At 38.1% G+C, this 60,948-nt stretch overlaps 1 protein-coding gene across 1 annotated transcript; it reads left to right on the top strand.

The window, feature by feature from the left end:
* Window positions 1-23,313: 23,313 nt before the first annotated feature.
* On the top strand, window positions 23,314-59,865 carry pipox (pipecolic acid oxidase). The gene is made up of 8 exons (XM_059331877.1): window positions 23,314-23,470; window positions 28,204-28,352; window positions 33,145-33,358; window positions 38,241-38,423; window positions 42,705-42,857; window positions 47,098-47,247; window positions 51,153-51,228; window positions 58,693-59,865. Exons 1-8 carry the CDS (start codon window positions 23,360-23,362, stop codon window positions 58,821-58,823), a joined length of 1,167 nt encoding a protein of 388 aa, XP_059187860.1. The 5' UTR covers window positions 23,314-23,359; the 3' UTR covers window positions 58,824-59,865.
* The last annotated feature ends 1,083 nt before the right edge of the window (window positions 59,866-60,948 follow it).

Genomic DNA, 60,948 nt, shown 5'->3' with positions numbered 1-60,948 from the left:
CTCCTGGTGCTTTATTTTTCATCTTTTTCAGGTGTAGTTTGTGAGGGGATGGGGTTGGTTCTAGTCTTTGTCATTATATAGTTCACTATACAACGATATTGAAAGTGCCACTGCATAAGGCGCATAGTTATGACAATCATAACACAAAACAACATGAGTAAAAACATTTAAAAAATACAGAGCTAAACAAGGACAAAAACAAGAACATGTGATGCAATAAATAGGTATAAAAATAAATAAATGGCTACTGAAAATGCTATAATTTATATCATATCAACTGTATTGCACATGTCCGTTATATTGCACCTTTTAATTAATTTTCTCTTGTGGGAGAGTGAGGAGAGTGAAGGGAAGGAGTTGGAGGGGTTTTATCTTCCCAGCGGACCCTGTGCGGTGTCAGTGGTCTTCCTGAACAATGAGGTGATCACACATCTTTAGACGTAACACGACGAGTTTTCTGACTGTTTGTGTCCCGTGTTGGAGAACAAAGGGAACCCAGAATGCCCTTTGTGTGAATTGGCCTGGTTTGAATACATACTGTTTGGTTACATTTGGTTGTGATTGCTTCCTGTTTCACATGCAAGTTTAACCCTTTATCGGGCGAAGAACCGTATTAGGTAACTTCAGTGGATATCTAAATGGGGTCCCCATGTCTCTATGTTTGGTCGTAGAACCACATGGATTTTTCTTCCAGCTAATCAGCAAAGATCAGGCTACGTCACAGACAGTGACACCATGACATCTGACCAATTAGTATGATCATAATATAATAATATTAACTTTATTGACCTTGACCTCCAATGTAAAAATGAAAAATTTTGAAAAAAAATCTGCAAGAAACAGTCATGTTATTCTTCAATGGCTTGTACGAGGAGAACTTGACTATGAGGGCATTTTAGGGCATATTAAGTATGAATGAAAATAAAAAAAGTTGCAAATTTACTAGATTAAAGTGGCAAATCTACAAGAAAAAAGTTGCAGATTTAAGCGATTTAAAGTGGCAAATCTGTGTGGAATAAAAGTCACAGATTTACGAGAAAAAAAGCAACTTTTTTCTCGCAGATTCACCACTTTAAATCTCAAATCTGTGCATTTTTTTCTCATAGATTTGCCACTTTAATCTCGTAAACTTTTTTCTCAAATCTTAACCCCCCTCCCCCGGGTCCGTATGTTTTTTTTACACATTCCACAGTCTACATTCTGGCAGTATGAAATATCCTCCAATATTCTCTGAAATACTTGCAAATTCCAAATTTCAACCCCAATGAGTGCCCTGTAAAGGGTTAAAACAGTTCCAACAGTGTGCATCACAAGCCTACAGATATTGTGATAAGATTACTGGCCATATTACCCATTCCTACCTCCATAGGACACTAGCAGGCTTCAGACTAACAATATACATTCTTCACAAAAGTTGTTGTATTTTTCCTCTTTGTTCACTCCGATTCTCAGTCAGTCAGAAGTGTGCCAGACAGTAATTAGCAGGGTTTAAAACAAGCAGTACACAACATAGTGGCAGATATTTTCATTCCCTTCAGATCAAAGTAGAGCAACTTTATTGAATGTGGTAGGAGTAAAGCAAGTGGCTCTCTTCTGTTGCCTCCTAATAACAGCATCACATTAAGGCTCCTCTGCACCTTTGCTCTGGCACTGGGGCTCATTTGTCTTAATAAGCAATAGTGTCGTGGCTGCTTCTATTAGACATGCGGTCAGGCTGAATGCATTTCCCTACAGAACCAAGGATAGATTGCCCCTATGGCTCCTGCTGAAGTTATTCTTGCTGTGTATACCTGTCTGCCAGGACAGGGGAATTAGGGAAAAACATCTAATCAAGCCTTTATTTTCCACTATATGCTGTGGGTAATAGTAGGCACAATACTTATTCATAGTTTACTCAGTTTACCTCAGTAAGCATGGTTGTCTTGTTATATGAAACACAAGGCATGTGACAACAGACCTTCGTAAATTTATGTTAATCACATGTAGAGATATTAACCCTTAATAGGACACTCATTGAAATACTTGCAAATTCCAAATTTCAACCCTAGAGAATATTGGATATTACATACTGACAGAATGTGGACTGTGGAATGTGTAAAAAAAAAAAAAAAATCCGGGGGAGAGGGGTAATATTTTGAGAAAAAAGTTTACTAGGTTAAAGTGGCAAATCTACGAGAAAAAAATATGCAGATTTATGAGATTTAAAGTGGTGAATCTGCAAGAAAAAAGTTGTTTCATTTTTTCTCGTAAATCTGCAACTTTTTGCCACTATAAATATCTTAAATATGCAACTTTTGTTCTTGTAGATTTGCCACTTTGATCTAGTAAATTTATAAATCTAGCAACTTTTTTCTCAAAATATTGTCAAATGTCATGTTGTCACTGTCTGTGACATAGCCTGGTCTTTGCTGATTAGCTGGAGGAAATCCATGTGGTTCTACAACCAAACAGAGAGACACAGGGACCCCATTTGATATCCACTGAAGTTACCAAATATAGTTCTTAATCCTTTATGTAAAAGTATGTTCTTTCCCGAGTAGCTTATTTATTAACTAACATTATCAAAATGACCCTAACAACACTGAACAAGTTTGAGTTTCATGTAACTGAATGATTTCAAAGTTGTAGAAAATGCAATGACCTATTTTAACCTAACAAATGGGCTCATCCAGTGTGCCACTGCATACATCCACTGCATGCTTTATGCTGAACTGTCCAGCCATGCTACAGCTCAGTGAAGAGAGGTCAGCTAATTTTCCTCTCTCTCTGCACCAGATGTGACCTGCATAGTTGAGGCTCTCTACAGCCATCTTCACACTGCAGCGAGTAAAGTCCCAGCAGAGCTGCTCACCTCAGGTGACGGGGATCTGTTCTTTGTGTTCCAGCATAATGGCACACAAGTCAGCTATTATTTTTCGCTCAAATTAAAATTCCCTGTTCATTTTTCATTTTTTTTCCTATTTTATTAATTCTTCTTTTCGAACGGAAAAAATAAACGGTAACACTTTACTTGAAGGTATCGTCATAATAGTGACATGATACTGTCATAACTGTGACATGACACAGTCATGAACGTGTCAGTGTCATAAACGTTTATGACTGCTGTCATTAAGTGTCATTCGGTTTTTGTCATGACAAGTTGACATTCTTTGGGTTGTCTTGATTATGACAACTTCACATTAATCAAAGTGACATTACCAGAAAATGTCTTTGTCATGGCAACTTGACATAAACACAAAAATAGATGCATATTTTGTTAATGTCAAGTTGCCATGACAAAGACATTTTCTGGTAATGTCATTTTGAGTAATTTCAAGTTGTCATAATAAGGACATCCCAAACAAATTTAATGTCAAGTTGTACGTGTCATAATGTTTATGACACGTTCATGACTGTGTCATGTCACAGTTATGACAGTATCATGTCACTATTATGACGATACCTTCAAGTAAAGTGTTACCAAATAAACTATACTACTACTAAACAGCGTAGGCTAGATGCATATTCATACACATACTAACATAGGCACCATTAAACAGATGTACATAAACATATAAACATTTACACACATACAGTATATATAGCCCTATACATATATCTGCCCCGTCTGAGTTATAAGATAGAAATAAGAACCAGTTAATTAAATATTCACTACGCATTTCCTTATATCATTTTGGTCCGAAAAAACCCACTGCAAGCATGAAAGAGTTACAATGTAACTGTTGAGTGAAGAAATAAAACATGCTTAATCTTATAACAAAACTAAAAGGGTGTGCCCGGGTCGGACTTTGGCTATGTACGAATTTTAGTGAATTACTTTCCATAGCCATCAGTGGCAGATGGTGCTTAAAAATCCTTCACATTGCTGCTGAAAATCACAACTCACAATTTATTTTATCAAACATTTGGGTTCCAAGTGGACCTTTATAATTCATAAAGTGCGTGCATTTGGAGAAGGGTGTGACTGAAAGGTTGTCAGTCGAAGTTCAGTTTTTTAATTGCTTTAAACTTCGTGGTAATGTCAGGGTTCACACAAGAGCCAAATTCAAGCCCTTTTTCAAACACTTTTAAAGTACCTCAAATGTCTGGATTTTTTAAGCCTTTATCATCTTCACAGAAACATTAGCTCCCAGAAAGCCATGTTATAGTCCACACAAATCAATATTAAAATATTTTTGGTTCACACAAGTGATTCTGTAGATGAAATAACAGAATGTGGCTCTCCTCATGGCCACACAAAGCCAACTTGAAGGCACAACAAAAGTGCACATATTCTATTATTGTAGACAGGATGGCTTGAGTTTTGGTCACCTCTTCATTGTGCCATCTGAGGCCAATCCTGTAGCCTTCATCTAACTGTTCAGCAATGTTAAGCCTGCCACTAGATGGCTACGACTACTCTTGTTCCATTTTTCTAAGAAGTGTTTTAGGTCTTGAAACTTGCCGTTTAGAAACAGCGAACAGGGAAAGCAATAAATTGCATCACTCACACGGCATCCCGTTAGCCAACTCAGGTGTAAACCCGTCCTCGCTCGGTTGCCTGCAGCTGAATTTTTAAATTGGGTCGATCTGGTCCAAGCTCTGTAATCCTCTGGCTGTTGTAGGTAAATCACAGTTTAGTTTGCACATCTACTTGCAGTTTCCATCTTGTCACAACACAAACTAGCTAGCAAAAGAGAAAAAGGAGAGACGGTTTAGCAAACAGTATAATATTTAGGGTGGGTGTGAGCCAGAAACACAGCTTGAGAATATTGTCCAATCATGTTTGATAAAAAAAAAAAACATCACAGAGCTGGCTTGTAATGGTACAAAACGCAATCCTGCCAATAAAAGTGGTAGCGTCTGCCACGGAAAATCTGAAGAAACCATTTTTTCATTATTATTTTTGCATTATTTAATTAATCTGTTTAAGTAGACTTTGTTTACATATTTAGAAGGGGGACAGGCCCCACATTAACTAGCCACCACTGATGGCTATACAAAAGGTGAATGAGAACAGCCTGGCTCAAGCAGAAAGGAAGTCTGTTATTTGCCCCAGATAGCTAATGGACCAGCTGTATTGAAGTTAGCTAAAGCTAGGCAGAGCCCTTTAGAGAGAGACTCGCGACAACGGAAGTTCAAAACACTTACTCATCACGTAATCCATGTAGATTCTTTTTATTTATTTTTTAAATTGGTGAAATGCCGTAACAAACAAGGTGACATGAGGGACAAATACACTACACCATGTGGACCACAAGTAGAGACAGCAGACATACAGCGCAAACAACAACAAAGAAAAATATAAATGATAAACGATTTGCACAGGGGCATCACAGGTGTATGTGCGTGTGTGTGTGTGGAGATGAGAGGCAGATGATTACATACATACAGTACAGGCCAAAAGTTTGGACACACACCTTCTCATTCAATGCATTTTCATGACTATTTACATTGTAGATTCTCACTGAAGGCATCAAAACTATGAATGAACACATATGGAATTATGTACTTAACAAAAAAGTGTGAAATAACTGAAAACATGTCTTGTATTTTAGATTCCTCAAAGTAACCACCCTTTGCTTACTAGAATATAAGACATGTTTTCAGTTATTTCACACTTTTTTGTTAAGTACATAATTCCACATGTGTTCATTAATAGTTTTGATGAATCTACAATGTCAATAGTCATGAAAATAAAGGAAACGCATTGAGAAGGTGTGTCCAAACTTTTGGCCTGTACTGTACATACATGTGAGCCATAACACAATGAAAATAAATAGGCAAACAAAGCATAAGCACTAACGCGAGAAGAGGAAAGAAAAAGAGAAAATAAAAAAAATATATATATATTATATAATAACACAGGGGGACTGGGGACATCACCACACAATATAGCTTGATGTGATGCAGCACAACATCTTACACAATAACACAGTGCAAGATCATATACATAATCAACCCAACATAAACCAACACATCATGACAATGACAACCACCATGACATATGCCGCAGTGAGGGGGCGAGGCCAGACCAGTGCAACAGGGGGGCAGGCCAGGGGACCCCAAATTGGCCCCAAGTAGCACAGTTGGGCGCCCCAGCGGGAGACAGGTAAGACAGAACAACCTGGAAGTTCTTGGCAGGCAATTTGAATATGCTTTTGAGAGCTGTAGATGTAAGGGTTCTTGTTTAGCGGACCCAAAAGCAGAAAAAGGAACTGTCAGTCAGTTGAAAGGTTCATTTCCAAATGCACAAAGTGAGTTCAAAAGTCAAAAACCTGGGAGTCGACCTCTGGAGGCTGCAGACACAGGACTTGAAAGTGGATCAGGAAGTAGAGTGGGTAAGCAAGAGAGAAAACACGAGGAACAAGGATCTCAAAAATACACGGTATAATCACTGAGAGAGAAATGCTGAGAAGGAGCCAGGAGTGTTACCGGTCGATGGTAAAAACACTGGGCTGAAGGAATGGAGCAGCCAGGTATTTGTAGTGGAGCTTGATTGCCAGATGAGGAACAGGAGCGCCTGCAGCAGAAGTGGGAAACTGAAGGACACTCCCACTGGACACACCCCTGGGAAAAGTAGGTCAAGGGAAGGGGAAAAGAGAGGGACAGACAGACAAACAAAAGGCCAAAATCCCAAACTTTGACGGTCTTGATGCTGCAAACCCATATATATGTGTATATAGTTACATTATTTATTTATTTATTTTTTAAAGATATTTTTTTGGGGCATTTTGTAGCTTTATTGAGAGAGAGAGATATTGAGAATGAAAGGGGGAGACAGAGGGGAAGACATGCGGGAATGGGCTCCGAGCCGGATTCGAACCCAGGCCGCCCGCTTACAAGGACTGGGCCTCTGTGCCACCGGGAACGCCCTATAGTTACATTATTAATGTAGTTTAACAAGCATGTACATATATTTTAAAGTAAAGTTTGCTAATATTTAAGGACTCGTGTTTCAGTTAGGGTAACCTGACAGTCTAAAGTTAGCTCGGCTAAAGAGCGTGTTTCTGTTAATTATGATGATGTTCTTAAACTTGTATGATACATGTGCAATCAGGTCCTGTCCATGTCTATATATTTACAGGGAGAGGAAGAAAAGTATGTTTCAAAATACAGATTTTATACATATATATATATATACATGGCATTTTTTTGTGCATCTTGTCATCAACAAAAACATTTGAAAACTTAAAAAGGTGGCTTGATGATGGCATAGGATAAAAATTCTGTGAATCCTGAAGGCATAGAGGATCTATCCACTGAGGACCATGACTGTACAAGTATCTGTATAAATCTCATGGCAGTCCATCCTCTAGTTGTTGAAATATTTTAGTCTCGACCAAACTGGCGAAGCGAAAGACCGTTTTCACCTCTAAAGCAACCTCTTTGAATTAAAGGCAGGATTACGCATACATTAATTTCTGAGCATAGTGCTGAAACCATTAATCAATTGATCAATGAACATCAATTGATGAGGGTATAAAAGCGCATAAGGCGAATAAAGTTATGAACAAGTTATGATTGATCTGATTTTGAAAACTGTGTTGAGATGCTGTTCTGTGTTCTAACATAGCCATTTGCAGGCTGATGGGATGGCAGCCATGTCTTTTTCAGTGGGGAGACTTTGCTTGTCTGCCAGCTCCAGAGGGAGGGATATCGACAGCTGTCTTACCATCCCCCAACAGAGACTATGGACTAAAATATGCTACAGCTTCCAGGGAGAATGACTGGGTGAGATTTTTCTGACTTTTTTTCTTCTTTTTCTAGAAAACAAAATAAAATGGTTAAGAATGTAGATTTTTCTTATGCCTGCCCATAAAGGTTAAAAAACAACAACATTAAAGGTATTCAGCGAGTTCATCATGTCTAGATGTCACTGATAACCTACACACAAAAGAATAACCAGATATTTATAACATTAAAAAAAAGAGAAATGTATGTTATTGCCAGCATCTATTGTACACAGAGATAAAGGGAGTGAAGTGAGCAGTCTGAGCTTTTATCCATAAACACCCTCCTGAAGCAAAGGTAATCCTGTTCCCCCTCAGTGAGCCCACATCTATCTATGAGCAAAGAGCAGCCATTAAAGTTGGCAGCAACAGGGACCACAGAGGGAGAATGAAGCAGCTAATCCTCCAGCAATTCATGTACAGGAGAGAGCGGTCAAACAGAGTCATTAACACAGCAGAGGCAAAGTGGAGAGACTATTCTTCAGGTCAGAGGCATCTGCCTTGGCCGCTGGAACTATGCATTATTTCTACAGCAAAAAAGACGATGCTTTCACAATGCCTAAAAAGTCTCTACCTGAACTGAAGCAGTGAGGGAAAAAAAGCTGTTCATTATTCATGAAGCTTCAGTTATTCATTAGACGTTCCTGAGCATACTCTTGTCCTGTTGGTATGGGAAATCGTCATGAATATTTACTAGAGGTGCTTGATATTTAAACATGACTCAGAATACATTGCTAGCAGTAAATGCCAGGTAAATAGCAGTGGCTAGTACCTGAGTCTAGGGGAGTTCTGTCTGTTTCGCTTGACCTTTTCTCAAAAGAAGCTTATGTCAACAGGTTTCATTTTATGCCGAATAATCTATTCAGACAGTCAAATGGTAGTGAGTGTCGCATTAAAATATTTCAGACTTCTCAAAACTATTAGAATGCTAGAATTTAATAATTATCCAAAAAAATTCAATATTAGCAGTAGCCACTGGCAAATAGAGGGCGGTAGGGTGTTGCCCCATCACTCTCTACATCCTACATTGTCATATCTTATCGTCATCGAATGTGAACTTTATATATATATATATATTAGGGCTGGGACTCAATTAAAAAAAAAAATCTATTTAATTAGAGGCTTTGTAATTAATTAATTGAAATTAATCGCATTTTAATCGCATATAAATATTTGACCTGAGAACAGTGAGAAGTCATTTTCATTAATTTCATTCATTTTCACATGGATTTTTAGTATACCATTGAATAACGACTGACTACATAAGCTTAATCAACAAAAATATTGTTTATTTTTGTTCAAGTCCAACAGACCAGTGCAATTTTTGCCATTAAGTGTAGCAATAGCATATTTAGAAATATAGTACATTTCAGAAATTCTATAGCTTGCACACAACCATGCTCTTATCGATGCTTCCATCCGTTCGTTTTTTGTAACAAAATGTCCCATCATCCATGGGGCCAACCAAAGCGATTAAAATGCGTCATTTTTTTTTAACATGTTAATTTTTGTGTAATTAATTAATTTTAATTAACGCGTTAAAGTCCCGGCCCTATATATATAGCCCAGAATCGCAAATTGCAGATATGCCTCAAAGGACTGTACAGGGTAAGAGACCTCTGTCCTTTGAGACTGGCAGAGGACAAGAAAAAAACAAGAAGAAACCTCAGGGAGAGCAACAGAGGAGGGATCCCCCTCTCAGGATGGACAGACGTGCAATAGATGTCGTTGTACAGAACAGATCACACAGTAGAATAGAGTAGATAGAGTGAGAGGGGGAGGGTTGAGAGTGGGAGAGAGACAGAGAAGAACGAGATTAACAGAATGGCATTAACACTATAATAAAGTCTGTGACTAATGAAGGTAGATGTGGTGCTGGTAGATAAAGTCCAACAGTAGTGGTAGTAATAGTAATAATAGAAGGAATGGACTAATGGTAATAGTAATAGTAGTAGTGGAAATAAAATGACAGCAGAATTGTCTGTAGCAGGACCACAGCAGGCACAGCAACAGTCCAGACCCAACCACCATCCATGGTGAGGATCATAGTGTAGTAGTGGTAGGTTGAAGTCCAGCAGAACCACCACGGCGATCATGGCGACAGTCCTAGCCCTGGTGGGGATGGTGGTAGTAAAGGGTCCATGGTGGTGCTGATAGAAGAAGCCAGAGTCTGGTTGGGGCACAGCAGCAGGTGAAGCAGTAGGCCGCACCACCATGGGCCAGTAGTGATGCAGTTGGTGTAAAATGGAGCACAGGAGAGGAGTATTCCCATCTGGGGCCAATCATGATCCATGGCAGTGACACCAGCAGGAAACCCTGTGAAATAAGGCCACATTGGGCCTATAGCGGCATAACTAGGGGCTGGTCCACGGCAGGCCTCAGCCAGCCCTAACTATAGGCTTTATCAAAGAGGAAAGATTTAAGTTTACTCTTAAATAAAGAGAGGGTGTCTGCCTCCCATACTGGGAGATTATTCCACAGGAGAAGAGTTTGATAACTGAAGGCTCTGGCTCCCAATCTACTTTTAAGTGACCTAGCGTTTTGGGGGTGTAGTGCTCTAGAAGGGAAATATGGTACTATGAGTTCTTTAAGATATGACGGTGCTTGACCATTAAGGGTTTTGTAAGTAAGGAGAAGGATTTTAAATTCAATTCTGGGTTTTACAGGGAGCCAGTGCAACAAAGCCAGAACAGGAGAAATATGATCTCTTTTCCTGGCTCTCAACAGTACATACTTCATTCTGAACCGACTGAAGAGTTTTAAGGGATTAATTGTTAGTTACAGTAATCTAACCTTGGAGTAACAAAAGCATCAACCAAAGCAACTGTCTGCATGCTTTTGGGACAGGATGTGTCTGATTTTTGCAAAAAATTGCAGTCCTTGAAGTTTGTTTTATATTGGAGTTAAATGACAGATCCTGATCAAAGATAACTCCAAGATTCCTTACAGTGGTGCTGGAGGCCAGGGTAATGCCATGGAGGGTTATCAAATATTTAGATAATGAGTTTCGTAGGTGTTTGGGTCCCAGCACAATCACTTCAGTTTTATCTGAGTCTAACATTAAGAAATTGTGGACCATCCAGGTTTTAATGTCTTTAAGGCATGCCTGAAGTTTGGTTAGCTGTCTAATTTCATCTGGCTTTAATTTATACATATATATAACTGGGTGTCGTCAGCATAACAATGAAAGTTAATCAAATGTTTTCTTATTATATTTCCTAAAGGGAGCATATAAAGTGTGAATAAACAGGTCCAAGCACAGAACCCTGTGGAACACCATGACTAACATTAGCGTGCACAGAGGATTCATTGTTCACATGAACAAACTGGGAGCAGTCAGATTTAAACAAACTTATTGCCGTTCCTCTAATGCCAATTCAATTTCCCAGTCTCTGTAGCAGGATGTGATGGTCAATGGTATCAAATGCAGCACTCAGATCTAGCAAGACAAGGACAGAGACAAGAGCTTTGTCTGAAGCAATTAAAAGGTCATTTGTAATTTTTACCAGTGTTGTTTCTGTGCTATGATGAGTTCTAAATCCTGACTAAAAGTCCTCATATAAACTATTGTATTGTAGAAAATCACAAAGCTGAATGGCAACTGCTTTCTCAAGGATCTTAGAAAGTAAGAGGAGATTGGATATTGGTCTGTAGTTTGCTAAAACTCTAAAGGACTGTGGCACATTGCCTGTTAATAACGACTTGATTGCATCTAAGAAAGAAGTACCAAATAAGGGTAGAAGTTCTTTAAGCAGCTTGTTGGGATGGGGTCTAAGAGACATGTTGAAGGTTTAGATGAAAAGATCATTGAGCTGTTGAAAATATATGTGAGAGAAGCAATCTAAATATATATCAGGGATTGTAACAGTTTCTAAGGCTCCTGGGTTTAAAGATGTATCAGTGCCAGTTGAAGACAGAATTTTATCTCTAATAGTTAACATTTTCTAGTTGAAGAAGCTCATAAAATCATTACTAGTGAGGGCTATAGGAGTACATGGCTCAATAGAGCTGTGACTCTCTGTCAGCCTGGCTACAGTGCTGAAAAAAAATCTTGGGTTGTTCTTATTTTTCTCATTAATGATGAATAATAGGCTGATCTGACTTTATGGAGGGCTTTCTTATCTGTTTTAAGACTGTCTTGCCAGGTTAGAAAAAATTCATACAGGTTGGTGGAACGCCATTTCCTTTCAAGCTTTGGGAATGACACCATGGAAGTAACTTTCTATATTTTATTATTTTCTTTTTCAGTGGGACAATAAGGTAGAACGTCGTTTGCAGTGACCCTGCAGCACTACCAACAAAAGTATCATGTTACCATCAAATATCATTATGTTATTGGAAGTTAACATAGTCCTCTGTTATGTTGGAACACGACAAAGAGTTAAATACTTTAGCTACAGCACTATCAGATAGGCTAGTGCCAATAAGCGTGGAGTCTAGTAACAGGACTTTGAAAGTATGTAAATAATACAGATAAAACTGATTGATAAAACAGGATTTTGTGGGAAAACTATTTAATGTTCAATTTCAATCCTGTATTTGTGTTAAAACACTTGATTTTGCATTCGGATTGTTTTACTGCTTTCTCTCAAACCTCTGCTCTTGCATTCAAAATATCAATGCTTACATAAACAAACATTTTTACACTCAAAACTAGATGCTTACATACATTTTCTTCAGCCCGTCTTCTCCTTGGATTCAATCAGTTTGTGTGAGATATCAAAACTTGTGCTCTCAGACTGCAGCGTTGCATTTGAAACTTGTGACAGAACTGTCAAAATTCAGAGCCAATAGGGTGCTTGGTATGATTCTGACCAATCACAGCGGAGCTGCCGGTGCGTTCACTTCCCTTACAAATCATGGTTTCTCTGGCTTTCACCTGGTTCATTCAATTCTGCCATAAAGGGCATTCTTGAGTTTTTTTCTCTTTCATTTACGACCTTTGGGATAAAATATCAGTTATAAATATCAGATACGAACACAAGCTGCCGTTCCAGTGCTGGACACCAGCACTGGAACAATGATATGTGGCTAAACATATCATCGCTAGTGTTTGGCAGTGGTCCAGAGAAAAGTACGTCTGACATTGTTTTAGCATATGTATACACCAACTCCACAACCTCCCTTTTCTTTTTCTTTGTGTTTGTAAATGAGATGATACAACCTCTAAGGTATCTCTTGGCACAGTCCAATGATATTAGTGGTGCCATTTCCGGTATACTATTTGAATCCAAATAATTAGAGTTTGGTTGTTACAAACATGGTGAAGTCCCTATTATTCAAAAGTGATGCATTGAATCTGTTTTGTAATAGTTGGTCTGTGGTCTATATTCCATGATAATGGTAAATAGAGTGCATTTATATAGCGCTTTTATCCAAAGCGCTTTACACTACACACTGCACTCATTCACCCATTCACACACACATTCATACTGACATTTGGGGTTCAGTATATTGCTCAAGGACACTTCGACATGTAGCTGCCATGGTCAGGGATCGAACCACCAACCTTCCGGTTACTGGACGAACGCTCTACCAACTCTGCTCCAGTTCTGCTTTGGGGGTAACAAAAAGATCCATTCTAGAATAAGATAAATGTCTTGAGAATAAAAGGTGAAATATCTACTTGATGTCTACTAAACCAGCCTCAGCTGAAAGGTGTTTTAGCATTTGACTCATTCTGGACATAGGCGTTTTTGAGGGGGGCTGTCAATCGCCCCGCTGAGACATAGCACAGTTGAAGTCCCCTCCTCGTAGTAGAATACCAGAGCTGTGATTAAGTATTATATTAAAGATTGTGCTAATGAACCCAGATTGATCCTCATTTGGAGCATAAATGTTCATAAAGGAAATTAGAATTCCATCAATAGAGGCGATGACTAGAATACATCTCCCCTTCTGAGTCTATAAGGACTTTAGTTAATGTAAATTTAGCTTATGCTACTTATGTACCAAAATAGAAACACCTCTCTTTCTACCCGACTGATGCGACAAAGAGAACATTATACCTGCCCATGATTTCCTTAGTTTCTCATGCTCTATCTTCCTCTTCATGGGATTATGAAAGCCCTTGACATTATAACTTATAACCTTAAAGTGGAAGTGAAACGACGGGGATGAGAGGTATGTAGGGAAACGAACCAGACAACATATGTTATCTGTGTGTATGTGTATGTGGGTGAATGGATATTGAAAGGCGAATGTTGTGGTTGATGGGAAACAATAAGGGGGAACAAACAGACACTGATTTCTTTAGGTCTGTTACGTTGGCCTGCACTGACACCACTTCATCCATCCACGCAGACAATCCCTCTTTTCAACATCTTTTATGCTAACTTTCACCCAGTGTTGCTGGTTATTTCAGTTCTTACCTCCCATAATTATTTCGTTATCATCTCAAATTCACTTGCTAATGAAATTTTAATCTCTTCTCCTATATCCTTTCTCAAAGTGGAAAGCATGTCAGCCTTGAGTGTCGTGGCATCTAAGGTTGTTTCTTTCCCAGTGAGGGAGGGGCTGGCTGGGCGTTGTCTGTATCCTTTGCCGAGGATTTGCCAATGTTGGTGTTGTGGAGACTCGTACAGACGACAAGAGTTTCTTAGAAAGACAGCCTTGTGCTAGATTTAATGACAAGTATCAAAAACAGACAAAATAGGCAAGATACACAAATGGGTACTTGATCCAAACAGCAACTGCGCAGTTTTCTATTCCTGATATTAATATACCTAATGTTGGTGTCTCATGATTTCCTGTTTTCTTCCCATCTGGTGCATTGGGATTTCCTAAATCAGAGCTGCTCTTATCTTAATCAAGCAGCTGTCCTGCCATCCTGTCTGTGACTGTTGGCCAAATTCTGTGTGTTTGTCAAATTACATGTGATGCATTTTTTTTTAACTTCTATATCTGATATTTTACTACATCTTTCAATGAATTATACAACATTGGCGGGCCTCTCATCAGATGATTGGTCGAACTTGTATTTCTGGAGTGTTGAACTTAGCTTTATAACTATTATGTCCGGAATGTTGTACATGTAATATCTGTACGGAAAAGTCGTATAATTATGAAATTGCAGAGGGATCTGCATGAGCTCTGGGAAGAACGTCTTAGTCCATTGATGGCTTGCTAGCGCCCCCCTCCACACTGATTTTAATACTTTTATTATATCTGAGAACTTTGTCCAATACTGCTGATTCTTCAACAAGTCAGGAACACAGCCACTTATTGGTTGAGAGACTCAACCCAAAGCATCATGGGAAAATTGACAATTAAGAGTTTCAGGAATACATTTATCATTATGAATTTATTTTTTAAAAGTCTCCAAAAGGTCACTGCAGTTCAAGGCTGAATTACAACATTTCTGAATTAGATACAATCATAATGGGGTGCACTTATGTAGCGCTTTTATCCAAAGCGTCCGGTTACTGGACGAAAGTTCAACCAACAGCAGCTACCACAGCCGCCCATCATACGGAAAACCCCATTGTAGCAGCACAGTTGTCAATTTATATGAATGAATATAAATTACAGGAAAAAAAGTAGTAATTTGAATGAAAAATATAAATATAGATCAAGATTATATAAAAGCCATGATGAGTAGTGTAATGATAAATGCTAACATAGGTGTGGTGTTGATCTGAATAGAAACTACAACACGATCAGGTGGTGCAGGTGTTCGAGAGCCCCAGGGGGGCGTCAAAGATCCACAGGGGGTCGCGAGGCCCTCTTGATTTTAAGGGATGTAATAAATCTAATGTGTTAAATATCGATGAGTCAGCATTTAATTCATCAGTGGGACAAAAACAACTAAATAAGGGCTAAATTTAAAGTTTATTAATTTATTTAAATAGAAAAATCACTATAGAAAAGTCTAAAAATAAAGGCTTTATCACGAGAATAAGGACATGTGTAAAATCCCTCCTGCAGTATACACAGAGGTAACCCCACCTAGCGGTAACTTCACCTAACAACAGAAACACAGAGCTAATGGCTGAAGCCACCACAGAGTCATAAAAAGTCTCCTCAGCAGGTGGAGGCGACTCTGGCCCTCTAGTGTCTGATTTTGTTAAATGAGTCCTATTAATAAAAAAATATGGTAACACTTTACAATAACCTTCTAAGTAATGTTTATAGATGGTTTATAAACCAACTATTAACCATTTACAAAGTGCTATTATACATATTTAATCTTTAAATGGTTTCAACCAATTTCTTATATGAATCATTTCAAAATCATTAACATACTAAATATGGTGTTAAAAATGTAATAATGAGTGAAACTAAAACTATTAATAAACTATTAATTATAATTTAATTGTTTGTTAATGGTAAATGAATTATAAACTCACATTAATATACCATCTATTTGTCATTTATGAATAATGTAGTTAGTTTAACAGTAATAAATTATGTAATTACCATTCTAAATGGCCTATAAACAGTTTATAAATGATGATTAAACATTAATAAACTATCTGTTTACCATTTATAAATGATGGTTATTGTAAAGTGTTACCAACAATATTATTATCAATAATAATAATATTCAATTACTATGGCACCTTTCTAGATATCGAGACACTTTACAACAACTAAAGAAACATTTTATAAAAAAGGGCAGGAGTGATGTGGTCTCGGGTGTGAGAGTGGGTGAGAAGACAGGCAGCAGAGTTTTGGATGTATTGTAGTTTCTTGAGTGTTTTGAATGGTGAACAGTAGAGTAGGCTATAGCAGTAGTCGAGTCTGGATCAGGCGGCAATCTCCGTGCCTGAGCATGGAGGCCACCAGGAAGTACATTAAGCCTGCAATTCACCAAAAATTCCAGTAGGGGGTGCTAAGTTTGGCTGCAAAAGAAATCTGCCCATTCATTTCAGTGCTAAATTTGAAAACTTCTCACTTGATTTATTACCTCAGAAAATTTTTTCAGGGACAACATTATGGTCTCAATCGCTAGTAAAAAATCTTCTTCAAGACAATTTGATGTCAATAATTCTAATAATGGCCCCATTTAGAAGAAAATAGAAGATAAAGAATCATATTATTTGGGGCGTTTCTAGCTTTGATTGACAGGTCACTGACAAGGCGAGCCGTCACCAGGAGAGAAGGAGGGATAGATGGAGGCGGGCGATGTTTCTGAGGGGGAATAAGGCTTTTCTGGTGATACGTTTGATGTGTTGGTGGAAGGAGAGGGTTTGGTCAAAGAAGTTGTGGGTGGATTTGGTGAGAGATTTACCCTAAATTTGACCAAAATGTAATCATGCTGAAGAAGAACAGAGGATTGAGACCATAAACTCAGTATGAGAATGTTTACTGATGTCATAAATCAAGTGAGAAGTAGGTGCATTTTTTTCTATTGAATGACATATAAACAGAGTTGCAACCAGTGGTGTCGCCAACTACTGGCCATTGGATAGAATGCAGGTTGAAGACACTTCCTCATTGGCTTCACTTGTTAGTCCTGGGGGTTGTCACTTAGGTACACCAAACATTAACATCACATTTATTTTTCACCTGATCTGACAACTTCATGAGGCATTCCACTAGTCCGAACACAGAGATAATTTGCCCCACGCAACGGTTAATTTCAATCTGTGTAATCTCCAAAATATTTGTATTGAAAAATACAATAAGAAATTTCCAATTACAGGAATACAATTTTCCTTTTCTTATTTGTTTATACATATATGTACATGCAAACAGTCACATATACACATACACAAGCTACAATGAACAAAAACACTCTGTAATTTAATTTAATTTAATTATTTTTCCTCTACAATTTTATCAGAGTGCAGTGTAAACCCCCCCACCCACGCCCCTCCGTCACGCCCCTCCGTCAAAGTCAGTGTAACGTTGGTTGATGAGGGTATTTTCTGATGGAGAAACATTTTTTCGGGCTGCTTCCACGATTCCCCTGATTTCAGGGACAGTGACAGCGCTAATTGGAAGTGCCCTGGCGCTTTTTTTACCCCCACTGCAGAGCAGAGAGGTATTTTAGAAATAAAGGAGGCACACCGTTCATCATATTCCACACAGCTGAGGGACGTGGACCACTGGGGCCTCAGCAGCAAGCCCCTACCTTGTGCACAGAGGGAATAAACTTTCACCACCAGCAGATGGTGATTTCAGTGTAGCAGTAAGAGTCCCAGATAATAAACAGCACACTGATGACTCATTTTATCTCTCTATGGAGCTATGGAGTCACTGAAAAGGCTTATCTGACTAATTTCTACAAACCATAACTATGACAATTATATTGCACTGTATACTAAAATTATGAACATACTATAGATAAGGTACTTGCAGGCATTTTGGTTTGTCATCAATGTTGCCTTGGACTGCCAGTTCCTGATGAATGCATGTATACAGGGATCACAGTGACAGATCTGAACATTGTTAACCCTGAGAAGGGCGCTAAATATTTCGCGCAGTCAACATAATATATCTGCAATAAAGAATGTGCCTATATTATGTTCTAGAGGTACAGTCATAACCCTTAAAATATCACAGGGAAGAGATATTTTACACCCATTAACTGCATTAAAACACTGAATCAGAATGCACCCAGATGCTGACCAGAAACATAATGAATTTCTTGACTGAAAAGCCATCTAATGTTTAGTTAAAATACATTTATATCGCCAAATGATGGATCGTGAGTTTCACACAATGGAAGAAATGGAAACCACTAAAATACTTCTATACCACAAAACAATCGCCAAAGGATACACATGCAGTTTGAACTAAATGTGCTGAAACGTGCAACAATTCTGAGTTGTTTAAAGGTAGAGCTGTACAGAGAGATACATGTGATGTGTGAGGTTAATGTTCTGTGGCATGATATAGCAGGGTAGAGGCTGTGGGGAGGTTCTCACTTCATGTGTGTATGACACGATGGAACAGCGGGGTGTTTGACCAGCTGACCCTCTACAGGTCTGTCCTGCCTCACCTTCCATCTGCTCATCCTGCTGTCCACAGACCCCTGTGGTAGGAACAGAGGCCGTCTCCCACCAAGCACACTGCTTAGCAACAATTAATTTAACATAACCTACTCCAGTTGTGGTTACAGCCTCCTATCAAAGGCAGGAATAAAGTGCAATTAGGCAGTTCAACACAATGTGCTGTACATGTTGTTTGTCTCCTGTATTTGTAAAAAAATTTTGCCCCATTAAGGGCAGTTGGAGTTCTTGTATACCTTGATTTGTTTGTTTCAAGTGTGTCGGATACAGGGTATTTTCAAGATCTGACCCATTACCTGACACCTGAGACTATGAAAACCTCAAAATTAAATTTTATTGGGATCACAAAAAAAGGAAAATATGTCGTAATCCTACAGTATTTAAATTGACTATTCACGTACGTTGTGGCGAATTGCTGGCGCGTTGTGGCGAATTGCTGGTGTGTTGTGTGAATTGCTGGTGTGTTGTGTGAATTGCTGGTGTGTTGTGTGAATTGCTGGTGTGGTTTGCACTTCAGGGCCACCATTAATAATGTCTAATCTCATCAAATACAAAATACAGAGTGATTGTACAGCAAATAAGTAACAGTTCAGGTCAAGTTGTGGTTTTAGAGGAGACTGTCTCATCTCTGTATGCTTGTGTTGAAGAGGTCGATGGGGATGAGCTATCTCAGCATTGATCGATTGCAAATGAGAACTGTTCCAACTGAGGCCCCAGCTGTCCACAGAATGGAGAGGAGAGAAAAAAATTTAAGAATTAATATTGGAATCTCTTAACCCTGATCAGAGAAAACTCCTGTGCCTGGGATGAATCAGTTTTGTAAAAATTTTACGAGAAAAAGTTTTTTTAGCGTATGCAGAAAGCCAAAAAAAACATCATAAAATGTGTGAACCAACCAATATATGTCCATAAGTAGATTATCCAAAAGTGTGTTGCTATGGAGTTAAACCAGCACACTAGTCACTGGTGAAACATATAGGCTCTTAAACAAACTGGTGTAGTGAATATTGGTGACATCAGTTTACATTGTCAAAGGAAACTCTGACTGAAGGACACTAATGATTGTGATTCAGGAATGTGCATGTGATTAATACAGAGGTTGTTACATGGTTGCATGGTAGTATAAGCAACCAAGGAGGTGAAATAGTGAAATATTAAAACTTTGAAAGACCTATGAATTCAATCATACCTGGCAAATGCTGCCACCATCGCTCAAGCCAAGTGACGGTGGAAATAAGATATATATCTTGTCTCCTGGATTTTTGATTGACTGGGTGCACCGGAATACACTGTGAAGTCTATCAACATCTACAGCAGAAACAAATAGATCTTGCTCAGAACAAGAAAGTTACTACATGCTGGTCCGCATCCGTTAGCTCCACCTCAGAAAATGCTGTATTTCAGCTGTCGATTATTTTTCTCGAACAGTGTACACAACTGTTATTGAGTCCATGTGCATTACTAAATCCCCACTAAACCAGTGTTTCAGTGTTACACTGTTACACTGATGGATTTTGGAGCTAATTGCTAGCTAGCATAATCTGCTAGCATCGCCTGCTGACGACCGACGGATTACGCCGTGAGACATTTGTTCCATGGGACAAACAAAGAGGCCTTGGAGGGGAGGAGCGTCACCTTTGCAACAAATCCCCAGCAACGGTTCTCTATCGGGTATATATCGGTTCAGCATATCGGTATGCTGAACCATACCAAAGAACAGAGAGCTTCAACCGTGGCCAAGGTGTTGGTCAAGAATTTCTTTGAGCACTATGGTTTGCCAGCCAGAATTCTTTCTAACTAAGCGCGTTTTTTTAGAGCTGTCTAATCATTGAGCTTTTAGGAATGCTGGGCATAAAACAAATCCTGGGCATTCCCCTGTCACCCCCTCTCCTGTCCATGCTGGGAACACTCAGCCCCCTCCAGAAACAGAAGTAGAGCCAGAATGTCAACATAATGACTACTGGTCTGTAGTCATTATGTTCAGCTGGACATTTTATTTTTGGTACCGGCACAACACAGGAAACAACACAGTGCCGGCACTCGCCCCAACTGTAGACTGAGGTCATCTGGGACAGCAGCCTTGCGAGAGCAAAGTCTTCCCAGTTCCAACCTCACCCCCATCTCTGTGACAGACAAGGGTGGAGGCTCAGGTGTACACATGTTGACGAGGAGGAGGTGGATGAGGAGAAGGAGGAGAAGCAGGAAGCAGGAGAAGCAGCATTGGAATCTGTTGAAAGAACTGGTTGATTCCTCTCCACATTTCACGGATGTGCTGATGTTGCTGTGGCTTTGACAAAGAAATGATATGAAATTAAATCAATGAAAAAATGAAACTAATTGATTCCTTACATTTTCATTCATCATTGTTGTAGACCCAAAGCAATTTGTATTTTTCAATTGTAAAAATGTATAGCTAATACAGCATTAAAAAAATGTTTCAACAACTAAAATGTGCATCATAGCGTCTAAAAGTCTACTGCCTGCTCCCTTAACCTCTAAATTTTCCCAACGTCATGTCTTGTTTTGTGTTTCCCTTTCAATTCTTAATCTCCTGAGATATTTCTTTGGTGTCCAGCCTCTCATTTGCACTCGGGTCCTTGCTGCATTGTGACAAAATCATATTAATAAATGCTCATTATGACCAATTGATAGGCTAATTTAGACTTAGTAGGCTGTTTTATCTTCATTGTACAGCCCAAAATAGGGTTTGTGGCTCCACTCTGCCATTTTTTCTGTTTTTCTGGCCAACAATGGCTCTTTTGATAGTAAAGGTTGCCGACCCCTGATCTATGGCAACATCATTATAATTAACTTTATAGTGTCCAGTGACTCTCATCAGTCCTGTTTAAAACTGGGTGGTGAGACGGACCTGCACACATCACACGGGAAAAGCTTTATTTTCAGATAACGTAGACATTACATAAGACATCATGTTTATTGTTTTCTTGCCCGACAGCTGCATGAGGCACTCCACTTGAACAAACACAGAGTTTACTTTCCCAGGGCAAGTGGTAAAGCATTCATTTTGAGTGTTTTCTTGTATTGCGTTATCTTTGCAGCTGGGCAGCTTGTCAGGCACTTTATCCCCAGTACTCCTGCACACTAATCTTTTTGGTTAATGGTTAATGATCAATTAACAAGGGCTGGCTATCAGTCAGGAAAATAATGATAAATTAGTATACCTAATTTCTAAATGTAGCACGAGAAGCAGCATATTTAATAAAGTTGATAAACTTGCATGATTCTGGCCATTGTTGGGTTGCATTCCAACATCATGTAATATAATGTAAATGTACAAAGCCAAACATTCAAGTAAAATGTGTATATGTATTCTAAGAGAGTGCTTTTGATTTGTCTTCCTGAATTATTCTATTATTTTACCTTTTGAGGATTGCCCTCACAAACAAAACTGTATTCAGCAGCAGTTCCTTGGCTATTTTATATATATTATATGATCTAATAAAAATGTATAACAAGGGTTTACACTCTACTTTACTCTACTACTCTATAAAGAGATTTATTTTTTATTTTTTAAAAGGTCACAAGAAGGTCTAAGCAGTATAGGCAGATAGATATATAACTGAAGTCCTAACTTTGGATGAAGCTCCGAAAACCTCTTCCCACAATGCAACTGGATAGTATCCTTGATTAGAGGAAACTGACTTTGCTGTCAATGTTTGATTACATTTGTGATAGTAGCATAGATACTGTTGTATACTAGTCTTGAAGTTCATTATTTACATGTTTATTATCAGTCAGAGTAGAGCTTTACAAACCTCCAGTTGGCATATATATATATATATATATATATATATATATATATATATATATATATATATATATATATATATATATATATATATATATATATATATATACTGTGCCAAAAATTTGAAATGTTAAAAAACATATTTGTGTGCAGGGGTTAACTGAGGCTGCAGAGGAGTGACCTCCAGACTGAGTAGCCTACTCATGGTTATATAAGTGTAGCAGGTGCACTTTAGTCTGTTTTGAAAGCAGAATTGCAGCATTGCTGGAGGAACCCTGCTGAGGACCCACTGTGTTGTAGTTTTGCAAAAAATTTGCAACTTTAAAATAGTTTTTTTCAATTTCTGTACCTTCATTCTTAAGTTCTCTTGCCACAACAAATGCTTCTGTTTTACAATTATGATAAGAACTACAAGAACAAGAGAAAATATTATTACTATTGTTATTGTTAATGTGCTTTACTATAATACAATAACTATATATAAATGAAAAATAAATTATTATACCTGAAGGGCCTCATGTGGCTCCAGGTTACTTACCCCTGGCCTAGAGTTTATGCTTTTAAAGGGTTATATTTGCCCTCTATTTGGACTGCCAGGCACTCGAGCCTATCTTGGTCCTTACAAGTTACAAATAACATTGTCTTCTGCTTTTTGTTGTTTGTTTTTATTTTGTTGTCTGTCAAATGACTTTGTAAACTCTGTTTTTAAAGTTGCCATATAGATACAGGTCTATTACTATTACTATTATTATTTCGCGTCTTGAGCTCCTGGCAGGATTCACTCAGGGCATAAATCGTCCAGTTATTAAACGCCCCCCTCTACTTTAAATGGGCGTGTCTGTTCCTCATGTTGAAGTCAGTAGGTTAGTAAAAAGAAAGTGCTAAACACAGTTAAGAAGTGAGTGGGAGACATAGTTAGAATGTCGACTGAAGTGGAGTATGACTGCATAGTGATCGGGGCCGGAGTTCAGGGCTCCTTCACGGCCTATCAGCTGGCAAAAAAGAACAAGAAGACTCTTCTGCTTGAGCAGGTTGTCACACACTAAACTTTGCTCCACAACCTTTATTCACAGCTGTTCACTGCTAGCAGACTGTAGGAGAGAGTGAAGTATTTACATACCGTGTATGTGGCATTAGGTTTCACATGAAAAAAAATCGGAATGCATGAGTAAATAGGCTACTCATTATGTTAAATATCTTACTTACTTGGTTTGTATACGTGCAAAGCAGAAGTCAAAATACACAAGTAAAGTGACTTGTATCATTTATAACTTGTCAAACTGATCCATACAGATTCTCAGCGTGGAGGATTAGATATTAAATGTAAATGTGTTGAGTTACATTAATGTCACCGTGCAGTAATGCTGAACTGAATAAGTTTGTAGTGTTCTCTGGACATTTACCCACTCTGTTTCTATAATGACTCTTAAAAGTAAAACAAGGTAGCAGACATTAATACTTCACTATATTATTATTCAGTGTGTTTACATTAATTCTTCACTATGTTATTTATCAGTATGACTAATTTACTTGCATAGGGAATGCTGCATAATTCCTTCAAAACACAATATTTTCACATTATGTTTTATGCTTTATCCCTTATCCTTGGACATTTTTAAATCTCTTAACTCGTTTTTTCTCCCAGGCTTTCGAACCTGTGTGAGAAAAAGTTTTTTCTGTGTGTTGTATTGTACATCTCGTATCATATATTACTAGATGAAATTGTCTTTTTTAATTTTTATCTTTGAGTTTATTGTTATTAATTTATGTATCTTTTGGATTTTTTGTTGTTATTCATTTATGTAAAGCACTTTGGTCAAACTTGGTTGGGGCTCTAGAAATAAACGTGACCTTGACCTTTATCCTGATTTGCTGATATCCATTTTACACTGACTGAATTTATAGGAAAATGCAACTTTCTAAAACCCAAGATTCCAAAAAAGTTAGGACGCTGTGTAAAACGTAATAAAAAATAATTATATGCTAATCCTTTTGACATCTATTTAATTATAATCTGAACAAAGCCAATACACTTAATGGTTAACCTTGTCAACTTAATAGATTTTTGTAAATATAGTATGTTCTCATTTTGAATTTGAGTTGGGAAAGGGTTAACACAAGACTGAACGCTATTGTGGAACGCTCAGAAAACACCTCGGCATATCAACAGGTGAACTGGTTAGAGGCAGTGGCAGCTGGCAATAAAAATCTTAGGTGGGGGCTGGGCAATATTGTGTTATGCCCCAGTCTAGGGGGCCTAGAGCACAACATGAAAAGGCCCCATCTTCCCCATCTCTCAAGTAGCCACAAACAAAGATTAGTTTGAGGAGTAGTTAATATTTATTTACAACAATAACTTAATGAATACAAATATATTCTTCAACTTAGGGGTGGACTAAAACCAAAATAACAACAAAACAATCCTGTCTTAAAAACAAGAAATTTACCTGAGAAAACAAAAGTTACAAAGTCTTACCTCCCTACCTACTTAAACAGGAGAAAACCAGAAACAAAACCCGGCAGCCCACCCTTACTGCTCAAAACAAGGGAATTATATCCAAAACCACAAGTTAAATCAAACAAAAGTGTGAACCGGTTGGGAGACAAGGAGGACGAGGAAATGCCTGCTGCCACCGACAGCCGCCATCTTGGCTCGTTTTATACCAGGTGGTTCCAGCTGCAGCCAATCCCGGCCCAGGCATGGAACTTCTCCACCAATCACACCGCGGCTATGGCACACTCCAATCTGCATATAAAAAAGGAAAACAAAGACACAGGGCACACATACAAAGGCAGTTTGCTAATAATGACTATAATAATGACCACAGGCATAACAATTGCCAAAAATGTTCTAAACCAATATAGGTAATTTCATATTTCAACAAATATATCTAGTCACAATATAGCATGTTTTACGGCTGGGCGATATATATATATATATGATGTGTATATATATATATCATATATTTTTAAATATAAATATATATATTTAAATATAACGCATTTATCAATATAGTTCAATGTTTTTCTTTCTTTATATATAAATGCAGCCCTGACTAGGGTTTGTCATATTTAGTTCTTTTGTAATGTTCGTCATTCTTCTCTCACAAAAATATATTTATTTCAGAAAAAGATTGCCCTATTTTACTTCACAGGCTATTTTTTTAAAGATATATTTTTATTTAAATGTGCACTTTATGGAGCTTTGATTTTTTTTTTTAAAGGTACTCCTGTTGTTATACAGTATTTATGTTCACTTTTATAAATGGTTTCAGTAAAACTACTTGTGGCATGTTATATTTGGCTTTGACGGAACATTTGCTCTCACTTTGCGACAAAAATATCAGGATATATACTTATACATAAAGTATCTGATGTATGCACACATATACATTCTATATTCTGGGTAATGTAGGTAAAGTTTGGAGAAGCTTGTGACTGAAATGTTGCCAGTTGGAATTCAGTTTGTTAATCATTTTTGAACTGTGTGGTAATGTCAGGAGTCATACAGCTATTCAAGAGTAAAATTCAAGCCCTTTTCAAGAACTTTCAATGTACCTTTAATTTCTTGATTCTCTGAGCTTTTATCATCACAAAAAAAGTAATTTACATGAAAGTCACCGTAAAGACAGGATCATTTCAAATATTTAAATATTTTTGGTTTACATGATTTTGCAGTTGACACAACATATTATGTTAAAAATCAAGCTTTTTTGAAGAAGTACGTTCAAATTAAAGCACATTCAAAACCTTGCAAATGTAGCAGTTTAAATAAAGCATTTTGAAAACTTTGCAGTCAATGTACAAACCCTGTTCAGTGTGATTTAAAACAAAACACAATCTCAAAATAATATTCCTCCAGAAAATGTCACATTCAATTTTCTGATTTAGATGTGTGATCACAACAGACAGCATGCAGTCCAGTAACTGTTCATGGTTTTTGGAGTGCACTGGTGGTCTTTCAACACTCCATGGAGGAATCCAAGATCTTGCAAAAAATCCCGGGTTTTTCGAAGCTCTCTCTCTCATCAAGGCCATGCAAAGCCAACTCGAAGACACCACAAAACTTACACACTATTATTGTGGACAGGATGGGATGATTTTTGATCACCTCTTCGTTGTGCCATCTGGGACCGACCATGTAGCCTTCATCTAGCTGTGTAGCAATGCTAAGCCTGCCAAAAAAGTTTAGCTTCTCACCATTCACGAGATGGCTGCAACTGCTCTTGTGCAATTTGTGTTTTTCTGACATTCTGACGCTTTCTTGACAGCTGAGTCTCCTGAAATGCAAAGAGCCTGTGTGGTTGAACCAAAGCCTTGTCTCTTGCTTACAAGACAGCAACAGGAACAGCTCCTACATATCTGAACTCCCTTGTTCAGGTCCACAAACCCTCCCGCCCACTACGCTCTTCAAGTGAAAAACGTCTGGCCTTACTCTGCCGCTGAAAGGCTATATGTCCTGAACCAGACTCTTCTCCTCTGCTGAAACCCTCTCAATTTTCAAAACCCAGCTCTTTACTGATCACCTACACACATAATTAACACACAGCACACACACACAAAAATAATTAAAAAAACCTGCACTTGCGTCCCAAAAACACTTACATCCTTAAAGCACTTTTCGTCTTAACAGGTCTCAACGTAATATATGCCACTTATTCTTGTGTTGTGTCTTTACTTCATCCTTGCTTGTGTTGTGTGATCTTTCAAATGTATGTCACTTTGGATAAAAGCGTCTGCTAAATGACATTGTAGATTGTAGAACTGTTTGGTTTGGTGTTCACACAAAACAAGATGGCGGATGCTGGCGCATTTTGGCTGCCGCTCCGTAACTGGCCATAAACTATGTTATTCTATGTCCCTCGACGCTTCACCAATAGTGGATCCACTTACCTTACCTTTGACTACTTTGACTCCCTGTCGTCATCCTCACCGGTCAACCAGCTCATCTAAATAAACGTCTCTAGATAAAACGTCGTACCTGCTCTGCTAGCTCCAGGACTACCGGGATTGCCTCACCAGCGAACCAGCGTTGTTCTGGCTTCTAGATCAACTCTGAAGTTTCTGCCAGTCGAATCGCCTGATTCTTCTGTCCCGGTGTGGTCAGGCCCTCCGATCACACGATGCCGCTAGCTCTGTGCTAGCCCTCTCTGGCCGGACCATGCGGCCGTGTCAGAGCTCCTCCACCTCAGTAACCACCTTCGCCCGGACTGTTTCGGAGTCCATTGCGAAATAATCTGCTACTGTATGTCTGACGTTGGCTGACTCATTCTGTCAGGGGGGTGAGATATAAAACACGGTCGCGGTGTCTAAAGTTATCCCAGAGGGATAACCACAAATAGTCAAGATCGACTGTTTCTTGCAGATTTTTTTTCTAATTTTTTCATTTTTACATGGGAGGTCAAGATCAATAAAGTTAATATTATTAGATTATTATCATACTGATTGGTCAAATGCCATGGTGTCACTGTCTGGAAGAAATCCATGTGCTTCTGCAACCTCACAGAGAGACATAGGGACCCCATGTTGATATCCACTGAAGTTACCAAATATAGTTCTTCGCCCAATAAAGGGTTAATGGTCTGTGTTGCTATGCCTTTCCAGACTAATGGAGGCTGTTGCAGCAGGACATAAATGGTTTTGTGGTCAGATGTTTAACTCACATATGGCTAAAATGTTTGAATGTCCACATGTTTTGACCATCTGGTGTATATACTATTACCATATCAAAGTTATTGAGTGATATTATGTTCCTGTTTTCTAGTTCGTCCTGCCCCACACCCGAGGGAGCTCCCATGGCCAGACCCGCATCATCCGCAAGGCCTACGAGCAGGATTTCTACACACACATGATGGAGGAGTGCTACGAGCTGTGGAGCCAGCTGGAGAAGGAGACGGGTGTCAAACTATATAGGTAAGCAGTCAGCAGAAACTCATAGAGAGAAAACCCATTAAACTGAACATAACAAAAGCTTTTTCAGAACATGAGGATTTGTCACATTCAAGGTGCTATGTACGCACAACAGCAGCAACTCAATCTACGGGAGCCATAACTGCATGACTATCTCATTACCTCCGGCATCACTGAATCACCCCTTGACAGTTCCTATGCCTTTGAATGTGGAACAGGGGCTTTTTTCATCTCACTAAACCTCTGATTTCAAATCCTATGCAGAGCTGGGCAGAATTTGTGTGTTTTTATAAATATGACAGTGGCATCACAGTGTGAGCTAGCCTCGTGCAGCACTTTAAGTTTCTTGATCATATTACCTCTGTTTGTTTTCAGTACCAGAGAGAGGAATAACACTCTGATTCATGATGCATGTGTCAGGGTAATAGTTCATGGTACCAAGCCACACCCACATTATGTTCCCTGGAAACACAGTGCGCGTCCCTGTCCCTGTGCACCCCTCCGCAGCTCATGACTGATGGGTCCACATCTGAAGGCCACCTGTGCCCTTGGGCTGGCAAAAAATGTCTGCATCATAATGAGAAATGTTTAGGAGAGGCTGGTGTGAGCAATGCCTCCCACTTCTGCTGCTGCCTCTGGGACAGATGGAGCCATGAAAAAAGGACCGGAGCAGAGCTAAAACCTTTTTATTTTTTCCACATACATGGAAACATGCGTGCACATCCAGCAGCTGAACTAGTGCTACCAATCACCAAGTTTGACAGGTTGGACTAGATGAGGTATCATATTTACGATCCTACACTCGCGTGGCTTTTCCTTCCTCCGTCACACACTCGTAAACACACAAGCACACAGGGAGACATAGTCATAAAACTTTGTGATGAATGGCTGAAGCCTTTAGCTGGAGTTGTCTGTGCCTTATGGCTGCTGACAGATGTCGGAGCAGCCTTTAGAATACGCTGCTGGCAAAGGGCGAGTCAGCCATCTATCAGACAGATTACTGAATTAGACCCTGTGTTTCACATCCTCTTACTCTGGGTCTCCATAACTTCACCCTGAAGCTGCCATGATCTGCTGTATTCTGGTCCACTCAAATGTTAATTAGGGCCGGGTATCACCAGGTGCCTCGCGATACGATACTATCACGATATTTTGCCCACGATAACGATAATATCACGATACATCGATTCTGCGATAATTGATGAATTGCAAGAAATTTCATCCATGATACATCACGATATCTGTGTCACTGAAGAAATTCAGGATTTATTGAGTGCACTGAATCCATTTCACAGGAATTACATTGTCAATCAATTTCACATGAATGACAGCCAAGTTAAACAACATGTATACTGCACAGTGGCTCTTCTTAACACACACTGACCGCAACTTGTCCAATGTCAATGTCTTGTGTTATGTATAAGTATTTAAGGGAAGAATGATACAAAAACTGAGTATGGCAATACAATTTTTTGCGATTTTACTGTTTAACTGCATTTTGTGTCCACAAAATTAAATTAAATCAAGAATTGTTTTGTCCAATCAGAGAAAATTATCAGTCTATTTATCTCACTTCAGTCTTTTTATTTCTCCACAATAAGAGTCAAGCCCACAGACCCACCAATAAAGTATTCAGTCAAAGTGAGCTGATATCAAACATGTATGGATAACAACAATTTAAGCATTTTAACAATGCAAGTTGTAACTGTTCAAAATTAATTGTGCAACCACTTCAGCAACTAGAAAATAAGGAAGTTACTTCAAATTTGAGCAACGTTGTCTGTAACGACCACCAGTTTTTTGTCTGCTGCATCTTGCAGGAAGTGTACAACGTTTGCTCCGGTGTGACTTTTATGTACTGCTCGAGTCTAGAGAATGTGAGGCAGAAGCTTCCAGTCATTTCACATAATGAGCAGTTATAGTCACATATGGATCTACTGCCCGCGACTTCCATGCATCACAAGTGATCGCAAGTTGATGCTATATCAGGATGGTGGCGAGTTAGATGAGCCCGCAAGTTTGTTGTATTCCCACAAGTATCTTATTTTCATGCGGCACTCCTTGCAAACTCCATGTGTCATTTCCATCTCATTCGTCACTTTTTGCGGCTGTGGCTTAGTCGGTAGAGCGGTCGCCTACTGATCGAAAGGTCGTGGTTCGATCCCTGACCATGGCAGCCTACATGTCGAAGTATTCTTGAGCAAGATACTGAACCCCAAATTGCTCCTGATGCTGCGTTCATCGGTGTGTGAATGAATTCCCTGAATGGTGGCAGGGGGCAGCAGTGAACCCTGGTAGCCTCGGCCACCAATATGAATGTGTGTGTGTGAACGGGTGAATGAGCGTAGTGTGTACTGTAAATCGCTTTGGATAAAAGCGCTATATAAGTGCACTCCATTTACCATTTACAATTCCTTGTTAAAAAAAATCCAAAATAAGTCCACACGCCTGACTTAAACGCGGACGGGGCTCTCCTTATTTATTATCTCCAGGGTCGCCATCTTTTTTGTACCAACTTCTTCTGTCACGCTGAGTGTTATCTCTACTGACCTCACCAGAATATAACTCCACAGCACCATCTAGTAGATCAAAAAGCAATTGATTTTATTTTGAGTACCATAGAATTCACTTCATGTTTTCCATGAATTATGATTGAAAAAAATATTGATACTTGGCGGCCATGAATCAATATAATATCGCCACGCAAAATATTGCGATACTATGCTGTATCAATTTTTTCCCCCACCTCTAATGTTTATGTTTAAATTCTCTTAAAGTTTTCTCTCCCATTTACTAAAACTGGGGTTTTCTGATCAAACTGAACTTCCTTGATGCATTTTATATGTCTATGATGTTTTTTATTTCAACCATGCAGCCACTTGCTTTCTTGTCCTATTTGTTCATTTCTTTAGTTTTTTTGCAGTGCAGTTCTGTTCTGAATGCTCATCCTCAGGTTAGCCAAACTAATTTGGATGAGAAAACTGAGAAAAATAGCTTTGCCTAGCGTTATTGTGTTTGATCCGTCACAGTTTACATACTGAATGCCAGCTTCCAACTTTGACCCACTGTACAGTTTTGCACTTACACATAGTTCTGATCAATGAAGGATTATTACAGACATTTCAGGTGCATTCATCAAATTGTTTAACATCCAGATTCTCAGGATAAACTGTTGGTTTGCTTCCTGCCTGACAGCTGGTGTTTCTTGCTCTGTTGGACTTTAGTGTAGCAATCCTTCTGAGTACATTGAGTACAGTGTTATTAGCTGTGGCAACATTTGAGAGAAATGATGGATAAAACTAAAATTGTTTTAAAAATGTTTGTCTGTTCACAGACAGAACAATGATGCCAGCATCAGGCTCTGCCAAAAGCAAGCCATATAGAAACTGCCGAGACTGAAGCATTTAATTGCACCAATATCTTCCCAGGTTGAATTGTTCTATCATTTTTCTCATGTCTGGGCATGCCTGGGTGCTGAAAAGCTGTTTGTAGTCGTTAGCCTTGACTGGGGGGACCTTGCAGAGAAACAGAGGTTTTGGGTACTGATAAAGGTAATGTTCAGAGATTCAGACACAAACGCACAACCACAAACAGCAGCGTAACTCCAATGATTCATTCAGAAGCTTAAGGTTTAGATTAGTTTCCTCTATAACTACAGTTTTTAATTTTGTTGCTTAACCGTTTGATGCACAACATATGGACACTTCTTCTATTGCAAAACATGGTTAAAAATCACCTGCATTCATTTCCCATCCTAATTAATGCTTGCTGTGTGTTTCTTTGCTCTTGGAATCAATTTATTTCATGACTGAATATTCAAAGTATTCTTTGAATATCTTGTTTTTGATTACAACAGATAATTATTTACGTTTTTCCCTTCATACTCTATCAAGAAAAATGTTTCTCTCAAGTTAATGTTTTTCCTCAAGTTAATTGAGGAAAACCTGGAATACTGAATGATGAAAATAATTTATTGCAAAGATATAGAACATAAAAACTCTGCCAGGTCACTTTAGACCCATGTTGTGTATTAAAGGGTTAAATATCCCGAGATATTTGCTTCAGTGACAATACTTACAAATACTGAAAGCAGTCTTTCTTATTATTAAAGCATTCATACTTCAATACAATACATAATTTAAAAAGCAATATAGGCGTATAACCCAGATGGAAGTGGAATGTGCATTAGGGTCTCAAAATCATTGGAAATAATTCCTTTTGGTGGATGGTTCTGCATAATAACAGTTCGCAGTAATGTCTGAGCTGATCTGCACAATGCTATTACACACACAGGGATCCTCCTCCTCACTTATAATCAGTGCATTTGTTCATATGTAGTGAGATGGGTTGTCGATGGGACAGGGGATTAAAGGACAGAGGCTTTTTCAATTTGCCAAATCCCCCATGTAGATAGCAGTGTGCCAGGTGCAGGCACACCTGGCTTGTTGAAGGGAATGGGAGATGACACTCTCATTGGTTTAATTCATGTTTTGCCCAAAAAACACCTGTGACTAATTAAGACGTCTTGTGCTTGCATACATTTATTTTATTTTTTTTAAGCAGGGAGGATTTGAGCAATATTTTAGCGGTGCTACTTTTGTATCCAATCAGTGTGAAGTCTTACCCTGTTCGGCTCTTGTATTTTGTATGTTACCATTGCATTCCCTGGATTGAGTTGTTCATTATTAGATTAATTGTGTTCATTTTACACAGTTGGTGATTGTAAAGGCTTACATGTGTCGAGACTATTTCTTACCAAGATGCCTCCTTTGTCTCCACTGATTTTCCCTCTCAGACAAACAGGACTCCTGGTGATGGGACCAGAGAACAGTGAGAACTACCAGCTGTTTAAGAACACCCTGCAGAGGAACAACGTTCCTATGGTGATACTGAACCGTGAAAACTTCAGCCAGCACATCCCCAACGTCAACCTGGCTGAGGGAGACGGTGCAGTGGTGGACGTTACTGCTGGAGTTCTGTATGCTGACCGTGCACTCAAGACTGTACAGGTACAGCACAGATAGGACACGTTAACTTCAGGAACTCATGTCTTGAGTCAAGGCCAAATATGTAGGCCACTTAAAGCACGATGTAGACCACTCAGGGTGGTGCAACTTGAAACAACGGTGCACTGTCATGAGTTTCAAAGGTTTCCATCCATCAATCATTAACCTTAACTGCTTGTCTGAACGTGGGTTGTAGAACCTGATAATGTGATAAATTCCTGATAATGTAATAACCCCAATAATGTAATAAAAATCTGCACTTGAGTCCATTGAAAATGTACTAAAACCTGATAATGTAATAACTTCCCAATAATGTAAATAAAAGTGTATTTCCCAATAATGTAATACACTTTTTACCAATAATGTAATAAAGTATAACATTAATGGGAGGTTATTACATTATCAGTTTGGCCTTCATTGCGCAAGTCCTGATAATGTAATAATCCCAAATATTGTAATAATTTAACAGCAGACCACCCATTACTTGGGTTCAAGTGGTGATACTGTGTAGGCAACACTAGCTCAAGAGCTCTCGCACCAACAGCAGGTCAAAGTTGAATGTTTATTAACTTTTGACCTAAAAAAAATCTGCTTGGTGTTATACTTTATTACATTATTGGTAAAAAGTGTATTACATTATTGGGAAATGCACTTTATTACATTATCTGGAAGTTATTTCATTATCAGGTTTTATTACATTTTCAATGGACTCAAGTGCAGATTTTTATTACATTATCGGGGTTATTACATTATCAGGAATTTATTACATTATCAGGTTCTACATGGGTCACTATCGGGGAATTGCAAATGTTTCCACTTTTGCCAAAACAACGTTGGGGGTTTCATGTTTCTTTCATTTTTATGTCCATCTTTTCTGTATTATAGGTGAGCCAGAATAGTTCGATAAAGGAAGGCCAATTGTTTAACTATAACCCAAACTGTCTATTGTAAACATCCACCACAGTGTACAGACGCTCTCTTCCAGTAGTCTCAGACACTATTTGGTGAGTACATTGTCATAACTGACAGGAGTGATGGACAGAGCTACACAAATGTAATCCAGATAGTAATAAGCTGTAGTTTTCCTTTAAATGTACCCCATGTACTACTACTACTCAAGTGTAATCAAGGATAATCATGAAGAAATATAAAGTTCAAAACTTCAGTTTTCAAAAGGTTTTGAAGATTTTTAAGCCCTTTCTTTTTTAGCCTCTCTCTCCTAAATCCTTCACATGCTAAAAGGCACATCTCAAACATTATATTTATACATTTTGTAGCAAATTCCCAGAATATTTTAATGCATCAAGTGTGCATTGTTATAAAACAATATTTTAACAAAGCATACATTGACCTTCGCACCTGTTCTACACTTCATTGAAGAGAGAAATGCATGTCTTGATTGAAGATATATGAACCTTACAACATTTACAGAAGAAGTAGTTGGAAAACTCAGCTGAAAAATACCAAAAAGTAGATAATTGAACACATTTCATGCCCATTGTTTTAATCTAATAATGGCTCACACCAGGAATATATTTCAGCAATAAATTCACATTACTGGACTCTGTCCACACAGAGAAAAGGCACTGGAGGAGAACAGACTCTTCCATGGCTGCCAGGTCAAGCACAAAACACTGCTTTGTTATTTCAGTGAGGTGCCATTTTCAATTGACTGGAGAGATTGTTCAGCTGCTTTTTGTGAAGCAGCAGTCAAATTAAAGCTGCTAGTGATAGATGTGTAACAGATCCATAGATAATTGCTTTGTGCATTTTCATGCCATGACTCTTTAATAGCCTCTTGCGCTTAGTATTATATTTGAATATATGTTGCAATTGATCTGTCTTACTGCATTTTGTCAAAGTGGCCCATTTCTTAGTGTCTTTTTTTCTTGCTTTCCAGTGAGTGAATGCAGGGCCAGCTCAGGTCTGTTTGGGGACCTAGACAGTTTAATAAGCTCACCCTGACATTCTTCATGAAGTCCCTGCAGTGATGTAGCCTGACTAAACTGCTCATTGTATTCTGACAAAAAAGCTCAGTTCACCTATGAATATGAAGGGGAGCTGTAAATCAGCACATTCACTGATTTCACTTAAACTACTAACTGAACACCTGTGGCATCAGAATTGTGTTGATTTGAATGGGTAGCACAACAAAACCTAGGATAGTAGTCATGCATAGCATAGCTTAGCTATGTGAGGCCTTATAGGGGCAGTGGTACTTTGACCAACTGCTAAAGCTTAAATGTTAAAGATTAACATGCTCACAACAACAATGCTAACACTGATAATACGCAGGTATAATGTTTAATCCATCTTGGCTAAATGTTAGCATGCTAAAACGCTAACATTTACAAACATAAGGTTCAGGTTTAGTCACAAACCAAAGTACTGGACACATTTTATCATGACTAGTGCAGTAACTGTAGGAAGTATGTATTCGATAGCATGCTAATCGTGAGATAGCACATTACGCAGTATGATGCACTAAAAGTACATTAACATGAACCCAATTAGCTGATATACTATATTGCATGTAAGTATGTGAGCAAATGATTATGGGTATTACGCTAAGCAACATGAATGTCATCACTGAATTACATAGTAATGTAACATAAGAAGTGAATAAAGCTAAATCTCCGCTTAGCATGCTAATCGCGAAAAATAGAATTTGCACATTACATGCAGACCACTACAACGTCTGCAACTCCATAAAACACTAACTTTGCATAAGGTACGCACACATCCAGCACATACACATTGAACATTGATATTCGCTGGAAACTATTTGAATATTATTGGAAAATCAAACCTTGTAGTGCACTTTAAAACTCCTAAAGATAGGTAGGCTAAATAGACTTACAGATGAGATGAGTCAGGGTGGAAATCCAGAGTGAATTGTGTTACTGACCAGGTGTAGGCCTATCACACAATGGGGCGGAGCTCCCCTAAAAGGCGTCCGATCAGAAACACTCCTACGTAAATGTTATTTTGAAAAGTGAATTCAAAAATTTTCAAAATCGAGGATGCACACCTTCTTGCTATGCGCAAGCCACATAGGAAATCTGAGGTCAGTCTGACTAACGTCAGTGAGGTATGCCCTAGACACACACGTGCGCTTCTTGCTTTTATAGATAGATGATGGCACTAGATGAAAAATCAGAGGATCACCAAATCACTGCAATCCCTCTAATAGTTGTTTAGACATTCCATAATGACAAATTTGAAGCAGGTTGTACTAGAGGAGAGGTCATTGGTGGCACTCCCTGACTAAAAAGTAATTCAATGGCTTTGTAATTTTTTTTTTGAATAGATATGGAAATATACAGTGCTGTGCAATATTCCCAGAATTATTGATGCTGGTTTGAAGGCAAAGCATGGTCACACCCAAAATTGATTTGGTTTAGATTTTTCTCTCTTTAATCTGCATTTTGTTTATTGATTAAAAAAAATGAACTATAAACATTTCTATTTTTGAAGGCATTCTTATTTTACAGAATTTGTCCACATCTGCCTAAAACTTTTGAACAGTACTGTATATCAGTTATTGGCAAATATGGGTGGTGGTTGTTGTTAAACCAATTCTTTTAGTGGTATCAAAATAAATACATTTTCGTGTGAAAGCAAATGTTTCTTTGATAAATCAGGTAAAGCGTTATCAGGTTAAATTGAGACAATGTGACTGTGGTAAGCTGGTCACTGTAAATCACATGTATGGATGCTGAATGTCTATTTTCTAAATAGTCAAATGTGTATCCATGGAAACCAACTTATTTAGAAAAATAAAGCCAATTTAGTGTCAGTTTTAGTAACAATGTTCATTACATTTTTTGAGCAAAATATGCATTGCGACATGCTGCTAGAGCTACAGCAGTAGTAACCTGTTAGACATCTTTTTCAAGGTTCATTTTATTTCACATTTTACAACACAGGGTTTCACAGTGAACTATACACACACACATGCAGTAAATCAAGCAATGTAGTTGCTGTACCTTTACATGCATACACACAGAAATGAATAGAAACATTCCACCATTAATGGTTAAGTTATTAACCATTAAGTTATTTTATTTTTTATTATTATTTGAGAAATTAAATTTTGAAAATTAAGTTCACTTATAGTGATTACACACCATAAATATTACATATTCCTTGTCACTTTAAGGAATGGAAAAAGATCATATACATTACATTTGAATATTATGATAACAGAGGACAGCCCTGTATTCTAGCCCTTTGGTACCATCATCTTAAAGTGTGTGTACACAACAGAGTGAGGACATTTTTGCAAAGTGAGGACATTTCGTGTGTGTGTGTGTGTGTGTGTGTGTGTGTGTGTGTGTGTGTGTGTGTGTGTGTGTTTTTTTAACATTTTGTCTTTATTTAGAATCACATTTTACTGGCACATTACAACAGTCATCACTGTTATGATAATTGGCATTGTGATCCATTATTTCAGATTTTTATCTAGTTACAAACAAACAAACAGAACTTGGGGGTGTTTCCATCTACAGCAAGTAGTAAAACAGATTAAAAAATGGAAAAAAAAAAAGAAAGCTACAAAATATAAAACAAAAGAAGGAAGCCTCACAGAGAAAGTGATCCTTTCCATTACAAAAATGTCATAGATGATATTGATGATATTATTAATATCATACCACTCATCTAAAGATGGGCTGTCTGGCTTAAGCCATTTGTATATCTTATTTTAAAACTGAACTTTTTAATTGTTTTGTATTTTGTATTTGCATTATTTAAATGAATAGGGCAATAATGTGTTTTCAGTAACCATTACATAATCCATTTCATATTTTTGACAGCACTTAATAATAAAAGTTAGAAGATGAATTCATTTATAAACAAGCTTTCTTTGGTTCTGTGTTCACAGGGGCAGTTTCAGAAGTTGGGTGGGCTGATTAGAGACAAAGAGAAGGTAACAGAGATCAGACCTGGCCCCGTGGTCACTGTGTCAACGTCTGCTGCTGTTTATCGAGCCAGGAGTGTGGTGATCACCGCTGGACCCTGGGCCAACACCCTGCTGGCCCACACTGCTCTACAGTTACCACTAGAGGTATTAAAACTGTTAATGACTCACATGCTGTAATGTTCAGGTGTAACACGTACAATGTAAATAACACCAGGAGCTAGGTTTTATTGCCCACGCTTTTATTTATTTATTTATTTATTTTATTGTGCAATAATACAATACAGTGACATAGACAGACAGGGAGTGAATATTAAACAATGGTACCCCTGTGTGTATATGTGTATACACATACACATATAGATATATGTACACACACACACACACACACACACATATATATATATATATAAGACGAAATGATGTGCTTTCTTTGCGAGGATAATGGGAAGAATGATAGCAGCAAAGACAATAACAATAATTACAATAATCATAATAATTATAATAATAATGCTAGTATCAATACTAGAAACCAAAATGAGTAGCAATATGGAGGAGGGGTATTTCTGTATATTCATTCATTCGTCCATTCATTCATTCATTTGTCCATCCATCCATCCATTCATCCATTCATTAATTTGTCCATCCATCCATCCATCCATTCATCCATCCATTCATTATTATTATTACTATTTTCCATCATTGTTATTAGATATATGATGCCTAGGATTGTATTATTATATAGGATTATTGCCCACACTTAAATATAATGATGTCTGTAATATAGAGGCGTCCTTTGATTCAATTAAAGATCACTGCATAACTGCAGCGAAATGGGCTAACAGCCCTACCTGAATATTGTTTTACAATGATTTTAATTTCTGCTAACTTACTAGTTCATTTGAACTCATCTGGGTTCCTAGATTCTGGTCATTTCTGGTTTATCACCAGGAAAATCTGTCCGACATATTTATTATATGAATATAATTCCCTCTAAGCTGCATAAAGAGTTTTTATTCTATTTTATTATATCTGAGAAAAGGCTTAAAGCCAACAGTCATTATCTGATTGCCTGTCGGCAGCAGTTTCACAATAAACTTTTCTCAACTGTCCTCAGCGTCAGGGATCAGTGGCAATGTTCACAATACACCCCATCCATAAAACACGGGCCTAATCCCATTCCTTTTTTTATTTTGACGTGTTAACACAGTAATATTAATCTTTTTTTTTAAGATGGCAGTAATCTGTAGTAGTAATAGTAAGTCTATTGATGGGACGTATTTTATTTAGAAAATAATAGAAGCAAAATTAGTTGAAATGAAATGAAATAACAATATATATGCCCTGATGATGTCATTCTACTATTATCTATTTAGCCTGATTATCAGTTATTTTAAATTTAGTTTAGCTTTTAGCTTGGTCAAAAAAAAAGAATTTCTCCTTTTTGTCCGATATGAAGAGTATGTGAAGTGGCGCCACTGTTCACTATTAATAACCATGTGGCAGCATGCTCTATGAAGCAGGGTATGTGTGAGATATGCACAGTTTTGCACTTTTAAATACCAATTTGTGTTGGAAATGGTGTGTGCATGTTTTTGTATGTGTGAGCATCATGCAGTGTAATCATCCACACATTTTGCATTAGACTCTGTTTGTTATCAGCTTCAGCTTGTCTATCTCTAATCCATCATTTCTCTCAACACTGGGATCCGGCCCTGCCTACCTTTTAAATTCCCACCTCAACATGCCACAGAAACAGAAGCATTACTCGTCCATATTTAAACAGCTCAGAGGCCTTAGTCAGCAAGGCAGTCTTTTCCTTCTTGCAATATGCCACACTGGCTGAAAAGAGAAGGTGATGGGAAAACAAGCAGACAGCTGTTAGAGTGGAGAATTGGAGTTGATATTGGAATTGCATTATTCAGACCAGCAGCAGGCTGGGGGGCCTGGGGACTGCCATGCCTGAGTGAACTGGTAGAAAAGCACAGGCTGAGCTCGCTGACTCGCCAGAGCACTTCTGTCTGAATTTTTATGGTCCCTGGGAATGAGTGCACGGCCGGTTAGTTCATTACATTGAAAGCTCCTGAACAATGTATCCTTATTATTGCCACCCTCGGATGGACGTCATTTGTACAACCATGTGTACATTTTATTAAATCCCAATTCTCACTTCACCACCACAGAGCTGCTTTTGTAATTGCACTACTATTAGTCAAAGGAAGAGTGATGAGGATGCTGGAGTAAGTTTATCTTTTAACGTCTAGTCAGCATGGGATTTTATGGCACGCTGCTAACTCTGTGCCAGTGTGCGTTCATTCAGGTGTAGGACATCTTGCAGAGAACAAATGTAGTATTAATCAGTTTTATGATAAATATATAATCAATGAAAATATATATTATATCTGAGGTAAAACACACTCAACAAGTACAACTACCAAGATTGCCATGACGTTCAAATACCCCCCATCTACCTAGGGATTGTAGTGGCCCCCTCAACTATCCTCTAGCGCAGTAGTTCTCAACCTTTTTGAGTCGCGACCCCCAATTTAACATGCATGTTGTCTGCGACCCCCGCTCACTGAACAGAATCTCACATGCACAGTTCAGATCATATAAACTCAGTTGATACGACGAATTTTGGACAAATTATGAAGCAGACAACAACTAAAACATCTCTCTGTCTGTGCATTTATATATTTTTTTATATTTTATTGTTACTTTTAATCCAAGTCCTTTGCTATCAGTTTAAAGGTCCATTCTGACCTCCTGAGTGTGTAACAGTCAGCTTCAAGCCAGAGATACTTTGGGATTTGTCAGAAAAGACACAAAATTACCCAAAAAAGAATCAAATTGACCACAAAATGATCAAAAAAAGACACAAAATTACCAAAAAAAGACACAAAATTACCCAAAAATGAAACAAAATGACCCAAAAAAGACACAAAATGACCCGAAAAAGAAACAAAATGATCCGAAAAAGAAACAAAATTACCCAAAAAAGACTCAAAATGACACAAAATGACTAAAAAAGACACAATTTGACCACAAAATGATCAAAAAAGACACTAAATGACCAAAAGAGACACAAAATTACCAAAAAAGACATTGAATGACCAAAAAGACTAAAACACATTAACACATGAACACTTTAACACAGTGGAGACAGAGCTGACCTCCAAAATGATTTGGCGACCCCCAGAAATCATCTCGCAACATGGTTCGACGCGTCATGGTTTTTGGATTCCTGGTGACCTCTCCATATGTGCGTACCTGTTTGAACGCACAAATCTAACACCATTGACATGAAATTTACTGAGCGCTGCACATTACTGCTGCTGACCTCTTGGAATGTTGGACACTCCAGGAGCCTTTCTCTTGCACCACAGTGAGGCCTTATTGTTGAGTGTGTACACAGGCCATTTCTACTCAAACACTGTTATCACAAATTAGGTTTTTAATCTTGTTAACCTTGTTAACATAACCATATGCTACAAGACATACCATCAGCATGGCTGAGCATTTCCACCTTGAAACTTCAGTGTCCGAATCATGGTCTGAAAAACAGAGAGGGAGACAATATGTATAGTCCTCATCCTTAGGAAGGGATTTTTTTATAGTCAGCTTAAACAAGAGGACTTATTACAGACAACATATTGACATCGGACTATTGTTGCAAGGTGGTGTAAGTAGGGTTGTCACAATACCAACATTTTCAACTCGATACCGATACTCAGGAAAATATTCGATACTCGATACCATTTTCTATACCACCAGGATAAAAACAAAGACCCCAAAATGTAACAGAAATATTTTTATTAACAAGAAAAATGCAACATGTAAAAATTAACAGAACCACAGATTAAATATTTATAATAAAAAACAGTTGTGCAAAAAGAAACTGCAACTATGATAACAATCTTCAGGTCTGAGGTAGTGCAAAAAAAAATAAAATAAAATAAATAATAACAATTAGAACAGTATTTTGAGGTTGTATGCTGTGCACAATATTAAGCAAGCTTGATAAAAAAATAACTTAACTTAAGTGTTCATTCCTTGGCTAGGTATCGATGAAAATGAGTATCGTATCCGGATACAACGTTTTAGTATCGATACTTTATTGAGTATGGATACTTTTGACAGACCTGAAAAATTGTGAGTCAATCCTTGAAACACAGAGGTTACAGATGATAAATAATGTTCATTTATAGACAGATTTGGTGCACACTGACACACAGCACCAACAGAATGCACTTTTCTTTGTTTGGAGGATGTGTTGGAGTAGAAGGCTGTTTACACAGCAGCTAGTGCTGGAGAAAGCCACTGAATTCTAATCAAGGAGTTGTGTGGACATTTATTAGGTCTTTGGTGACAGCCAGATCTCTGGGGACTTGGCTAATACTAATGGGTTTCCTGCTTTCATTACTGTAGGTGGTGAAGATCAACGTGTGCTACTGGAAAGAGAAGGCTCCCGGATCATATGATGTGAAGCGGCGCTTTCCCTGCTTCTTGCTGACTGAGGGTGAGGAGGCGCAAGAGCACATCTATGGCCTCCCGAGCAACGAGTACCCAGGCCTGGTGAAGGTATGCTCAGTACAGACCCTTCAAATATTCATGGTGATAATATAAGGCGGGCTTTATTAGTGATCATTTATTTAGTGCTTCACCAGTGCTGTGTGTGCACTGATGCTTTTTATCCAATTAAAGCACATGGACACAGGCTGGAGCACAGCTTACCTAATGATGTGACCCAAGCATGTGTTGTCTTATAACCATAAAATCATTTTGCTAACCAGCCTACAGTAACATATTCCAAATAAAAACGAACTAAAACTAACTGAATTTGAAAACAAAAATTCACAACAAAATTAAAACTAAAACTAATGAAAAATCCAAAACTATTATAACCTTGCTGCAGAGTCAACTGTAAAATGTCATTTGTCCTCCATCAACATCAGATTCCTTGTGGGAGTTGTTGTGTTTGTCATCCGATGGCACATCTCTATTTTGGGCATGATGGCGGGACAGCAGGAGCTCACAGCCTAATAACAGACCACATGCATAGAAGAGAGGGCTGGACAGATGGAGGTGCCATGTTCCATTATTCACTCTGAGACACCACAGCTACTGTATGTCCAATGTTTGGACCATTTAACATGGTTTGGATGGAGGATACATTGGAGGGGGGGGTTACTCTGACGGGGTTTCTAAATCAGAAAATCTTGTAGAAAGAAATCAAACTGCAGTTCTGTTACTTCCTGGGCCTCCTCGCGGAGCCTCTGGTCTCTGGCTCAGACTGTATGTGTCACACCTGGCTGACAGGAGAAGCACACAACAGCAGCTTTAGAAGTTTGGCAGTTACTTCTCCCCTATTTTGTCTTTTACCTTTTTTAAATTGGTAATTGAAGCCCAAGGTAGTCACATAAAAATGTGAAACAGCATTTCCTTCCTTATTATTTAGCTTTAATACATGCTATTATAGAGTTATGTCTACGAGAGTGGAGAGTCACCGGTTCGAATCCCGGTACTGACAGGTGAAGGACTGAAGTGCCTTTGACTAAGGCACCTAACCCCCCTGCACAGTTCCCCGGCGCAGTAATGTGCTGCCCACTGCTCCTTGCATGGTGTGTTCACTTGTGTGTGATAGCGCTTAGGCGACACCCATAAAAAAATGCAGAGGTTGAATTTCCCCATTGTGGGATTAATAAAGTAATCTTCTTCTTCTTCTACCAGTATGCTACTAAAGCCTCATATTAGATTGAGACAGCTGAAAGTATTACTTTTGCTAATTAAATGTTTTTTGTACATTGTATATGTACATATGATATGTACTATCTATGATGGCTTTGTATTGTTATTTTATATTTAGTTGAAATCTAATGCATTTGTCTGCATATATTGATGTGTGCACTTGCTACTCCTCTGCATAATATTGAAGAATTATTGCAAATGATCCTCCATAAATGATGTTTGGCTGAGGATGCATCATGTACTTCAGACGAGCACAAGGACAAATATCACAAACAACTAGATAATCTAATTTTTGTTTACCAAATTACAAGTGGTGGAACGGCACACAGAGGTCAGCACGAGTTTGGTACAATGGAGGGAAAAGCAAAACAAAGAAGCATAAGGCAATTTTTTTTAAATTTCAAAAATTATTTTTTTTTATTGTGCATCAACATTTTCGCCATTAAAACCCCAAATTGGTGGCCTCTCGCACATTCTAATGCCACTATTCCATCATATACACTGATCTCAATCATTGGTCATAGAGTAATAAGTTTGCCTACATGATTGTAAACATGTAAATGTAAACAGGAGAATAAGGCTCCTTATGTGTTTTATTTGAGGCATCGTATTTTGACAGCTCTCTGTGGTGGACTCTCTTATTCTTAAACACTGTATTTATTTTTATACAGTGTATTCTCTGTGTAAATCCATGCACCGAACCATGACATCCGTACGGTGTTGGTTCGGTATGAATACATGTACCGTTCCACTTCGACTAATTACAAATAGGAGCTGCAAAAGTAGGTAAAGAGTAAAGTCAAACATATCAATAATAGACATATTAATCCCTCAAATTTTCAAACTGTTTGCTCCTTGCATTTGTAGCGGCTTTAAGATGGTTGCTCACAGAGAGAAGGACACCAGTCACCAGGAAGTCAGGATCTGCACATTTATTCTATAAACAGTAGCACAGGAGACAGTCAGTACATGCACACGGAGCTGCAGGCTCTCTCTCAGTGTCTCCTGAAGCGAGTCAAAGGATATGCGAATGAGGCGAAATCTCCGACATATTTGAACATTGGACGTTTTTCAGTTTAAAAGACCAACAGCAAAATTCAAGGGCATGTTAACGGTTGTATCTTCACAGTTTAAACCACAACAAATCACTTTTAAGCAAGCTAGCTTAAATAATATGAGAAGAGCACCAACACACGTCTTACCACTACAACAGCTTCAGGAGTTTTGCCGGGAGTCTGTGCCTACGTCACTCATGTTTACGTGCACCCCTAATTAAGGTCCCCCTATGCTACAGGTGAAATGGAACCATACAGACATTCAGCTAAATAACTAAACACACAACAAATATCACACACAGGTTTTGAGAATGTTCACAAAAAAAGATAAAAATAGAAATAAAATGAACAACATATTGGCTCAGCTACACATTTGCACATCCCAGCACTACTGTTATAATACTGGAAATATTAGAATAATCCTTACTGTATACCTACCCCTGTACATGTATATACTGTATTTAAAGACTTCTGACATCTGAATCTTTTTTTTTAGTTTCTGAAATTATCAAACGAAAAACGAAACTTTAACAGCATGAGAAACATTTATCACTTAGATTTTGTATAAAAGCACCTGTCCATTCATTTGTTAACATTTGGGAACACATTGTGTATATATTAGTATATCAATCAGTTGGGGTTTTTTCTGCTTCTGAACTTAATTGAAAAAAAAAAAAAGATGCATTTACAGCCCTCTTCCTCCTCCGGTAGACCAAATGGTGTTTTTGTATTTCACTATACAGAAGTTTAATATCTGATGAATTTCAGAGCTTTTCCAAGCGCTTCCTGTTGATGATAAAGACACAGATACAGAGAGCTGCTCAGCTCTCAGTCATCACACAGACATTAATCATGTCCTAATTTAGAAGGCTACTCATTGGCATCGGCTGTAAAATTGTCAATACAAGAAAGTTTATGGATTTGCGAAATTACTTACAGCTGTTGAGGAATCTGTTGCTTTACTTGCCTGCAACATGATGATAGTAGGCAGAAGCTGCTGAATGGCAAACACACAGCTCACAGTGCATCTGCTGCTCTGAACAGCAGTGGACATGTGCTGAAGGAGTCATTGTCATTCAAATGGTGGCAGTAAACATCAAGGCTGAAATGACACAAAACCCCTGGGTTACAAAATAAAAAGATATTAATAATAATAATGAATTAGCTATAGGTTAATATAAGCATGCAAAACATAAAACCATACATACGCCTTACAGAAAACAGTCGAATGGTGCTATACTGCAAACATGGTTGGCCTACTGCTGCTGCTGTTGTGTCAGTATGCAGGGTGCAATGTTATAATAGTTTTGGATTTTTCATTAGTTTTAGTTTTGATTTTGTTGTCAATTTTTGTTTTCAAATTCAGTTAGTTTTACTGAGTTTTTAGAGTGAGCTTGCTAGTTTTAATTTGTTTTTATTTTTTGGAAAATGCTTAGTTTTAGTTTAGTTTTTATTAGTTTTAGTGTTAGTTTTAGTTTTTTGTAATTGGGGTATTTGTTGGGTGCCAGATTCAATAAGGTCACAACAAATATTGCCTTTATTTCCTTTGTCTTATTCATCTTGGCCCCAATAAGTTTATTAAGTCATAAAACCAGATAGATGAAATAGATTTCATATCAACCAAAAAGGTTTAAAGTTAACGTTTAAGTTAAGATTGACAGACTGACTGACAGACACAGTTGTCACAGCAGTCCGGTACTCAAGTACAATAACATACAATAGAATAAAATACTGAGGTATAATAAATAAAAACAACAATATAAAAAAAAACACAGAATAGAACAAGGACATTTTCACTATAATTTTAGTTAGTTTTAGTTCGTTTTGTAACCACAAAATACAGTTTAATTTTAAGTTTTAAGTAAAAGTTAATATTTTTATTTCAGTTAATGAAAATGTTTTTTCAATTCTAGTTTTCGTTATTTCGTTAGTTTTCGTTAACTATAATAACCTTGGCAGGGTGTCATGCATTTAGTGCACCATAGAAAAATAATATTTATCTCTGTTTCTGTATGCAGATATGCTACCATATGGGCAGTAAGACGGACCCAGACCAGAGAGACCAGCAGACAGACAGGTCTGACATTGACATCCTCCAGCGATATGTCGCCCGCTGTCTTCCTGGCCTGGTCCCTGAACCCGCTGTGGTGGAGAGCTGCATGTACACGGTCAGTATCAGGGCTCCACATCACAGCTTCATAATGCTCATCCTCCCGTCAGAGTGTTGAGGTTCAAGCCTCAGAAGATATGGGTGATTGTATATGTGGGTCATCAGGAAATAACAATAAAAAAGAAAATAACAAACTGGCAACACCTATTAATCCTACATTTATTTAACAAGATAAAAAAAAACTTTAGATTTAGAAGTCTTAGATTATTTATCTTGTTTTAAGAGTTAATGCTTGTTAATGCAACATGCTTATTTCTAGGTTTAAACCTCTGAAGTCCAGGAGATTTTTATTCAAATTTGTCAACTTCCTATGCATTAATTTCTGTCTCTGTTTAGCATCTTTCAGTCTGTCCTTACATCACATGCATGGATCCTTTTTCTCCACACAAACTTGGCTATAAGTCAGATTTTTCATTTTATTTTAATTAACAAAGTATAAATCTGCCAGGAACCCAAAATACAAACAAAAGACACAGGTTTCCATGGAAATGTACCATTTTTAATACCATTTATACACACAAAAACAGCAGAAACAAAAATAAATAATAAAACCACAAAACAGTCTATTTGCATGTAAATTAAAAATAGTAACAGTTTTCATTGAAGAAAGAAAATTCACAATTTAAAAATGGTCTAGAAACATAAATGGCACACTGTGAAAGCTCCTATGATTGAACTTTAACTGGCTTTCTCAGCTTGTCTACATATGATATATAAATAAAGTTATTACTGTAAATAAAACATGTATATTTTCAATAAATAGATGGACTCCAGAGGGTTAAAGGACATGAGCTGAAACTGAAACTTCAAATGCTTATCTTGATTGTTAAAGACATTCTGTCGTAAGCAATAGTGTTCTTAATGTTTAAAACTGAGGAATGGTATTAAAGAAAAAAAAAAGATTTATGATATTTTTACATTTACGATCAGTTTTAAGTATTGTAGCATTGAAAAACATTCATAACATTTCATGACTTCTTTTGGTAACTCATTAGAGTAAATCAGAGAGGAACATTCTTATCTATTCTAACATTTCTGCTACAGCACCTTTTCATAACTCCAGGAAGCCTTTTTATTTCAGTCACTGCTTCTTCTGTTAATCTGACTGGTGCAGTGCTGTAGGAAGTATGTATTGGTATCGTGGGAGATGAAGTAGATTTTTCAATTATGGCCAAATGAGGTTGTGTGTGAAAGTGGGATGTACAATGAGGTGTAACACTCTTGCATAGTTTTAATATACAAAATGTATATTGGGTAATACATGGATGTACATTGAGATATAAATGTCTTCAACTCCATAAAACACTTACTTTTCATAACTGCAAAAAAGGTGTGTCTAAAAACAAGATAAAAACACTAAATCTGAGGGAAATTATCTTGCTGCATGGACAGATAATTTCACTAAGATTGTTTAATCTAGAAATAAGCATGACGAAAACCTAAAAAAAGAAATGAACTCTTAAAACGAGATACATTTTCTAACACTTCTAAATCTATTTTTTTTTTTTAAATCTTGGTAAGGACCAAATAATTTGCAGTGTACACATTGAAAATCGATATTCGCTGGAAACTATTCGAATATTGTAGCGCACTTTAAAACTCCTAAAGATAGGTAGGCTAAATAGACTTCCAGATGAGATGAGTCAGGGTGTAAATCCAGAGTGAATTGTGTTACTGACCAGGTGTAGGCCTATCACACAATGGGGCGGAGCTCCCCTAAAAGGGGGCGGAGCTCCACTAAAAGGCGTCCGATCGGAAACAGTGCAATGCTGCAACACGTCCTACGTAAATAATGATATTTAGAAAAATGAATTCAAAAATCTGCAAAATCGAGGATGCACACCTTCATGCTATGCGCAAGCCACATACAAAATCTGAGGTCAGTCTGACTAACGGTCAGAGAGATATGCCCTAGACACACACACACACACACACACACACAGACACACACACATACATAAATATATGTATGGATTTGTTAATCGTTCTTCAATTGCTCTGTTAAGTCAATAAATGTATACATTTGGCTCTTTAATATTTGTACGTGCTGAAAAGTTTACATGTCATGCTGTTTTTTCCCAGCCCCCCCCAGTCAGATGGATCTAGTAATATCACATTTCTAAAATATTAATAAATTGGAAATATTCATGGTCCCCTGAGGAGAATTTTTCTAGCACATTTACCTTTTCATGCAGTTTTAACCACATTACTGCTAGGACTTACAAATGCTCAATTATGTTACATATTAATGTTGCCAGTCTTATTATAACACACAGTGGCTGGACTTTTAGTCAGCTATTTAAACTGTTGATATGAGGTGTAAGAGTTGCTGGCTGTATTTGATTTCTTGCTGGGTGTCAGTCTCCAATGTCATTGTCAGGAATTAGACTGTGTGCATGCGTGTGTGTGTGCATGCGTTGGTGTGTGCGTGCGTATGTGTGTGTGTGTGTGTGTATGTGTGTGTGTGTGCATGTTGCAGGGATGGGGTTGTGCAGCTGCTCTGCCCTCCAGCAACACAGCAAGCTGCGTTCACCACCATCACATACTGAAGCTGTAAGAAAACATAATTTCTGTGACCTTGTCTAATTCCCCTGAAAATCCTGACAGTCACACTCTTTTCTCACTTCACAGCAAGTGTTTTGTTTCATTTTTAGTGATTCTTAAGAGCGGACAGACAGCGAAATTACACGCGTCTCTACATTTGTGGTAACATTTTGCCTTTTGTCAGAGGTCATAATCTATTTTACGATGGACTCTTTCATCCAGTTAAACACATATTTCACAAATACTTTGCACTAACTGAGAGGGAGTATGTGTGTCCTTGTCATATGGTTCTTATGACAATCTGCAATGGCTCAGCTCAGTATCCGTGTCTCCATATGGTGCAATGAAGAGACAAATGAAAGCATGCTGCCGCCGCTGCATTGCTTTTACAACCCTGATCCCAAACAGTTGGGACACTGTAAAGCACGTAATGAAAACAGAATGCAATGATTTGAAAATCCTTTGTGACTACATTCAGTTGAATACAATAAAAAGACAAGATATGTTATGCTCAAATGTGAAACTTTTGTGTTTTCTAATTATATACACTCATTTTGTTTTTATTTACAGCAGATTTTACACAGAATCTCAACTTTTTCCAAATCAGGTTTGTATTAACCCTTTGGAGTTTGGGGCTATTTTGTCGGTTTTTGACGACTTTTCATTCTTCCTGTATAAACAACTTAAAAAGTGTTCACCATGCCGTGTTGGTATCATTGTTTTCAGCACACCTCACCTATATGACCTGATTTTTTTTTTTCATTTTGACTTACTGGATCAACATTCAACACAAGAAACCCCACATAAAAACCCACTTAAAACAAAAAAGCACATCGAAAACACGTACTTTTTTTTTTTTTTACAAAAATCACCAAAAAAATTACAAAAATCACACAGAAAACACACAAAAAATGCCAAAAAAACACAAAAACTGACAAAAATCACACAAAAAAAACAAAATTGTTGCAGACAAAATATTGCATTAAAAATGCTGAATGCAAACTGCTAAATTTGAAAAACCTCTGCAAAAACTTACACTCGGTCGATGTGTTTTTTTTTTTTTTTACCTTTGCTGAAAAAGGGTTGATGCACTAAATTGGACATGGAAACTTCTGAAAAAGTTGACAGCAGGGCTCCATGCTGCTTCGTTTTTTGCAACGTCATGAAGAAGTCTTGCGCCGGTGCTTTCGTGGACTCCAGAGGGTTAAACATGATCAGTGGGCTTCAAACCTGAACAGTTCATACTAACCAACAGGTTTCAGTCCAAAACTGGCAGCTTGTTCAGTGTATCAGTTTCTCCTATAGTCTCTTATTTTATTTTGGACTTTGCTGGCTCTTCATGTTTTGTTCTTTTTGCAGCTAACTCCTGACCGTCATTTTGTGCTGGACTGCCACCCCAACTACAACAACATTGTGTTTGGAGCAGGATTCTCTGGTAAGCCAAGATACAGTACAAAACATCACAAACAAAAATAAATAAATCCATATTATCTATGAAGGGAATCATCTCTGAAAAGCCGTGCTTTTGTAAGGATGGATCATCCCACTTTTAACAACACATAACTGAAGAATGTCATTTAGAAAGATATTGCGGTGAGATGCTGGAAGCTGAATAGCTGAAACTACTCTGCCATCTGTTTACAGTTTAAATGGAGTCTCTAGGTAAAATTATGCCGGAGAAGTAGACGTTTGAAAATCTCCAACTATGGTTCTTTTTCGCTCATTTTTTTTCGGCCGTCTCGTTCACTTCAATGCAAAATTTTGGGCAGTTTTTTGCAACTTACGTCGCGAAAAATACATATTCCGTAGAGAAAAGTAAAAGTGTGTGTGTGTGTGTGTGTGTGTTCTTGTACTTCCTACATAGTGAGGACCGGAACATGTTTTTAACCAACAGAGTGAGGACATTTTGGCGAAGTGAGGACGTTCTTCTTTTAAGGCTTTTTTGAGATTTCAGACTTTGTTTTAAGAGTTAATGGTTACTTGATAATTATAACTAATTGAAACTGTATCGTGCTGTTACAAAACTAACAAAAATTAAAGTGAAAATGTCCTTCATTTTCGTCTTTGTCAACTTTTTTCATACATAATGAAGATGGATAAGACAAAGGCAATTGACCTCTTACTGTGACCTCTTTTAATCTCCCACCTAACAAATACCCCATTACAAATAAACTAAAACTAAAGCATTTAAAATAAATAAACTCTAAACTAAAACTAGCAAACTCACTCTAAAAACTCATTAAAACTAACTGAATTTGAAAACAAAAATTAACAACAAAATTGAAACTAAAACTGGTGAGTGTGAGTGTGAGTGTGTGTGTATGATAGAATGTTTGTATGTATATTTCATACAATTTGTATTTCTGTGTTTTTGAACTAATGGATTCAGCTAGAAATAGTTGGTGACAAAATGAAAAGCCCTAAGTCTAAGAGCAGAAAGTAGTGTATGTGGCTCCATGTAAACCAGATGTGGGCTGATTGCTGATACTGAGTAGCAGCATAGAAACGGCAGCAGCCAAATAAATCAGCACCGTTTGTTCCCTCCTCACCAAGAGGAGCACAGAGCCAAGTGGCCCTGAGCAGCAGAGGACAGTGTGTGACGAGCTGTTGAGCAGGCAAAGAAGCTCAGTAGTATGTTTGTGCCCACTATGGTCAGAGAAACAAGAAGACAGTCTAAGAAGGATTTGGCCAGGAAACGGAAAAAAAAAAATGATCAGGCTTGAATTTGGGAAAGGGCAATTATTTTGAGTTTTTATTGTTTTTATTAATATTATATTGAAGACCTTTTAGTGAGACTGTGTCCAAAACCAAGCCCTTTCTTAATTTGCTGTCGATGCTGTTCACGGTTAATACAAACACACACATGTTGACAGTCTTGTCATACTCACCACTCTGTTGCTCTCATTTTGTCTTTTAGCACAAATACTGTTCTCACTACTTAATGCCAGGCGGTTCTACGTTGCTGTTTGTTGTTCTGTTAGCTCAACTCAGCAAATGAACAGCAAAGTAGACACAGTTTGAAATAATTTCTAAATCAAATCCACATTTGTGTTAAAGTCAGAGCAGCAGCATAGTGAGGATGGCATGACTTAACTTGAAGCCAATAAAATACCAAATAGGTAAAAATTAACAAAAAACTACAGCACAGAGGACAGCACAGCCTGCTTATAAGGACAGCCATGACTAGACTGTGGACTGACTCCATCTCAATTCAGTCATTTAACCCTTTATCAGGCGAAGAACCGTATTTGGTAACTTCAGCGGATATCCAAAATAAAAATATTTCGAGAAAAAAGTTGCAAATTTACTAGATTAAAGTGGCAGATCTACAAGAAAAAAAGTCACAGGTTTAAGAGATTTAAAGTGGCAAATCTGCGTGGAAAAAAGTCACAGATTTACGAGAAAGAAGTGGGGAAAAAAGCAACTTTTTTCTCATAGATTCACCACTTTAAATCTCATAAATCTGCAACTTTTTTTCTTGTAGATTTGCTAAATCTGCAACTTTTTTCGCACAAATTCGCCACTTTAAATCTCTTAAATCTGCGACTTTTTGTCTTGTAGATTTGCCACTTTAAATCTCGTAAATCTGCGACTTTTTTCGCACAAATTTGCCACTTTAAATCTCTTAAATCTACAACTTTTTTCTCGTAGATTTGCCACTTTAATCTAGTAAATTTGCAAATTTTTTCTCGAGCGCATTTTGATATCCACTCAAGTTACCAAATATAGTTTTTCGCTTGAAAAAGGGTTAAATCATTCATTATACAAATCAGTTTCCCTCTGTGTCAGCAGCAGGTAAGACAAACAGGTATTTTGAAAGCAAAGTAAACTTACTTTAGTGTTGATGCAGATCAAACAGTGTTCTCAGCTAAGGCTTCTGTTTCAAACGAAAGTTTGTCTATATGTTACTGGATTTTCAACACAGTAAATACCTGTTTATGAATGGCTCAAGGAGAGTGTGTTTCATGGCCATGTTGATAGGAAATCTTATGTCAAAAATATTTACTGTATATTGATAGAGCGACTCCTCTTATTGAGGGAATACTAATGATGTCATGGATCCAGTGAGGTAGCTGTGGGCTACAACTTGAGCGAGCAAAAAAAACCTTAGCAGAACCTTTTAACAGACATCTCAGACATCCAAGAGGAGTCCAAGTTAGAGGTTCGGATCAAGCCCATTTTGCGACACCCATAGACATCCAAGAAGGTAACTAGCCAAACGCTCAAATAATTATTGAAATAAAAAGTGAACCTTTTTTTCATGTCCACAGAGGACAGAGCATCCTAGTTAAAACACTTTATTGCACATCCTGCAGACATACAAAAGTGTCTTTTTACATATGCATGATCTGAATGTCTCGCTGAGGTTTAATGTTTGCTGGGTAGCTTTGCACAAAGAAAAAAAACAGGAAACTGCATAATGCACCTTCAAACTCCAAAAGTATCCTATTTACACTGTCTTATTTATTCAGAATCTCTGCAAATAGAAATGTTAAATCCACGCAGTTACTACCAGACTGTCTGTTGACCAACAACTGCTAGATGCAATGACTGAATACATACGTACATCTCAACGTTCCCATCTCCTCAGGTGGAGTTGTCAGGTTTTGAGCTCTGGGCTATGTCTGATCTTGGCTGACTCATGAACTGGGCTGGGCCTACTGTGTTTTTGCTCCTTTAGCTTTGCTAAGCTAGATCATAAATGTCCCTGACCTCTGTATTAACTGCACAGAGATGAAAGTGATATGGTCCTCTCGTCTAACTCAGGTCAGATGGCAATGTCACGCTGTTCCTTAAACAGTATTTGTTTACAGGACACTAAATCATTTATGGAACATAGAAAAGAAAGAGGATTTCACATTTGAAATTAGCTTATTTGGGAGTTCACTTGGGCATTAGCAGCCACCTATAGTTCAAAAAATAAATGTCTATCAGCCATGTCTCAGCCAATCAGAGCTTTGATATCCATTGTTCTTTAGGGCTAACGCCTCCTAATTACTGGCAAGTTTTCACTGTTGATGAAAGTCAAATCAAGGCAACACCACTTAAACTGGCAAGTAACACAATACAAGTAACAGGATTACATTAACATTGTGACCAGGGTATATACAGAAATACTTAAGTTGAATTTAATACCTTTTTTAATACCTTCACAATACTTTTTAATACCAACACGACATTGATCCGCAACTATAGAGGCAAACATTTTAACTTGACTTTATCAAACTTTATACACAATCACTTGATATTTAACCCTAACAATGATAAAATGTTACTTCATTGTTATGTGTAGGGAGAGCACACACCACTTCTCCACCACTACACTCTATCATTCATTCTCAGTGAAGGGGCACAAAATGACGAAGGTTTAAAAAAGTTAAAAACAGAAAGGTTTCATGAAAGGAAGAAAGTAAAGGAGTAACACATTTCATCACAATGTAAAGAGGTAACTTGCAACTAATTACAACTGTAAGCACAGAACTCAGTGTTTCCTCGAGGATTTTTACAGCAGCAGGGGTAAAGGGTTATTTGCCCCCTTGGAGGGTGTACGCCTGTAAATATCAATCAGCAATTTAGAAAGTATAAGAAATTGACACTTGACTGCAAATCAAGCTTTAGAACAAGTGTTTCCCACAGGATTTTCTCAGACTAAGATGGAGGACCTGAACAAAGTAGGGGGGTCCGGGGCATGCTCCCCCAGAGAAACTTTTTGCCCTAAAAGCCTAAATTTGGTGCCTCTCACACATTCTAATGCCACTATTCCAGCTTTATCATTGCATATTTCATGGATTATGTAAAGGAGTATAATGGTTCTTCTGTTTTATTTAGGGAATCATATTTTGACAGTCTTCTTGTATATTCTGTGGTGGACTCTGCTAACACATCCATGTGCTCTTATTTTGAAAGCTACATGTTTTGTTTTGTTTTGTTTTGTTTTGTTTGCTTTTATTTTGAAGGTGGGTCTTACACGTTCTTACCGTAACGCTTAATACAGTAAATACAAGAAACGGGAAAACTAGTGGAGGCTGACTGACTGCAGTGTGCTTTGTTCTCTTCCAGTAATGTTAGCTAGCATTAGCTCTAACAGGAAGTCTAACCCATATACAGTCTATGGTCTAACCTCACTCAGAAACTCCAGTGATGCTAACAGAGAGCTTGTGCTGTTGAGTTTGTCATGACATCTCAAGTGGTTGACATCCTGGTAGTTAAAAAAATAGAATTATCCCCTATTCTGAAGTATCGGGGCATAATATAGCAGCAGTGGGACGCTGCTACCAAATGAGTATAGCGGACACTCCAAAAGCTCAGCTCACTGTCGATGCTGCACACAGATTTTGTCATATGTGGCTCCGTTGCGATCTTTTGGACCGGCTGCTGCTGGCACTTAGCGACGGATGGTGAAAAATGTAATACCTCGTCAGATGACTTTTATTACCTTTTAATACTTTTTAATGGCCTTATTTTTGGCTAATTTCATTAATACCTTTTAAAACCTGTGGCATCCCTGGTGACATATGTCATGGCCTCGGAGGAACACTTGCTCTCCAAGTGCCCTTCTAGTTTGGAAAGAAGGAATCACGTGTTTTGGGCATTAAAATATAAGACCCAGACAAATGAGCTCAGCAAGATGATTTTGAAGTATTCCAAAATGACCCGAAGTAATCAGAATATATACATTACTTGTACTGGGGTGGCAAGGTTCAATCCCCGACCATGGTAGCTACATGTCGAAGTATCCTTGAGCAAGATACTGAACCCCAAATTGCTCCCGATGCTGCGTTCATCAGTGTGTGAATGAATTCCCAATGGTGGCAGGTGGCACCAGTGTGCCCTGGTAGCCTCAGCCACCAGTATGAATGTGTGTGTAAACGGGTGAATGAGCGCAGTCTGTAGTTAAAGCGCTTTGGATAAAAGCGCCATATAAGTGCACTCCATTTACCATTCACTTAATTTAAATCACCTAATCTATGGTGGAATATGTTTTAAAAGTGTTCAGAGAATATAGAATAGAATATATATTTTTATATATAGAGAATTTATCCATATGTTCTAAAGACAAAGATCCTTAACTTTTAATGAAATGTTCTTGTCCAGTGTGAAGTGCCCCTCCATTGGGTCTCCCGTCTCTAATGTTCTTCTCTAATTAACGTAGCAGAGGCACCCAGAAGGCCAACTCAGCTCCACCTCTCCTCTCCCACAGTTACTTCCATTGTGGCTTCCTGGCACTTTTCCATCTCTCCCTACTGTCATGTATTTTACCTAATTATATCTCTAATTAATATGCTGCTCACAATTATTTTCATAAGAGCTTGCTTGGATAAAGGGAGCAAAAGTCTAGAGACCCACCATACAAATCTAATCAAATGATCTGGTCTCTCTTTCCAACTCTACCCAGCAGTGGTGGAAGGTGACTAAGTACATGATACAATACAATTCAGCATAACTAGTAGGCTACTTTCACTTTTGATACTTTAAATGCATTTTGATGCTGCTACTTTTGTACTTTTACTAAAGTAATGCTAAAGTGAATGCAGGACTTTTACTTGTAGTGGATTGTCATTGTCTTGTCATTTCACAGTGTGGTATTAGTACTTTTACTGAAGTAAGAGATCTGAATACTGATAACCAGTCCCCTGATCCTGTCTGTCCTCTGAGCCTCTGTAGTTGTTTCTGGAGTGTGTCCTCTCTGGAGCTCTGCCCTCCTGCAGCTGCAAACACACCAGCAGCTAATTCGCTGCTATAGCTTCTTTCTTTTGTTTCATTCTCACACAGATTATCAGGACTGTTTATGTTTTTACTCTGTAACAGATGTTACTAGAAATGTAGCAAAGTGCAATACTGGAGATAACTAAACACTTTAGTAAAAAAATTAAATTACAACAAGTACAAGTACACAAAAATCAACCTAAGTAATAAGGGTAAATGTATAAAATGTAAATGTATAAATGTATAATGTACCCATAATATATCCAGTCATTATTAAGACTTGGATAAAGAACGTCATTAAGACGAAAACTTGTAATTAAGATTACTCTCATGAGACATAAGTGTTGCATTATACTCAGATCATAATGCCTCCGGAGAACAACTTTGGGATCTGCTAATTCAGTTTATTAGTCAGTGTTATTTATTATCTGCTCTCTCTGTGCTCATTCTCCGGCAGGAGTTAAGACACTCTGAGCCATATTGGAGAGGTTCACAGGACTTCTCCCTAATACAGAAAAAAATGTGTTGCCTTCCTCCCCCTCCTTCTCTACGTGCATTTGTCATCAAAGCCCGACACAAGTGCTTTAAAGCAAGTACTGGGGGGTTGCCATGGCTACAAAGTCACCCTGTGGGCTTGGCCATCTATTGAGGTTTTCCATTCTCCTTCTCTGGCAAGATGAAAATTCACGTGGCCAAACTGTCAGAGCCAAGCTTTTATGACTTCAAAGCCAGGCAGAATCCACAGGAGCTCTGAGACCTTTGTCAGATGGCAATGTGCGGCTTTCCTCAAGCCCTGTTGACATTCACAATTTGCCTCTCAGACCTTAGCAACAAGGACAATCAGACTGCTGCATTTTGAAAATAGACACTCTCATCTCTGTCCTGGGCTTGAACACATGAAGCCATTATACAGACAAAGGACAAATCTCCCTTAATTTAGCATTTGGTCCCAGCTCACAAAGTGAATAGATGCTCAGTGACAGGCATCGCAGCAGCTTTACGCTTCTTTTATGTATTCACTCGCGGTGTTGAACCCATCGCCTGATTCACACAGGCCCAGAGATGTAGGCTATTTATTGGCTAATCAAAAGGTGCATTCCATGGATTTCTGGATTCGGATTAGGACATTGATTCTTCTGGTTTGATGATCTATATATGTACTTTGCTCACTGTGTTGACTTCTCTTCTCCAGGTCACGGCTTCAAGTTTGGACCAATCATTGGCAAGCTCCTGTGTGAACTCAGCCTGGGTGAAGTGCCCTCCTATGACCTTTCACCTTTCCGAATCAGACGCTTCCAGGCAACGACCAAATCAGCTTTATAGAGCTATACCTGGATAGCATCTATAGATTATCAAGAAGTCTTATACAATATGTAATATAAGTGTAATTTGATTTTAGATTAGCATGGTAATTCAGCACAATTACACGATGACCATAGGTTTTGTCTGCTGCTTTACTTGTATGTAAAGTATGTATTTACTTGTATCAGTATGTGTTTCTAATTCAACATGGTGAGTTCAGCTATTTAGCACTCATATGTCATGTTATCTGGTGGTTCACATCAACATTCATCAATGTAATCAGATTTTTTTAAAGGAACAGTTGACCTTTTTGGGGACCAGGTTAATTTGTTTCCTGGCAAGTGAGAGATGACAAGATTGAAACCACTCTTGTGTCTGTTGAAGCTCTAACCAGGAGGCAATAAGCTTAGTTTAGCATGACACCTGAAAGCACAGGAAAACAGCCTGGTTCTGTTTTTAAAACCATCTATCTACCTGCTACTAAACCACAATCCACACACATACAGACATGCTTAAAGGACATTGAGCTTTTACAGGGAGTTATACGCTGAAAATTGCAGAGCCAGGTTAGCTTTAGGTATGTGCTCCCAGTATTAATTATGCTTCATTAAGTTAACCGCCTGGTGGCTGTAGCTTGTATTTACCACACAAAAGTTTTATTTTCTTCGAATTTAACTCTAGACAAGGTGAATAACTGCATTTCTTAAAATGTATGAGAGAAACCTTGGCCCTGTACTACAAAGCAAGCTCAACATAGCCAGAGTATCTATTGGCAGTCCCACGACAGCTGTTAGCAACTCAGGGTTTCCCATAGCCTGGGTATACCCATACTGCCTTGCGCGCTCTAATTTAATTTCGAACCTCCACACAGTCTGGAAACTACAACCGTTTCTTAGCCCTGTTTTAGGGATCCAATCACAGAACGGGGAGGGACGGCAAGACGATGACGCATACTACTCGGCAGACGGAAGCTTGTAGTTTTGTAGTTTTCTTACGGATCCAACATGGCTGCAGCAGACGCGAAACTCTCTTTGGATCTAGCTGTAGACCGCATTTTAAATAGTTAAGAAGAACAACGTTTGACTTTAAACTCCTGTTTCACCACGAAAAAGGATGTTTTAGCCTTGATTCTGACAGGATTTGGCCAAAGCCTAATCCACCGACTAGCCCTGCTACCGCTCACTGCTGTAACGCCGGTGATCTCGCATATTGACATGAGGGGGAACAAGGCGTAAAAATAAAAATAAATAATCTTACAGAAAGCGAGAACTGGGGAAGCAAAGCAGCAGCAACACTCTCTCACAGACACACACACACACACACACACCAACACTGCCGGTGCACTGTGAGCTGAAACTATAGAGATGCTGCAAAAAACGTTGCAGAAGCAGAATTGAGCGTTTTAGTCTCAAAGTAGAGATGGGCTAGTCCGGCTATGTAAACATTAATTTCTGTCGCTCTACATACGTCATCTGGTATAACTGACATGATTGGCTAAGAGCTACGTACAGACGCTTTTGATAGACATTCATAGCACCCAATAAACGGCTCTGGAGGATCGTAAACCACGCCTCCTCTACGGAGAAATGAATGGCTGGTGTCCAGACTAATCTCATTTGTGATTAGTCTGGCGTTAGCCAGGCTAGGTTTCCCATCTACTTATAAGCAATATGATTAAAGCTTAAAACATGACTCAACACAAATAGAAGATTCTACTGTATTTTATGAATGAAGGGAAAACTATAATGTACTCAAATATTCACAAATATGAAGAATTCATGCAAACTAGTGCAGTGCCCTTAAGAAGTACATATTCGTTAACATGCTAATCGTGAGATAGCACATTACGCAGTATGCTGCACTAAAAGTACATTAACATGAACTCAATTAGCTGATATACTATATTGCGTGTAAGTATCTCATATCAAATGATTAGGCTAAGCAACATGAATGTCATTCCTGAATTACATAGTAATGCAACACAAGAAGTGAATAAAGCTAAATCTCCGCTTAGCATGCTAATCGCGAATAACAGAATTTGCACATTACATGCAGACCACTACAACGTCTGCAACTCCATAAAACACTAACTTTTCATAAGGTACCACACCATCCAGCACATACACATAAAACATTTATATTTGCT

The sequence above is a fragment of the Centropristis striata genome, chromosome 4 (genome assembly GCF_030273125.1).
Source record: "Centropristis striata isolate RG_2023a ecotype Rhode Island chromosome 4, C.striata_1.0, whole genome shotgun sequence".
NCBI lineage: Eukaryota > Metazoa > Chordata > Actinopteri > Perciformes > Serranidae > Centropristis > Centropristis striata.
Note: the sequence above shows the minus strand (reverse complement) of the source record. Positions and strands in the feature narration are given on the sequence as shown.

Bases quoted from the DNA above. Each gene is read 5' to 3' on its own strand.
- pipox (XM_059331877.1), top strand. From the start codon at position 23,360: ATGTCGACTGAAGTGGAGTATGACTGCATAGTGATCGGGGCCGGAGTT. The intron at 38,424-42,704 runs GTATTAAAACTG...TCATTACTGTAG, and splicing joins CTCTACAGTTACCACTAGAG to GTGGTGAAGATCAACGTGTG. The intron at 42,858-47,097 runs GTATGCTCAGTA...TTCTGTATGCAG, and splicing joins AGTACCCAGGCCTGGTGAAG to ATATGCTACCATATGGGCAG.